General features: G+C 39.0%; 1 protein-coding gene across 1 annotated transcript; it reads left to right on the top strand.

The window, feature by feature from the left end:
- Window positions 1–37,524: 37,524 nt before the first annotated feature.
- LOC116655677 lies at window positions 37,525–41,126 on the top strand. The gene is made up of 2 exons (XM_032453543.2): window positions 37,525–39,100; window positions 39,156–41,126. Exons 1-2 carry the CDS (start codon window positions 37,793–37,795, stop codon window positions 39,165–39,167), a joined length of 1,320 nt encoding a protein of 439 aa, XP_032309434.1. The 5' UTR covers window positions 37,525–37,792; the 3' UTR covers window positions 39,168–41,126.
- The last annotated feature ends 30,963 nt before the right edge of the window (window positions 41,127–72,089 follow it).

Raw genomic sequence — 72,089 nt, 5'->3', positions numbered from 1 at the left:
GGCGCCAGAAGCAGAAATCAGCATTATCAGCGGGAAGAATGACCGACTGACTGAAGCAAGCAAAAACCAGCTAGCTAAGCCGAAATGCATGTACAAGCAGTACATGTACAAACAATCTAAGTCTGCAGACTCAGAGGTGGGTGACCCTGGCATTAACATTAGTTTTAGCACGTCCATAACATTGACCTTCCTTAGATTTAATTCTGTATAATTTCGCATCTTATATAAGAATTGTTCTTCGTCTCCTTACTCAGTGTCTGAACTACGGCACTTAAAATCAACCTACTTCGAGTGATTCTACGTAAAACGGTTCACAAGTAGGACCCTCTGAAAGCTATCTCCTTCGCGTGGCTCCAGTGTAAACGGACCACCAGTAGAACTTTCATCATCGAACCTACTTCGAGTGGCTCCTGTGTAAACGGAGCGGATGTAGAACCCGCGGCATACCAGTCTACTTCGAGTGTTGCTCCCGTGAAACGGACCACAAGTAGACCCCGCGTTACCCAACCTACTTCGAGTGTTGCTCCCGTGAAACGGACCATAAATAGGACCGGCCGATATGGAATCAGCCGAACCACCATACCATCTGTACTTGAGGAAAACTAGCCCAGGACTTCAAGTACCTCCACAGGAATTTGATAAAAAAAAATGTGTAGACTATGAATGAACAGAAATTATTTTCCCCCAATTGAGCGATTATTTCGTCTATTTCTGGGAGCGGTAGTCAAAAACTTCTTTAAGCTTTCTCTGTCCAGAAGCGTAAATTATTTGGCACCACCTCATTGGTTGCCTTGTACGGAGGCCGTAATTATTGAAGTTTGTCTGCTGCTTATGTTCATAGTGAATCGCTAGTGTACACTACTCTCGGTTTGCAGTAAGTTTTTTGTCAGAGTTTGCTTTTGCAAAACAAGTTCCGAGTATGTTTCGGTTAGTGATCATTGTTATTATTTTAAATATATTTATACATTGTGTATTATTGTATTTAATATTAATATTACAATAATATTATTTACTAATTGAATTGTAAGTTGATGAATTTTGATTTTTTGAAAACCATGTATAATTAAAGTATATATATATTTTTATGTACATTGATGCCATGCGTCAAGTTGCTTTAATGCATCGTTCCCTTTTATGCCATGAAATGTTTTTAGGATAGGCAATAAGAAAAATATTAATCTTAAATCTTTAAATCCAAAAGAACACACCTAAAGCTAAAGGCCAACAGCCTCCATTGGCTTATCAACGATCGGTCTCGACTTAGCATTGAATATAAAGTCCTGCTGTATAACTCGGTACTAAAACCTATATGGATGTACGGCTCCCAGTTATGGGGGAATGCCAGCCATAGCAATATTGACATAGTTCAGCGAGCTCAGTCGAAGATCTTGAGCACCGTTTTACGTTCGCAACGAAAACATACAGCGAGACTTAAACATTCTACCAATCAAAGTAGTGTTCGCAGAACAGAAGGAAAAGTACTTTATCAAGCTAACCTGGCGAAAGGTCTTGCAAAGTTGAGCAACCAATCACGTCTTCGTCGCAATGACTTACCCACCCAGTCTTAGTTTACTGTTAGATAAATTTTAATTTTAAAATTCGTACCTTATTTTTAGTCTCATAATTAAGAAAAGATCCAATAAAAAAAATTTTCAATTTGAAAAAAAAAATCTTTAAGGCCAAAAAGGTTTAAGAGCGTATTGCGGAGAACGATTTATTGAATTATGGACCCGTCTCTCATTACGCATTAAATATATTGTAGCGAGAATCTGTATATTATCAAAAATAAGAAACTGAAACATTTGCAGGCCTGAGGCCTTTAATCATAAGTCTGCTCTTCTGATTGTAAATATTTTTCATTCTATTCATCAACTCATTCTAGCTTGTTTAAATCATCTCCTTCTTCACTAGAATTTAGCTCTTCGTTTGTCTTGCGATTTTTTGCGATGGGTCTGTAGCATAGAGAGTTGTTTGCCTATTTGCCAATGATGATTCATATCATTGTGATAGGGCCCATTCATATAATTTAACTTCTTGGATCGAATAGATCCTGGTTCTGATTTGGTGCAAAGGAAATAGGTTTGGGTCGAATAAGGTCGAACTTGAAACAGACTTTCCACACATGTTATATTTGGCCAAAATATCTTGTCTACAAAATTTCATAAGGATCGGCCGACCGACCTATAGATGTCATAGATCCATCGGAATTGGCATAACTTTGATGTTTTTTAAGTTAGAAAGATGTGACTTTGTACAGATTCCATTCTGGGCAAAATTATCTGATTTACAAAATTTCATAGGGATCGGCCAACTATATTCAATAGCCGCCATATAACTGAACGATCAGAAATGGCACAACTGCAAGGGTATATCAACTTCGGCTCCGCCCGAAGTTAGACTTCCTTTCTTGTTTTTTTATATTTTGGTTGAATTTAGGTGCATCTAGGTTTAATGAAAGTTGCCGAGACCCGAAATAATTTCAATGATCATCTAGACATCCGATTACCTACCAGCCGTGAGAGACACGCAGGCTAGCCCGTTCTTTAACACTGAAGTATATTACTGCGGCCCCACATAGATTCATCATAAGATTTGAGGCAAAAGTCCTGACAAAGCCAATATCGCAATATTTTGTTATTTCTCCACGAATGCAGTTCACTTGGAGTTAGTAAGCAATCTCACAACAGATGCATTTTGGCCAATCTCCGCCGGATACTTGGCGGTCGAGAAAAGTACCAGACAAGTTATTAATATATCAAAATCAAAAAAAAATTTTATTTAAGGTAAGAATAAAAAAAGGTCGATGTCACCATTTTCTCATACGATGCAGTTAAACACTGCATAAAATGGGAAATAGACAAATTCATTCCCGGACGAGCACTTTGGACTCAACACTGTGGTCGTTGAAGTCGAGGCGATCTTCAACTCAAACCCTTTCCCTTCTATGTCGTCAGACCTAACTGGCGAATCACCTTTAAAGCCAGGACACATCCTGATTGTGGAACCATTAACTGCTTCTCCTTATACCAACATCATCCCTTGTCGAAAAACCTTTATAAAACGATGGGAACTGGTATTACACCTGAAACACGCCATTCGGAAGCAATGGTCGTGTGAGTAGCTGTAACAGCACCAGAATCGGCAAAAATGCATGCATCCCCAAATATTCAAAAGGGATTACTATTCCTTATAAAGAAAGACAATGTGCAGTTGTAACGAACTATTTTTCTTGTTTACGCTCGCAACAAATGCCGCGGCTAGCTCACCGAGTTTGTGGGTCGTTCCACCGAATTTATATATCCGACGTGACGGCCCGAGCCCAGAAATAAGACCGAGTGCTCCGTTTAAACAATATCCTTTTTAATTCTTACTTGGAATCCCATCAGTGTCAGACCCGTCACAAAGGCCCCGGGCGAAAACAGGCGATAATCTCGAGCCAAAGACACAATCATCATGAGAAAACGAAGGAGAAGACCTTCGATTAACATCATTAAAACGAAGACGTGAAGGACGATTAGACGATATGGAAGACTTTCTGTGCAATCGCACCGAACGACGGGAAGTGTCCACACACGTCAGACAACACATGAAGGAGCTATGGAAGGAAATCGTCAGGGATAAAATGATCTCACCTTATTCAAGCGACAAGAAATATCTCACCTCAGTTGCGCTTAGCCGATCCTGAATCCTGAAGTCGTCGGTAATACGGCGGCTTGGATACCGGAAGCTAACAAGCCACGACAAGGCATGATTGCATGCATCGGAAAGGAGCAAATAGTAAAATCCGGAAGATTACATAGTTCGCCACTCATGGCGGATCAACAAGGAGAGCCGCAGACGGACCCCGAACCACAAGCCCAAGGTTGTCAACTCACAACTGAAGAGCTCAGAGTGCAAGGGCCGGTAACCAAGGAAATTCAAGGAGTGGAAGTCACCTTCTATTCGGCATGGGTAACATGTATCTCCAAAAGGGAGCAAGAAGCAAGGTCAAGAGAGGACCAAGATTAAGAAAGAAGGCCTAGTACTACATGGGATGCCCAAGGAGAATGGTTACGAGGGCGCGCAATAAGGCGAAGGAGACAACAGGCCGGATAGAATTATCGTTTGTATCTTATCAATATTGGAGATCTCATCGAGATGATTAAACATTTTTTTTGGTATTACATTTTTAGTAATTAGTTTTAAGATCCACAATATTTTTTAGTGCAAGTGTACATATCGGTTCACTGAGACGGTCCAACAACAACGCACAGCCGCATTGGAATGAGTCCTTCAATGGGAGGAAGAATGTTGGCACCTAGTGCCAAGACCTACTACCCAATATGCACACTTGGTAATTTGATCCAATCAATATGCATCAGCATGTTGTAATATACAAACCCACTAACCTATTAGCAATAAGCATAAAACAATATCCAAGCTAATAACCCAGCACTAGTAGACGGCGCCAGAAGCAGAAATCAGCATTATCAGCGGGAAGAATGACCGACTGACTGAAGCAAGCAAAAACCAGCTAGCTAAGCCGAAATGCATGTACAAGCAGTACATGAACAAACAATCTAAGTCTGCAGACTCAGAGGTGGGTGACCCTGGCATTAACATTAGTTTTAGCACGTCCATAACATTGACCTTCCTTAGATTTAATTCTGTATAATTTCGCATCTTATATAAGAATTGTTCTTCGTCTCCTTACTCAGTGTCTGAACTACGGCACTTAAAATCAACCTACTTCGAGTGATTCTATGTAAAACGGTTCACAAGTAGGACCCTCTGAAAGCTATCTCCTTCGCGTGGCTCCAGTGTAAACGGACCACCAGTAGAACTTTCATCATCGAACCTACTTCGAGTGGCTCCTGTGTAAACGGAGCGGATGTAGAACCCGCGGCATACCAGTCTACTTCGAGTGTTGCTCCCGTGAAACGGACCACAAGTAGACCCCGCGTTACCCAACCTACTTCGAGTGTTGCTCCCGTGAAACGGACCATAAATAGGACCGGCCGATATGGAATCAGCCGAACCACCATACCATCTGTACTTGAGGAAAACTAGCCCAGGACTTCAAGTACCTCCACAGGAATTTGATAAAAAAAAATGTGTAGACTATGAATGAACAGAAATTATTTTCCCCCAATTGAGCGATTATTTCGTCTATTTCTGGGAGCGGTAGTCAAAAACTTCTTTAAGCTTTCTCTGTCCAGAAGCGTAAATTATTTGGCACCACCTCATTGGTTGCCTTGTACGGAGGCCGTAATTATTGAAGTTTGTCTGCTGCTTATGTTCATAGTAAATCGCTAGTGTACACTACTCTCGGTTTGCAGTAAGTTTTTTGTCAGAGTTTGCTTTTGCAAAACAAGTTCCGAGTATGTTTCGGTTAGTGATCATTGTTATTATTTTAAATATATTTATATATTGTGTATTATTGTATTTAATATTAATATTACAATAATATTATTTACTAATTGAATTGTAAGTTGATGAATTTTGATTTTTTGAAAACCATGTATAATTAAAGTATATATATATTTTTATGTCCATTGATGCCATGCGTCAAGTTGCTTTAATGCATCGTTCCCTTTTATGCCATGAAATGTTTTTAGGATAGGCAATAAGAAAAATATTAATCTTAAATCTTTAAATACAAAAGAACACACCTAAAGCTAAAGGCCAACAGCCTCCATTGGCTTATCAACGATCGGTCTCGACTTAGCATTGAATATAAAGTCCTGCTGTATAACTCGGTACTAAAACCTATATGGATGTACGGCTCCCAGTTATGGGGGAATGCCAGCCATAGCAATATTGACATAGTTCAGCGAGCTCAGTCGAAGATCTTGAGCACAATCACCAGGGCACCGTTTTACGTTCGCAACGAAAACATACAGCGAGACTTAAACATTCTACCAATCAAAGTAGTGTTCGCAGAACAGAAGGAAAAGTACTTTACCAAGCTAACCTGGCGAAAGGTCTTGCAAAGTTGAGCAACCAATCACGTCTTCGTCGCAATGACTTACCCACCCAGTCTTAGTTTACTGTTAGATAAATTTTAATTTTAAAATTCGTACCTTATTTTTAGTCTCATAATTAAGAAAAGATCCAATAAAAAAAATTTTCAATTTGAAAAAAAAAATCTTTAAGGCCAAAAAGGTTTAAGAGCGTATTGCGGAGAACGATTTATTGAATTTTGGACCCGTCTCTCATTACGCATTAAATATATTGTAGCGAGAATCTGTATATTATCAAAAATAAGAAACTGAAACATTTGCAGGCCTGAGGCCTTTAATCATAAGTCTGCTCTTCTGATTGTAAATATTTTTCATTCTATTCATCAACTCATTCTAGTTTGTTTAAATCATCTCCTCTTCACTAGAATTTAGCTCTTCGTTTGTCTTGCGATTTTTTGCGATGGGTCTGTAGCATAGAGAGTTGTTTGCCTATTTGCCAATGATGATTCATATCATTGTGATAGGGCCCATTCATATAATTTAACCTCTAGGATCGAATAGATCCTGGTTCTGATTTGGTGCAAAGGAAATAGGTTTGGGTCAAATAAGGTCGAACTTGAAACATGGTTGGGTGGGCATAGTCGTTGGTTTTTATACCCTTGCAGAGGGTATTATAATTTTGGTCAAAAGTGTGCAACGCAGTGAAGGAGACATCTCTGACCCTATAAAGTATATATATTCTTGATCAGGATCACCTCCTGAGTCGATATAAGCCAAATTAGTCTCTCAGTTTTGGAGCTATCGAGTTGAAACTTTGCACACATCCTTCTTTTTCTTGCAGGTAGTACATAAGTCGGAACAACTGCGATCGGTCGACTATATCTTATAGCTGCCATATAACTGATTGATCGGAAATGCCATAACTTTGTTGAAGTTAGAGGGTTGGGACTTTCGGGGTTGGAACGGAATTGGCATAACTTTCCAGTTTTTTAAATTAGAGTGATGGGACTTGGTACAGATTCAATTTTGGGCAAAATTTTTTTACAAAATTTCATAGGGATCGGCCAACTATATTCAATAGCCGCCATATAACTGAACGATCAGAAATTGCACAACTGCAAGGGTATATCAACTTCGGCTCCGCCCGAAGTTAGATTTCCTTTCTTGTTTTTTTATATTTTGGTTGAATTTAGGTGCATCTAGGTTTAATGAAAGTTGCAGAGACCCGAAATAATTTCAATGATCATCTAGACATCCGATTACGTGACAACTACCCGTCAGGGTCTGTGACACTCGAAAATGACTTCTCATTTGTAAATGAAAGTCAGACAAGCTACGGCTTACTTATTTTGGAGGAAAGGTATACAATTTTAGGCACAGTAATTCCATTTTCAAATTGCGGTACATACTGTGGGCGCCAACGTAGGCACTTTGTCTAAGTGAACTATGCCGGGCACCCACCATTATCCTGAGCACGATTCAGCAAATCGAATTCAATACGGAGTTCTAACCGGTCAAACGTTACAAAACAGTGGACAAAAAGAGTATCCTTGAGTTCCCAGAGTTAAGCCCAAATTGATAAGTCAAATTATGGGAAATCTACCAGCCGTGAGAGACACGCAGGCTAGCCCGTTCTTTAACACTGAAGTATATTACTGCGGCCCCACATAGATTCATCATAAGATTTGAGGCAAAAGTCCTGACAAAGCCAATATCGCAATATTTTGTTATTTCTCCACGAATGCAGTTCACTTGGAGTTAGTAAGCAATCTCACAACAGATGCATTTTTGGCCAATCTCCGCCGGTTACTTGGCGGTCGAGAGAAGTACCAGACAAGTTATTAATACATCAAAATCAAAAAAAATTTTATTTAAGGTAAGAATAAATAAAAAAAGGTCGATGTCACCTGTTCAAGCATTGAACACGATAAGAATTTCAACATAGAATGTAGGAGATCGGACCCATGGGAATAAGTGATTAACAGCATGGTTTGAAAGACGATCTCCTGCAGTCTAACCAAATATTTATGTGGTGCACTTGAAGCACTTAGGAAAGGGTCACATAGCATGTCAGCGTGCAGTCCGTTGATAAGTAGTTTTAAATAGATTTAAGATTTTCATGTGTTTCTTGTAAGAGAATTGAAAGAAATAAAAAACAGTTTTAAAACGGAACTCATTGGAGTAACACGAATATTTACGGGGCTCCTCTTAACATTTGGTCCTTCGAGACACCCTGACGTTTTCCCCCCTGTGGTAAGAGGCTCAAAAAACTGGCACCTATAAGTGGCTGTAGAAAAAATTAAAATTCTCAGCCCAGAGTAGCTAAAAAATAAGGCTGCGATCTGGGTAAAAAAGAGCTCAGTTTAAATATCGTAGTCCTCTGTTGTTTCCCCTCAAGAGGTAAGGAACACAGAGAATAAAATAATATAAATGCCAATGAGCATAATTGAATAGAAAGGAAAAGCAAAAATAAATAAATATTTTTGTTTCCTTCTATCGTGTTTGTTCCGGAACGACACCGGAATAATAAAAATATATATATTAAAATATATTAAAAAATTCAACTTGTGTGTTGGCGTATCCGAGGCCTACATCGGAAAAGTTAAAAAGAAGAAGTAATTGTGATTACTTGATTGTGGACAAACGAACTTAAAAAAAAATAATTATTAAATCGGAAAACATCAAAAATATAAATTAAAAAAACATCAGCATAAGCAGCAGCAACAGTGACGCAGAAGCAACCTCCGCAGCGACACCAACATCAACAGAAACATCAGCTAAAGCAGCAATAAGCACCCCAAGCAGAAGCAACATCCGAGCAACATCAGGAGCAATATCGGCCGAAACAAGTCACCCACGCAGAAGCAACATCCGCAGCGACACAAACTTCAACAGCAACATCAGCCAGCAGCAGTGACAACACCCAAAGAAGAAGCAGCATCAACAGCGACAACAAAATCACCAAACCAACAGCAGAAATTATATTCATCGGCAAGTTTGGTCTTTTAGTTTTATCACTTAAATATAATTTTAATTAAAAAAAAATCCAATATGTCGACAAAAGAAAAAATCGCTATTATAGAAGACCAGGTGCGTCTCACCCGGCAAATAGATGCGCTTCTCGCAAAAAAATCTTATTTAGAAGAGGATAGGGAATCACTTAAAAACATGGAGCTTACAGCCTGTACGAACCATAATCATTTGGTTCAACTTGGTGCTGTAGAGCACGAATATTTTGCTAAAAATCATTTCGATAGCATGCTATCAAAATTCAAGTCCGCTAAGGAAAAAATTAAAAAAATTATTGGCCAGGATGAGTTATTTTCTAGGCTTGAGGGTGCCATAAAGAATCTCGAGGATTACCTCGAGCAAACTTATATAGAAATCCAGGAAAGGAAAGCTGAAACCTTTCCGATAAGAATCAAAAAATTAAAAATGTTTCTCAGCAGAGTAGAAACCGTGTCCGATTTAATAAATATTGAAGGGCCTAAAAATAAATATATGCCCAAAATAATAGAGCTCAGAGAAGATGTGGAAATACACATTGAGCTCATGAATAATAAAATCGAAGTGGGTCGATTAGAAAAGGTAGAAGGTAGTAATCCTAAAATGGACGAACTACCTACCCTACCAAAAATTGAGGTTCCCATTTTTTTTGGAAACTCCAAAGATTGGGACCATTTTTATGAATTATTCAAGGAGCTTGCGCATTCAAGAATGGATTTAAGCCCATCCTTGAAGCTAAGCTACCTTAAAAGTGCTCTAAAAGGGGAAGCACGAAATGTGGTCTCCCATTTATTGCTTGGCTCAGGCAATAATTATGATTGAGCCTGGGAGTTGCTCATAAAAAGGTATGAGAATAATAGAAAAATATTTTCAGACCAATTGAATCGCCTGATTGATCTTCCAAAAATAAATTTGGACTCATATAGGCATTTAAAAAATACAATTGATTCTATAAATGAATCAATTTATATGATGCGTCTCAAAGCAAATTTGACCGAAGAATCAGATTGCATTTTTGCGCATATTATTATACAGAAATTTAATATTGAGGCTCTGCAACAATATGTGGGCCAAGTAAAAAAGTCAAATGACATTCAAAACTTGAAAGATGTCATAGAATTTTTAGATCAACGGCTTAGTTCGTTGACATCAGTTGGAAATGAGTTACCAACTAGAAAAATAATAAAAAATAATCACACAAATAACCAAGCATGCCCGATGTGCAAAATGCCCGGGCATCAATTAATTTTTTGCTATAAATTTAAAGCATTAAGTCCTCAAGAAAAAACTAATATGGTTAAAAAATTGAATTGGTGCTACCGATGTTTAAAGCACAGTTCAAACTCAAAATGTCCAAGCGAGCTAGTATGCTCGTATTGTCAAAAATTACACCATAGCATGTTACATTTTAAAAAAGAGAATGAAAATACATGCATGACCTCTGATCCAGCGTTGTTGGCCACGGCGTATGTTCAGATTAAAGGTCAAGATGGTAAATTCGGGAAATTTAGAGCATTGATTGACAATGGGTCACAAAACACTCTTATTTCTGAAGAAGCAGCACAAAAACTTAAGTTGCCAAAAATAAAAGCGCACACTGAAATAAGTGGAATATCAGCAACAGGTGCCTGTGTTTCAAATCACAAATTAAAATTGACAATCAAGAACAATTCTAAATATTCAAATGAAGTGAGCACAAGCGCAATTGTTTTGCCAAAATTAATGAAAAGTCTTCCCACAAATAAAATTTTTATAAATAAGTCGGATTGGAAAGGATTCTATTTAGCGGATCGCAATTTCGACAAACCTGGTCGATTGGTGCGGATTTATATCCACAAATTTTACTGCCGGAGATAACCAAAAAGGGTATGCTTCTTGGGCAAAAAACTATCTTTGGATGGACAGTGTCAGGATGCACGAAATCCAGGGGTAGTAATTCACAAATGGACCGATATTGGAAGGTAGAAGAAGAGGGTAGCAATGACATAAAAACGGAAATAGGTAAAACTAATTTTAAAAAATGTACTAAAAAAGATGATAGTTGCTATCCAGCAAGGTGGCCTCTAGGAAAGTCAAGAAGCATTAGCTTCGGCTTATATAGGAGATATAAAAGAGATTCCGAGAATAGCTTGGGACCCTCTAAAGCCTCCTGTTATGAATCATACAGCAGAAATAGCTCACCTGGCCAAACAAATAGAAGATTTGAAAGCAAAAAATGTAGAATTGAAAAATATCGACTTTCATCATGTGTCAGGTCATAGCTCCTTAATTTTGGTAATGATAATCATAACTGAACTTATTATATCCTATTTAAGAAAATTAAAGTCGAGAAGACAATTGATGGCTGTAGCATTGCCAACCCCAATGCCGAATGTTTAAAAAAAAAATGTTTATTTTATATGTTTATTGTATAATGTAATGGTTTTATACATATAATTAAGTAATCATTCAAAAAAAAAAAAAAAAAAAGGCTACATATATCTATAAAATTTTCAAGATGTCCACTAAAAACAAAAAATTAAAAAATATATATAATATTACAGTCCACTACAATATCGAATGAAAAAAGTTTTCAAGATGTCGACTAAAATCAAAAAATTAAAAAATATATATAATATTACAGTTCACTAAAAAATTGAATGAAAATAATAATTAATTTAAAAATGTAAACACAAGTCAAGCCCTTTTGTGGCCCTTTGCTGGATGTTCAAACATTAAGTTATACATGGGAGCTAATAAAATAACTTAAAAAATGTTAAAATATTTAAAAATATGAAATAGAATGATATAATTAACAACATATTGTTATCAAACAATTATAATATTAATAATTTTCTAATATTGAAGAAAAGAAATTTATAAAAACAAAAGTATACATGTACAGTCCGATATCAAGTGTTATCAAAGGACAATGTAATGAATCTAAAATGTATAAAATGTACACCTTTTTTGTGGCTCTTTGCAGAATGTTCAAGCATTGAACACGATAAGAATTTCAACATAGAATGTAGGAGATCGGACCCATGGGAATAAGTGATGAACAGCATGGTTTGAAAGACGATCTCCTGCAGTCTAACAAAATATTTATGTGGTGCACTTGAAGCACTTAGGAAAGGGTCACATAGCATGTCAGCGTGCAGTCCGTTGATAAGTAGTTTTAAATAGATTTAAGATTTTCATGTATGTTTCTTGTAAGAGAATTGAAAGAAATAAAAAACAGTTTTAAAACGGAACTCATTGGAGTAACACCATTATTTAAGGGGCTCCTCTTAACATCACCATTTTCTCATACGATGCAGTTAAACACTGCAACAAATGGGAAATAGACAAATTCATTCCCGGACGAGCACTTTCGACTCAACACTGTGGTCGTTGAAGTCGAGGCGATCTTCAACTCAAACCCTTTCCCTTCCATGTCGTCAGACCTCACTGGCGAATCACCTTTAAAGCCAGGACACATCCTGATTGTGGAACCATTAACTGCTTCTCCTTATGCCAACATCATCCCTTGTCGAAAAACCTTTATAAAACGATGGAAACTGGTATTACACCTGAAACACGCCATTTGGAAGCAATGGTCGTGTGAGTAGCTGTAACAGCACCAGAATCGGCAAAAATGCATGCATCCCCAAATATTCAAAAGGGATTACTATTCCTTATAAAGAAAGACAATGTGCAGTTGTAACGAACTATTTTTCTTGTTTACGCTCGCAACAAATGCCGCGGCTAGCTCACCGAGTTTGTGGGTCGTTCCACCGAATTTATATATCCGACGTGATGGCCCTAGCCCAGAAATAAGACCGAGTGCATAGATAACATAGTTCGCCACTCATGGCGGATCAACAAGGAGAGCCGCAGACGGACCCCGAACCACAAGCCCAAGGTTGTCAACTCACAACTGAAGAGCTCAGAGTGCAAGGGCCGGTAACCAAGGAAATTCAAGGAGTGGAAGTCACCTTCTATTCGGCATGGGTAACATGCATCTCCAAAAGGGAGCAAGAAGCAAGGTCAAGAGAGGACCAAGATTAAGAAAGAAGGCCTAGCACTACATGGGATGCCCAAGGAGAATGGTTACGAGGGCGCGCAATAAGGCGAAGGAGACAACAGGCCGGATAGAATTATCGTTTGTATCTTATCAATATTGGAGATCTCATCGAGATGATTAAACATTTTTTTTGGTATTACATTTTTAGTAATTAGTTTTAAGATCCACAATATTTTTTAGTGCAAGTGTACATATCGGTTCACTGAGACGGTACAACAACAACGCACAGCCGCATTGGAATGAGTCCTTCAATGGGAGGAAGAATGTTGGCACCTAGTGCCAAGACCTACTACCCAATATGCACACTTAGTAATTTGATCCAATCAATATGCATCAGCATGTTGCAATATACAAACCCACGAACCTATTAGCAATAAGGACAAAACAATATCCAACCTAATAGCCCAGCACTAGTAGACGGCGCCAGAAGCAGAAATCAGCATTATCAGCGGGAAGAATGACCGACTGACTGAAGCAAGCAAAAACCAGCTAGCTAAGCCGAAATGCATGTACAAGCAGTACATGAACAAACAATCTAAGTCTGCAGACTCAGAGGTGGGTGACCCTGGCATTAACATTAGTTTTAGCACGTCCATAACATTGACCTTCCTTAGATTTAATTCTGTATAATTTCGCATCTTATATAAGAATTGTTCTTCGTCTCCTTACTCAGTGTCTGAACTACGGCACTTAAAATCAACCTACTTCGAGTGATTCTATGTAAAACGGTTCACAAGTAGGACCCTCTGAAAGCTATCTCCTTCGCGTGGCTCCAGTGTAAACGGACCACCAGTAGAACTTTCATCATCGAACCTACTTCGAGTGGCTCCTGTGTAAACGGAGCGGATGTAGAACCCGCGGCATACCAGTCTACTTCGAGTGTTGCTCCCGTGAAACGGACCACAAGTAGACCCCGCGTTTCCCAACCTACTTCGAGTGTTGCTCCCGTGAAACGGACCATAAATAGGACCGGCCGATATGGAATCAGCCGAACCACCATACCATCTGTACTTGAGGAAAACTAGCCCAGGACTTCAAGTACCTCCACAGGAATTTGATAAAAAAAAATGTGTAGACTATGAATGAACAGAAATTATTTTCCCCCAATTGAGCGATTATTTCTATTTCTGGGAGCGGTAGTCAAAAACTTCTTTAAGCTTTCTCTGTCCAGAAGCGTAAATTATTTGGCACCACCTCATTGGTTGCCTTGTACGGAGGCCGTAATTATTGAAGTTTGTCTGCTGCTTATGTTCATAGTGAATCGCTAGTGTACACTACTCTCGGTTTGCAGTAAGTTTTTTGTCAGAGTTTGCTTTTGCAAAACAAGTTCCGAGTATGTTTCGGTTAGTGATCATTGTTATTATTTTAAATATATTTATATATTGTGTATTATTGTATTTAATATTAATATTACAATAATATTATTTACTAATTGAATTGTAAGTTGATGAATTTTGATTTTTTGAAAACCATGTATAATTAAAGTATATATATATTTTTATGTACATTGATGCCATGCGTCAAGTTGCTTTAATGCATCGTTCCCTTTTATGCCATGAAATGTTTTTAGGATAGGCAATAAGAAAAATATTAATCTTAAATCTTTAAATCCAAAAGAACACACCCAAAGCTAAAGGCCAACAGCCTCCATTGGCTTATCAACGATCGGTCTCGACTTAGCATTGAATATAAAGTCCTGCTGTATAACTCGGTACTAAAACCTATATGGATGTACGGCTCCCAGTTATGGGGGAATGCCAGCCATAGCAATATTGTCATAGTTCAGCGAGCTCAGTCGAAGATCTTCAGCACAATCACCAGGGCACCGTTTTACGTTCGCAACGAAAACATACAGCGAGACTTAAACATTCTACCAATCAAAGTAGTGTTCACAGAACAGAAGGAAAAGTACTTTACCAAGCTAACCTGGCGAAAGGTCTTGCAAAGTTGAGCAACCAATCACGTCTTCGTCGCAATGACTTACCCACCCAGTCTTAGTTTACTGTTAGATAAATTTTAATTTTAAAATTCGTACCTTATTTTTAGTCTCATAATTAAGAAAAGATCCAATAAAAAAAATTTTCAATTTGAAAAAAAAAATCTTTAAGGCCAAAAAGGTTTAAGAGCGTATTGCGGAGAACGATTTATTGAATTTTGGACCCGTCTCTCATTACGCATTAAATATATTGTAGCGAGAATCTGTATATTATCAAAAATAAGAAACTGAAACATTTGCAGGCCTGAGGCCTTTAATCATAAGTCTGCTCTTCTGATTGTAAATATTTTTCATTCTATTCATCAACTCATTCTAGTTTGTTTAAATCATCTCCTTCTTCACTAGAATTTAGCTCTTCGTTTGTCTTGCGATTTTTTGCGATGGGTCTGTAGCATAGAGAGTTGTTTGCCTATTTGCCAATGATGATTCATATCATTGTGATAGGGCCCATTCATAGAATTTAACTTCTTGGATCGAATAGATCCTGGTTCTGATTTGGTGCAAAGGAAATAGGTTTGGGTCGAATAAGGTCGAACTTGAAACAGACTTTCCACACATGTTATATTTGGCCAAAATATCTTGTCTACAAAATTTCATAAGGATCGGCCGACCGACCTATAGATGTCATAGATCCATCGGAATTGGCATAACTTTGATGTTTTTTAAGTTAGAAAGATGTGACTTTGTACAGATTCCATTCTGGGCAAAATTATCTGATTTACAAAATTTCATAGGGATCGGCCAACTATATTCAATAGCCGCCATATAACTGAACGATCAGAAATGGCACAACTGCAAGGGTATATCAACTTCGGCTCCGCCCGAAGTTAGACTTCCTTTCTTGTTTTTTTATATTTTGGTTGAATTTAGGTGCATCTAGGTTTAATGAAAGTTGCCGAGACCCGAAATAATTTCAATGATCATCTAGACATCCGATTACCTACCAGCCGTGAGAGACACGCAGGCTAGCCCGTTCTTTAACACTGAAGTATATTACTGCGGCCCCACATAGATTCATCATAAGATTTGAGGCAAAAGTCCTGACAAAGCCTCGCAATATTTTGTTATTTCTCCACGAATGCAGTTCACTTGGAGTTAGTAAGCAATCTCACAACAGATGCATTTTTGGCCAATCTCCGCCGGATACTTGGCGGTCGAGAAAAGTACCAGACAAGTTATTAATATATCAAAATCAAAAAAAAATTTTATTTAAGGTAAGAATAAAAAAGGTCGATGTCACCATTTTCTCATACGATGCAGTTAAACACTGCATAAAATGGGAAATAGACAAATTCATTCCCGGACGAGCACTTTGGACTCAACACTGTGGTCGTTGAAGTCGAGGCGATCTTCAACTCAAACCCTTTCCCTTCCATGTCGTCAGACCTCACTGGCGAATCACCTTTAAAGCCAGGACACATCCTGATTGTGGAACCATTAACTGCTTCTCCTTATGCCAACATCATCCCTTGTCGAAAAACCTTTATAAAACGATGGAAACTGGTATTACACCTGAAACACGCCATTTGGAAGCAATGGTCGTGTGAGTAGCTGTAACAGCACCAGAATCGGCAAAAATGCATGCATCCCCAAATATTCAAAAGGGATTACTATTCCTTATAAAGAAAGACAATGTGCAGTTGTAACGAACTATTTTTCTTGTTTACGCTCGCAACAAATGCCGCGGCTAGCTCACCGAGTTTGTGGGTCGTTCCACCGAATTTATATATCCGACGTGATGGCCCTAGCCCAGAAATAAGACCGAGTGCATAGATAACATAGTTCGCCACTCATGGCGGATCAACAAGGAGAGCCGCAGACGGACCCCGAACCACAAGCCCAAGGTTGTCAACTCACAACTGAAGAGCTCAGAGTGCAAGGGCCGGTAACCAAGGAAATTCAAGGAGTGGAAGTCACCTTCTATTCGGCATGGGTAACATGCATCTCCAAAAGGGAGCAAGAAGCAAGGTCAAGAGAGGACCAAGATTAAGAAAGAAGGCCTAGTACTACATGGGATGCCCAAGGAGAATGGTTACGAGGGCGCGCAATAAGGCGAAGGAGACAACAGGCCGGATAGAATTATCGTTTGTATCTTATCAATATTGGAGATCTCATCGAGATGATTAAACATTTTTTTTGGTATTACATTTTTAGTAATTAGTTTTAAGATCCACAATATTTTTTAGTGCAAGTGTACATATCGGTTCACTGAGACGGTACAACAACAACGCACAGCCGCATTGGAATGAGTCCTTCAATGGGAGGAAGAATGTTGGCACCTAGTGCCAAGACCTACTACCCAATATGCACACTTAGTAATTTGATCCAATCAATATGCATCAGCATGTTGCAATATACAAACCCACGAACCTATTAGCAATAAGGACAAAACAATATCCAACCTAATAGCCCAGCACTAGTAGACGGCGCCAGAAGCAGAAATCAGCATTATCAGCGGGAAGAATGACCGACTGACTGAAGCAAGCAAAAACCAGCTAGCTAAGCCGAAATGCATGTACAAGCAGTACATGAACAAACAATCTAAGTCTGCAGACTCAGAGGTGGGTGACCCTGGCATTAACATTAGTTTTAGCACGTCCATAACATTGACCTTCCTTAGATTTAATTCTGTATAATTTCGCATCTTATATAAGAATTGTTCTTCGTCTCCTTACTCAGTGTCTGAACTACGGCACTTAAAATCAACCTACTTCGAGTGATTCTATGTAAAACGGTTCACAAGTAGGACCCTCTGAAAGCTATCTCCTTCGCGTGGCTCCAGTGTAAAGGGACCACCAGTAGAACTTTCATCATCGAACCTACTTCGAGTGGCTCCTGTGTAAACGGAGCGGATGTAGAACCCGCGGCATACCAGTCTACTTCGAGTGTTGCTCCCGTGAAACGGACCACAAGTAGACCCCGCGTTTCCCAACCTACTTCGAGTGTTGCTCCCGTGAAACGGACCATAAATAGGACCGGCCGATATGGAATCAGCCGAACCACCATACCATCTGTACTTGAGGAAAACTAGCCCAGGACTTCAAGTACCCCCACAGGAATTTGATAAAAAAAAAATGTGTAGACTATGAATGAACAGAAATTATTTTCCCCCAATTGAGCGATTATTTCGTCTATTTCTGGGAGCGGTAGTCAAAAACTTCTTTAAGCTTTCTCTGTCCAGAAGCGTAAATTATTTGGCACCACCTCATTGGTTGCATTGTACGGAGGCCGTAATTATTGAAGTTTGTCTGCTGCTTATGTTCATAGTGAATCGCTAGTGTACACTACTCTCGGTTTGCAGTAAGTTTTTTGTCAGAGTTTGCTCCAGCGCCGCTCGCTCCATGTTCCTTCGAACCAGCTCAAACACTTCTTGGAGCTTCGCTGCGTTCATTTGAGGCGTGGCTTGTGCAGCTCCCGTCCCCAATGCCTCTTTGTCATATAATGTCTTCGGCATTCTCAGCTCTCTGCCTTGGGTTACGAAATACGGCGAGCAACCCGTGGAGTCGGACACGCTGGATAGTTCCCTGCCAACACGCTTGAGTTCTGGCCAGTTCTCGTCCCATGTTCTCTGATCCTCTCCTGCAAACTGAGCGATCATTGTTTTGACTGAATGTTTGCCCTTTCCGTAGAATTTTCCTGGGGCGTGTATGGTGCAGTAAATTGATTCCGTACTCCGAACTCCTCGAGAAACTTTTTGAAATTTGTAGTGATGAACTGGACACTGTCACACTTATCTGTCACCATCACCTTTGGCACCCCGATTCGAGCGATAATCCTTTCGCGGATTGCCTTTTGCAGCGTCTCGGTTGCGGCTTTTTGCATTAGAACCATCTCCATCCATTTCGAGAATCGGTCAACCATCACCAACGGCATGGTATTCCTGTGCTTGAACCTCGGCAAAGGTCCTACGAAATCCGCACATACCGTTCCCCATGGCTCTTCTGGAATCTGGGTCAATATTTTCCCTGCGGTCTTCATCTGACTTGGTTTGTCCCGCATGCATGTTTTACACTGCCTGACAAACTTCCTTATATCCCTTTTAATCCATGGCCAAAAGTACCTTGCTGCTACTCTTGTATTCGTTTTTCTTCCGCCTAGGTGTCCCACTGTTGGTTGGCATGGTTCTCCTTCAGAACCTGCTGCCTCATGTCCACCGGTACACACAGCTTCCATGATGCCACTTCTTCACTTTCGTCTCTATGTGGCGCTCTTCGCTTGCTTTGGCACTTCTTAACTTTTCTATTATCGGCTGGCGTTAAAATGCTTAAAGACTCACCTCGCAATCCTTTCCAGTGGGCTCTCTTTATTGTTGATCCATTTCAGTGCCATATAGTCCGTGATCACGTCAAATTGGTACCTCTCCAGCTATGGTCTCATCTGCCTAATTGCCCATTTTATGGCTAGGCGCTCTTCCACAGTCGCCGATTAATTTGACTCTGATCAGCGTCAAACTGGCGTAAGCAACCAGTTGCTCGCCCTCATCAGTTTCCAGCGTCAGAACTGCACCCACGCCATTGTCGCTGGCGTCTTTTTTCAGTACGAATCTCTTTGAGAAAGCCGGGCCTGACAGCACTAGATCCTGTGCCAACCGAGACTTCAGATTTTCAAACGCCTCTTGGTGTCTGGCCGTCCACTCCCATTTTGTCCCTTTTCGTAGGGGGTTCGTTTAATGGCTTTGCGATTCCGGCATAGTCTGGGACGATCCGCCGATACCACGATGCCTAATGAACTGACGTACCCCTTCACGATTGTTGGGCGTTCCAGCTCAGTAATGCGGCAACCTTTCCAGAATTCATGCCAATTCCCTGGCTCGTTATCCGGTGGCCCAGGTACAATAGCTCTTCCCTGAAGAAATGGTACTTGTCCGAGTTTATTCTTAAATTCGCCGTCTTCATTCTCCGGAATACTTCCTTCGAGTTCGCCATATGCTCTTCATCTCCATATGCTCATGATGTCATCTTGATATGCAAACGAGTGCAGAGCCATATCCGGGCCTCTGACCTGGTCTAAAGCCATTTAGAACGGTGCCGAGGCTGAATTCAAACCGAACGACATCACTTTTCACTAATACTGACCTTTCTCTGGTACTGTGAAAGCTGTGTATTTCCTGATCCCCTCCTCTAGTGGGATTTGCCAATATCCGTTTGTCTGGTCCAGACTGCTAAAATTACGTGCCTACCTAAGCTGTTCCAACATAACATTGATTCGTGACATCGGGTACGCATCCTTTTTTGATTTTGCGTTTATCGGTCGGACACACATCAGTCCACACACATCCTCCAATGAACCTTCTTTTTCTTTACCATAACGATGGGTGAGCTATACGCGCTATTTTAAGGCTCGATGCACCCCTTCTCCAGCAACTCTTCCACCTTTGCGTTGATCTCCCCTTCCTTTTCCCTCCTTAATCCTTTGTTAAGTTCGAACAACCTCGGCGTTTGCGAACGCCACTAGCTCCTCTTCGATGTATCTCCTGTCACGCTCCTTCTCCACTCCTCCCTGTTATTGCTATTAACAGCCTATCTTCCAGGCATCCGCTCCATCTTTCTCTTTTTGGGATCGTGACTTGGTGGTCCACGCATGTTAATGTAGTGCCAAATCCTGCGAGGATGTCCCATTCTAGCACCGCGCTGTCTCCTGGCATTAGCATCTTCAATTTCTTTTCCTTGTTGCCAAAGCTGTTGCATACCTGGGCTGGGTTTTTTATATGTCTTTGCCTAGGCGTTTCTGCCCATTGCTGATTCGCCCTCTGCTGCCTTGGGATTACAGCCCAATGTTGATTCGGCTGTTGCTGCCTTGGACTTGTGCCCATTGCTGATTCGGCTGTTGGTGCCTCATTTGTCCTTCTGCCTGCCATCTCTGTATCCACCCTTGTCCTGGGGGGCCCTGTTGTTCTGGCGGGTTCTGGTGCAGTTCTTCTCTCTGCCACCTCCTGTCTACCGCCGGCTGTCTGTGATCTCAGCGTGGTTCTGTGGAGGCTGGCCTATTGAACGCCTCTTCTTCTAGAGCTTACTTCTCGAACTCCTCGGCTAGGTTCATCACCTTTTCTAGTAATGCACATGTATATGGCCATATGAACATTTCATGCGTAGTTTTCAACTAGCCTTTCTATAACCTCCTTCCTGGATTATCTTCATAAATTCTAAAGATGCTTCCGTTCCGTCAAACCGAAAATAACAAATCCCGGTATTGGTTGGCCACTTTTGCATAGTCTAACTGCACCGGGACCGGCTTTCGAAATTGCGGCTCCTCACACTGTTCATTTCTGTTACCGACAGATTTAAATAAGTATTTCTGACTCACTCACCGCTCTTTGTCGTTATTCAAATCCTTGTCCTTCTGCCTTAACAAAGTTTAACAGGGAAATAGTATTGATAAGCGTGGGTGCAAGATCAGCTGATCAGTTGCAAATTTTCTCGTTAGCCGGCACATTTTTTTTGGGTTTCGGCTTTCTGAATTCTTTTGCGAATTGGACCGAGGGAATTAAGGACGTGTTAAGTCAGTGCCGTTTATATAACTAGTGGATGTAACCTAAAACCACGCGGGGAGCAGAATACACGGACAAGCAATGGGAAAATTTTGGGAGCCTAACTCGGAAAGTTTGTGTGGTTATATTTTTTAGCGTAAGATATCAAAATGTCTGCACAGCTGACAGTTAGTAAATGAAAATATTGTTTTTATTTAGATTGAGAAAGGTAAACCCTCTGATGTTGTTGGCTCCGGACTCCAAAACCCTTGTCGTTCTTAACCGGGTTCGTGCATAACCCAACAAATCCCTGTGCCGAATTTGTGGTGGCGTAAAGATAAAAAAGTGAGGGATACATTTTTGATTCCTATTGGGAAGGCCCCGGAGCAACTCCAAGTTCCCACACCCACACTCAAACCCATACCCATTCCCGTGCTGGAAAGAGAATCATCGAACAGTACCAAATTTCACCGACAGAAAGTGGAAAAAAAAATAAAAATAGTGATTCTAAAATCAGCTGTGCCACTAGGCATGTGTTAGCCTAAGTTATTGACCGATGCGAAGGATTCGGATCTAACCCTATTTTCTCGGTGTTCTCCGCTCACAGCTGTTGTGCTTTTTTTGAGCAGGAGAGATTTCTTTGTTATGATTATGTATTCAGCCAGAAATAATACAAAAAAATGGCTAGTCAAAGTGGAAATTAATTAACGAATATGTAATTGTTAAAATCAATCAGAGTAAATGTGTTAACTCCTATTTTTTTGAATCTTTAAAAATTTTTTAGTGCCTTATGCAAAAAAAAATGTGTAAATTCATAATTGTACGATCAGATTGAAGATAACTATTAATACTAAGTAAAAGTTAAATTTATAAAAAATTAAGAGAGACATCTGTGTTATCCGAGTCTTCTACTACGGTTTGTGTGATTGTTCAAATTCTTCCAAACATTTTTAGCGACAATGGCCACCAGCCAAAGCGCTTAATTACAGTTTCGCCTAGGGAAGGATCGATCTTTCAACGTAGGACTGTAAAAATCGTAAGTCATCAAATCTTTTATTTATTTATCCTTCTGTTTCCGACACAAGGAGGTAAATTCAGACGCAATTTTGAAAGCCCTAGTAAGCAACGAATATCCAATTCCTCAATAAATTTCATCTTTTAAGTCATAGTAAAATTAATCTCATCCAAAGTGAAACTAAAGAAAATTAATATGAATTAAATTGTTTTTGAATTAACGCTGTAAGTAGTAGTAAGTAGGAGTAAGTAGTTTAAAGCCAAAGATTTACTATTATTTGAAATCAATATACATTTTATGCTAAGATATAAAATGTCTTTCTGGATTTAAACATTATATCTAATTACAAAATTTCATCGAAATTTTTATTTATCTAAATTAAATATATTAATGAACTAAAATTTTAACCCCATGGTTGAAGACCACTGTAAACAAAACTCATCTTTCATATGCTAACAAAAAAAAAAACAAAATTATGAATATCTAAAATTTCTATTGACAGAACTCCGCAGAAGTTGGCCCGGATGTAGGGTGTTAAAGGTATCACCAGAGCAATGCTCTAGCGGCCGGTGATCATAGGTAGGGGGGCATCATGCAAGCACAACAACATCCGTGTCTTGCTAAAGAATTAGCTTTCTCTTTGTCTGTCCGTTGTTTCTTTTTTTCCGAATTTATTTTTCTATCTTTTCCGGTCAAGTCATTTGGCTTCTTAGTTTGTCGCAAGCACACTCAATGTCTAGATTTAGTAATAATAATGTGTAGAAGTGATAGAGTGTGGCAAAGCAAAACCACCACCCCCAAAGCCGACGAGCCACAGCCGGGACCTATGGCGTACCCCGCTAGTACAGATTCTCTGATTCTAGAACACTTTCCAATCGTTACACGCTACATCGTCCTTTGTCTCGTCGACCCACTTTGCAACAGGAGACAACGTGGAACGTAACGGTATCCGGCGGACCAGCGCGGGGAACGGAGCGGCCCACGGAGGTCGCTGTGTTTAGAAATGCGATTGGAACGGGTAGGTCTGGACGAAGTCCCGTGCCCTGCGTAATAAAAATTTGAGTTGCTGGCCAAAGGGAGGCAAAGGGGGTTAAAAAAACGAATCCCGCCAATGAAAATGCGACGGGAGTTCTGGAAACGAGTGTTTGACGGCGTAGTTGAGAGGCAACGACTGAAGAGGCAGCGAGGATCCGCGAAGGATTCAACTTTGGTGAGATGCACCATTACAATTACATTTTGAACAAGTGGGAATCAAAAAGGATATTATTTAAACGGAGAATTTGATGTTATTTTTGGGCTCGGGCAATTACGTTGGATATATGAACTCGGTGGAACGACCCACAATCTCGGTGAGCTAGCCGCGGCATTTGTTGCGAGCGTAAACAAGAAAAAAAGTTTGTTACCTCATTAAGAGTTAGCCTATGGAACGAGTTCTCAAATTTCCGAAATATTCAAGATACCAGTTACTTACCATAGAAAAGCCAATCAAAGTGACGTAATTCAGAAAACAGCAAAAATATTCTACGAAAGTCTGGGAACCTTAAAAATGGTAGTTTCCGAATGGTCAACGAGCTCTCACATAAGTGCCAAGAATTTGGCATTTTAAACATTTGAACACAGAGCTTGCATCAGGAAATTACTTCACTTATGAAATTAATGCATTACTCTCGGCTACGTTTAACATTGTTGAAACTAAAGCCAATTTATTATTCGGTGTATTCGATTAAACATACGCAGAAGATATGGCCGATATTATCACAAAGGTGAAGGGAAACGAAGACTTCCTCCTACACCTGCTTCTGAACCAAACATCTATTGTTGACTCTATCGTGTGCGAGAAGGATGTTTAGCTATCACCAACCACTTGACGAGGACTGTTCCAAGGCGCGCACTTGGAGCTTGGGGTGCCGCACGCAGTGTGACAAATCTTCCGGCTCTGGCTCGCCAGCTAATGGGGTGGTGTTCTTGCCACGCCTCCCAAGGTGCCTTTCGCTCATTATCCACAAAATAAAAGACTGCGTGCATGGGGCAAGCTTCTCTTGGTAAGAGATCGGCTACTCATCTTGGCTATCGGGAGAAAGGATTAAGGGAAAATTGAAAAGTGGGTTCCTTCGCTACGGTCTACACTGCCGAGTATTCCAGACATCAGATGTTATGAGGCTTGGTTTGTCCACCCAACCTGTGGCTAACACGGTCCTGGGTACAAGACCCATGAGGTTGCTATTAGCCCCTACCTCGGCGATCTCAAGGGGATCAGTTATGTCGGGCCAAAAATATAATTATTTAGCACATTATAAAAATGTATTTAACCACTAAAAGAACTAAGATTAATTACTAAAATGAACATAATACATGAAATGTTGGTAAGTTATAAATAAATCGTATAAGCTAATAGAATTGACAAGAATTGGCTTTTCAAAATAATAAAGACAAAATTAGGCATAAACTAGGCCTTCCTATTAAAGCATAAATATATAGAAATTGCTTCGAACATATAAACGAACATGCGCTCGAACTTGAGCGAAAATTTCGCCAATGAACTGGGTCGAGCGACTTGGACTGTGGGATTTAAAATTAATTTGAACTTTCCATTTCCTTTCTTTTTTTTTATTTATATTTTAAATTGGCCCTCGTGTTTAGGAGGCATTTCTTGTTCTATTTTATAAGCTTAATGGTCTCAATTAATTTTCCTCTCTTTTTATTAAAATTTGTATTATGAAAGAGTTTTCCGTTCACACTCACCCCACACTTGGTAATTCCATCGTCGAAAGCGCTTTCTCGGACTTGAGGTGGCTGAAAATTTCGGAACTTGAAAAAAATAAAAAACAAGGAAAATTCTTTAGCATGAAATGCACTAAGGGCCCATGGAAAATATTTTCTTTTCTTCTTCACTTTCGGTTTTAAACCTGCATCTTGTGGAACCACCAGATTTGACCAAAATTTTGGGATCGGATCAGATGTAGGTGATCTCGCAGGGTCTTCTAAGGTCTGCATTGGACATACTAGTTCAGGTCCCCGTTTGTCGACTTGTCCTTTGGAACACTTGCCTGCTGTCGACCGCTGAAAGTGTTCGCTTTCCCGTTTTTTAAACAATTCGGACAAGTATGCCGGTAGTTATTTGGGGCGCCATTTGGCATTCTTTGTGTCGATGGCCTTCTTTGCGACAGCTCCAGCATAATAGTGCCATTGCACAGACTTCGCCATTCACTTCGCCTTCTGCGAATTCCTCAGCATCCATCATCTCCTCAACCAACTCGGAAACTTGTTTCCGGAACGGTACCACCTTCTGATAACCCTGGGATTTTCGGACGTCTTCTAAGAAATTTTCCCTGCGCCGGCATATTGCTCTTAAATTCTCTACCGATTGGACTGGAATGTTCAGAATCTCATGCCTTATCTCTGGCCTTAAATTTCTTTTTAAAATTTCCACCACTTCCATTTCGGTTAGTGGCATGTCCAGGTGATCCATTAACTCCTCTATTGCGTCATAGAACGTATCGAATCCTTCCCTTTCCAGCTGCTTCCTATCTCGAATGGCTTCTCGGATATCTAAGTCCGTCCACGCCTCTCTGAATTGCCTCCATAGCGCAGTACAAACAAAATCCCATCGCAATTCCTGAGTATGTTTGTGGTACCTCCAGTAGAACTCTCTCGCTTTTCCTTCAAATAGAAGGCTAGCATTACTGCTTAGAATTGAAAAATTTCCTTCCAGCGTTTGTCTGGTGAGGGCTTCTACTCGGCAAATAAAGTTATCGACACTAAGACCTTCCGGATTTCCACTAAACCGCAATTTTCAACTATTTAAAATATGGCCTACTTTATCGGGCCTCTGGCTTAGGTCTGAGTGATTACTCCTGGGTGTTTCGGTGTTGGACCCTATTGGTTCATCCATACTACCTAATGGAATTTGGCCCAAGGAATTCCTTCCAAGTGCTCCCTCCGGGTTTGAACCTTCTACCGCTGGAAATGATGTCGGAAGATTGGCTTCAATCAACCTAGCCATTCTTTCAGATAATTCTGTCAACAACTCGTTCTGCATGGACTTAACAGCGTCTAAAACTGTATTTTGGATTAACTCTTTCTGCGCCAGTCCCAACGCGGATGCCCCTGATGAGCCACTGGGCGTAGAATCTAACATCTGCCCACTATTTGACCTAGTGTTTTGAGATGGAGTATCCGATTTTTCGAAGCATACTGTGCTACAAGTAGGACACGTTGTTTTACTTTTGGCATAGCCTGCAATGCAGGACTGATGGAAAACATGACCACATTTGGTTTTGTACGTTTTTCCAACATCTAAGGTGGAATCACATAACGGACACTTTTGTGCCATATTTTTTTCGGGATTTGGCATAACTGGTTAATTTCTAGAATCTAGCAAGGACAGAAAAAAAATAATATATTTAAATGAAAAAATACGGACACGACTATTTAATGACAAATAAACTATTGATAATACTAATATTAAAACTAACTTGCAAATAAATCTAAAAAAAAAGTATAGGTAAAAAAAAAATGAAAGCAGGGAGTTCAAACAGATGTGATATTGGATTTCACCGAACGAAAAGGTCGATGAACTTTCCGTTGTATCAGCTGATTCTTCAGCTTCCCACAACTGTCTCCTCGAACCAATACAAAACTGACCTATCTTAACTTCGGTTTGATCGAACCCCTCAGAATTTGACCTAGATTCGCTAAGGGTTTGATCGCCTGATTTAAAAAAAAAATTATTTATTTGTTTATTTATTTATTTATTTTTTTTTTTGTGTGTTTTTTTTTATTCACGACCAGAACCGACAAAAAACTAAAATCGCAAACGACAAATATATCATAAAATAATTGACCCTAAACATACATAACTACACCCCTTGAGATAAGACCTGCATGCGAAGGAAAAGAAAAAAGGAATGAAAAAAAAAAATCACGTGAGTGGAGCTAAAAACCTGTTGCTTGTGCACTTACACCAACAACAAATGCTGCTTTACGACAGCGGCTAGGCGATTGCTGTCTATCGCTTTTGCCTATAATCCCAGCATCGTACACCGCACTACAAACTTTGTTTTCCCATTATTTCGTGGTCAGCTAATACTTCAACATGAAAATAATTGCTGCAATTCCAAAGCGAAATTTTTTTCTTTTTTTTTTTTTTGAGAAAACTAATGCTGCTAGTTTTTTTTTTTTTTATTTGGGAGTTCACTGCGTTCTAATATCATCCGTGGTCAGGCAATGCGGTTATAAGTAGCCCACAAATGCCTGCAATTCCTATGCGTATGATAAAAAAACGTATGGACCTGATGTGGATAGAGGGAATTTTAAAAGGATTTTTCTTTTGCACTCGCTCGAGTTTAGGTCAAACCGTGGCCGGACGACCCTAATTCTCAGTACTTGGTCTATCCGTTTCCTATGCGGCTGATCGAATTTCGAACGAGGTTGAGCCTAGCATGAGCTACAAAACGAGATCAAACTCCATCTGTGGGTATATCAACCAATAAATTAATTGATTTTTCCTGATTTGAGGACTGTTACTCATCTTGGCTATCGGGAGAAAGGATTAAGGGAAAATTGAAAAGTGGGTTCCTTCGCTACGGTCTACACTGCCGAGTGTTCCAGACCTCAGATGTTATGAGGCTTGGTTTGCCCACCCAACCTGTGGCTAACACGGTCCTGGGTACAAGACCCATGAGGTTGCTATTAGCCCCTACCTCGGCGATCTCAAGGGGATCAGTTATGTCGGGCCAAAAATATAATTATTTAGCACATTATAAAAATGTATTTAACCACTAAAAGAACTAAGATTAATTACTAAAATGAACATAATACATGAAATGTTGGTAAGTTATAAATAAATCGTATAAGCTAATAGAATTGACAAGAATTGGCTTTTCAAAATAATAAAGACAAAATTAGGCATAAACTAGGCCTTCCTATTAAAGCATAAATATATAGAAATTGCTTCGAACATATAAACTAACATGCGCTCGAACTTGAGCGAAAATTTCGCCAATGAACTGGGTCGAGCGACTTGGACTGTGGGATTTAAAATTAATTTGAACTTTCCATTTCCTTTCTTTTTTTTTATTTATATTTTAAATTGGCCCTCGTGTTTAGGAGGCATTTCTTGTTCTATTTTATAAGCTTAATGGTGTAGCAGGATTGCTACAGAATGTATATATGTATTGCTATTAACTAGAAGTTGTAGCGGGATTGCTACAGAAAGTATATGTGTATTGCTATTAACTAGAAGTTGTAGCGGGATTGCTACATAATGTATATACATTAGAATGTATATAGAATGCAACAGATTTGCAAAAAAGATTTAAACCTGCCGTATGATGCAAAGGTGCACAAACCAAAGCTCTTACCAAGACATAAGAAGGCCAGGCTTGCCTTTTATGTAAAATATACATATGTATGTATTGCTATTAACGAGAAGCGTATATTAGTGTATAAGTGTATAACTGTAAACTGTCGTTAGTATAAGTCGGTGTTGTTGCTTGTTGTCGGTTCTGGCTCTCTCTCTCTCTCGAATTACGAGGGTTGATGCAGATCGCGTGGGATGAGAGCGGAGTCAGTCGAACACCAGCAGCGATCCGACGCGGACATATTCTAATAAATAACAAAACGAAACATAGCAGGCAAAGGTGTTCTTCTTCCGGGAATATTTATTATAACCCTACAAAATCAGAAGTGGGCCGATCTTGTGCCAAGTGAACAATTAAAAACAATTAAATAAAACGAAAATGGACGTAGCGGTGGAAAAAGGCAATACTGAGAAGTCGAAGTTCTTGGAATTTTACAACCCAAGCATCGACGTTTCGTTAAGCATGGCAACACAGGTTTTGAGTGAATTTTCGGGTGAAACTTGCGCACGAAAATGGATTACGTAAATGAATAATATTGCAACCATTTATGGAATTAGTGGACAATATATTAAGATGTTGATGATTAGCAAAATCAAAGGAAAAGCAAATGTGTGGCTACATGCAAACCCTGAGCGCATCATGCTACCGTTGGAGGAGTTAACCGCTGAGCTAATCTCAATGTTTTCGGATAAAGTTTCGAAGTTAGAGGCAAGGCGTCAATTCGAGAACCGTAAATGGAGTTCAGGTGAAAGTTTTGGAAGCTACGTGGACGACAAGGTGATGCTTGGTCAGAGAATCAACATAGATGCAGAAGAAATGATAAGTCGCATCATTGAAGGAATTCCTTATCAAGGGCTGCGTAATCAAGCACATATTCAGTGCTTTGAAAATGTTGCACTTATCAAACGTGCATTTGCGGAAGTGGAGTTGCCTAAAGCTTATGGTGACAAAAAGGAGGCAGCAGTAAACAAGGACGAGAAGGACAGCAAGGACAGCAAGGACACGCGTTGCTATAATTGCAATGGTAAAGGACATTGGGCACATGAGTGCAGGAAGCCAAGGCGGGAGAAAGGTTCGTGCTATGCATGTGGCGAAATGGGACATTTTGTGGCGAAGTGTCAGAAAAACAAAATTAAGAACGAGGGCAAGAACAATTATGTAAGATATTTTGAAATTTACTTTAAGAATAATACTAATACCAAGTTAATTACAGAATGCCTCATAGATACAGGAAGCCCAATTTCTTTTATTAAAATTTCTAAAGTACCCGAAAATGCGTGTGGCATCAGTGTTAAGTTCATATCATGGAATAAATGAAAGTTGTTTGGAAACTTATGGCAGAATATTATGTTATATAAAGAAAAAAGTCAATAAAATATATTTTTATTTAGTTGTTGTGGCAAACAAATCTATGAGTCATGATGTAGTTTTGGGAAGGGATTTTATGGAAGCATGTGATCTAAATCTGAACCTTGACACCTTGAAGTTGGTTACGGTAGAAAACTTAGAGAATGTTAAAAACAGTTATGATGTTAGTGATGAAGAGCAAATAATTAGTGATGTTGATGTTAAACAGAAAAGAATTGGTGATGTTAATAAGGTTAGTGGTGAAAGTCGGATAATAAGCAAAGAAGTAATAGTTAGTCATGAACCAAAGATTAGAAATGCAGTTAGGTTTCAAGAAGCAACGGAAGTTGACATAAATATAGTGGAAAAGGAACTGATGAATATTGATATGGAAGATGAATCTGTAGAATACAAAATTGGTGAACAAGTGGATTATAAGGTTAGACAGCAATTTATTAAAATTATAGAAAATTTTTATGTTAATAAACAAAGACCAAAGGAACCAGAGGTTAAGTGTGAAATAAAGCTGAGGTTGGATGACTCGAAACCTTTTAGCAGTTCTCCGAGACGGTTAGCTTATACAGAGAAAGAAAAGTTACAGAGCATATTAGACGAGTACTTAAAAGAGGGAATTATTAGGCCGAGTGAGTCAGAATATGCATCTCCAATAGTGTTAGTTAAGAAAAAAACAGGTGATTTGCGATTATGTGTGGATTACAGGAAGCTTAATAAGACAATGATTAAAGATAATTATCCATTACCCTTAATTGATGATTTATTGGACACATTAGTAAATAAGACTATATTCTCTAAATTAGATCTTAAACATGGATACTTTCATGTGTTTGTTGAGAATGAATCAATCAAATATACTTCATTTATGACGCCGCTAGGGCAGTTTGAATTCATGCGGATGCCAATGGGCTTAAAAAACGCACCGGCGGTGTTTCAAAGATTTATCAATAAAATTTTTGCAGACATGATAAGAGAAGGAAAAGTGGTTATATACATGGACGATATTATGATCGCGAGTAAAGAAATTGAAGAACATTTGAGTGTACTTAAAGAAGTTTTTGAAAGATTAGCGAGAAACAAATTAGAACTAAGAATGGATAAATGCGAGTTTCTACAAGCGAGTGTTCAATACTTAGGCTTTTTGGTGTCGAGTGAAGGAATACAAGCAAATGATAAAGGAATTGAAGCCATCAGAGATTTTCCAGTCCCCAACAAAGTGCATGGAGTTAGAAGCTTTTTAGGATTGTGTTCATATTTTAGAAGATTTATAAAGGATTTTTCGAGGATTGCAAAACCATTATATGAATTGTTGAAAAAAGATTGCGAATTCGTGTTTGGAGAAAAAGACTTAGATTGTTTTGAAATGCTAAAAAAGAAGCTCATAGAAGCACCGGTACTAGGTTTATATTATTATAAGGATGAGGTAGAACTACACACAGACGCAAGTGCACATGGTTTTGGTGCGGTATTATTACAGAGGAAAGAGGATAAGAAATTGCATCCTATATTTTATTTTTCGAAAGCTACAACGAAAGATGAGGCAAAATATCATAGCTTTGAGCTTGAAACGTTAGCCATTATTTATGCTCTACGATGATTCCGAATATATGTGCAAGGTAGACGGTTTAGAATTGTTACTGATTGTAATTCATTGACGTTGACGTTGAACAGAATAGAACTTAACCCGCGTATTGCGAGGTGGGCGTTAGAGTTACTCGAGTATGACTTTGAGTTAGTTCATAAGTCGGGAAAGCTTATGCAACATGTAGATGCCTTAAGTAGGAATACTAACATATGTGTAGTAGAAACGGTGAGTTTTGAAGACAATTTAGTTATATGTCAAGCGAAAGATGAAAAGTTAAAGAAAATTAGAATGAGGTTAGAAAAAGAAGATGACAAAATGTTTGAGATGAGAAATGGAGTAATTTATAGGAAAGCGAATGATGGAAAATTGTTGTTTTATGTTCCAGAAGAAATGGAAGACAATATACTGTATAAATATCACAATGAGTTAGGTCATTTAGGTAGAGATAAGGTTATGGATGCAATTGTTAGGACGTATTGGTTTGCAAATATGAAAGAGAAAGTTGTTAGACATATTGATAACTGTTTGAGGTGTGTAGCGTTTTCACCGAAGTCAGGAAAAGAAGAAGGATTTTTACACAGCATTCCAAAAGGGAGTGTACCATTCGAGATTATACATATTGATCACTACGGGCCAGTGGATAAGGGAAGGTCAAATAAACATCTTTTTGTTGTCATAGACGGATTTACAAAATATGTTAGGTTATATGCAACAAAAACAACAAACACAAAGGAAGTTATTATAGCACTGAAAGATTATTTTAGATCGTATAGTAGACCGACATGTATCGTTTCGGATAGGGGCAGTTTTTTTACATCTGAAGATTTTCAGAAATTTCTCGAAGATTATAATGTTAAGCACGTAAAAATAGCAAGCTAATGGTCAAGTGGAAAGAATCAATAGAATAATAGGACCGATGATAGCGAAATTGGCAGACTCAGAAAAGGGATTGCATTGGGATACAGTTATTGAAGATGTTGAGTTTTCATTAAACAATACAAAGCAGAGAAGCATTGCGCAAATGCCGAGCAAAATGTTATTTGGAATCGCACAAAAAGGAAAAATTATAGATGAATTAAGGCAAAAGTTAGAAGAATTAGATGATACCGATAATGTTAGGAATTTAGACGAAATTAGGACAAAAGGAACAACAAAGTTGCAGAAAGACAATGAAAGAAATTACAATGAAAAAAAGAAAGCAAGTTCAGAATATAAGGTAGGTGACTATATTGTGGTTAAGAATTGTGATTGTACTGTTGGCGTTGCAAGAAAGTTAATATCCAAACATAAGGGTCCATTCATAATAGACAAAATTTTAGGAAATGATAGGTATCTAATTAAAGATGTTGAAGGTTTTCAATTGTCACGTATTCCATATCAAGGTGTTTGGAGTAGTCAGAACATTAAACATTGGATAGGTAAACGAAGATGAAGCTCAAAGATTATGTAAATTATTGTAAATAAATAACTAATAGTATCTAAGTCAAATAGATGTAAGAATCAATTGTAAAATATCGCAAGATCAGGGGATCTTTAAATGTCAGGACGGCCGAATTGTAGCAGGATTGCTACAGAATGTATATATGTATTGCTATTAACTGGAAGTTGTAGCGGGATTGCTACAGAAAGTATATATGTATTGCTATTAACTAGAAGTTGTAGCGGGATTGCTACATAATGTATATATGTATGTATTGCTATTAACGAGAAGTGTATATAAGTGTATAAGTGTATAACTGTAAACTGTCGTTAGTATAAGTCGGTGTTGTTGCTTGTTGTCGGTTCTGGCTCTCTCTCTCTCTTTTGCTCTCATCGCTCTCATTGCTCTTTCAGCGAATTACGAGGGTTGATGCAGATCGCGTGGGATGAGAGCGGAGTCAGTCGAACACCAGCAGCGATCCGACGCGGACATATTCTAATAAATAACAAAACGAAACATAGCAGGCAAAGGTGTTCTTCTTCCGGGAATATTTATTATAACCCTACAATGGTCTCAATTAATTTTCCTCTCTTTTTATTAAAATTTGTATTATGAAAGAGTTTTCCGTTCACACTCACCCCACACTTGGTAATTCCATCGTCGAAAGCGCTTTCTCGGACTTGAGGTGGCTGAAAATTTCGGAACTTGAAAAAAATAAAAAACAAGGAAAATTCTTTAGCATGAAATGCACTAAGGGCCCATGGAAAATATTTTCTTTTCTTCTTCACTTTCGGTTTTAAACCTGCATCTTGTGGAACCACAAGATTTGACCAAAATTTTGGGATCGGATCAGATGTAGGTGATCTCGCAGGGTCTTCTAAGGTCTGCATTGGACATACTAGTTCAGGTCCCCGTTTGTCGACTTGTCCTTTGGAACACTTGCCTGCTGTCGACCGCTGAAAGTGTTCGCTTTCCCGTTTTTTAAACAATTCGGACAAGTATGCCGGTAGTTATTTGGGGCGCCATTTGGCATTCTTTGTGTCGATGGCCTTCTTTGCGACAGCTCCAGCATAATAGTGCCATTGCACAGACTTCGCCATTCACTTCGCCTTCTGCGAATTCCTCAGCATCCATCATCTCCTCAACCAACTCGGAAACTTGTTTCCGGAACGGTACCACCTTCTGATAACCCTGGGATTTTCGGACGTCTTCTAAGAAATTTTCCCTGCGCCGGCATATTGCTCTTAAATTCTCTACCGATTGGACTGGAATGTTCAGAATCTCATGCCTTATCTCTGGCCTTAAATTTCTTTTTAAAATTTCCACCACTTCCATTTCGGTTAGTGGCATGTCCAGGTGATCCATTAACTCCTCTATTGCGTCATAGAACGTATCGAATCCTTCCCTTTCCAGCTGCTTCCTATCTCGAATGGCTTCTCGGATATCTAAGTCCGTCCACGCCTCTCTGAATTGCCTCCATAGCGCAGTACAAAGAAAATCCCATCGCAATTCCTGAGTATGTTTGTGGTACCTCCAGTAGAACTCTCTCGCTTTTCCTTCAAATAGAAGGCTAGCATTACTGCTTAGAATTGAAAAATTTCCTTCCAGCGTTTGTCTGGTGAGGGCTTCTACTCGGCAAATAAAGTTATCGACACTAAGACCTTCCGGATTTCCACTAAACCGCAATTTCCAACTATTTAAAATATGGCCTACTTTATCGGGCCTCTGGCTTAGGTCTGAGTGATTACTCCTGGGTGTTTCGGTGTTGGACCCTATTAGTTCATCCATACTACCTAATGGAATTTGGCCCAAGGAATTCCTTCCAAGTGCTCCCTCCGGGTTTGAACCTTCTACCGCTGGAAATGATGTCGGAAGATTGGCTTCAATCAACCTAGCCATTCTTTCAGATAATTCTGTCAACAACTCGTTCTGCATGGACTTAACAGCGTCTAAAACTGTATTTTGGATTAACTCTTTCTGCGCCAGTCCCAACGCGGATGCCCCTGATGAGCCACTGGGCGTAGAATCTAACATCTGCCCACTATTTGACCTAGTGTTTTGAGATGGAGTATCCGATTTTTCGAAGCATACTGTGCTACAAGTAGGACACGTTGTTTTACTTTTGGCATAGCCTGCAATGCAGGACTGATGGAAAACATGACCACATTTGGTTTTGTACGTTTTTCCAACATCTAAGGTGGAATCACATAACGGACACTTTTGTGCCATATTTTTTTCGGGATTTGGCATAACTGGTTAATTTCTAGAATCTAGCAAGGACAGAAAAAAAATAATATATTTAAATGAAAAAATACGGACACGACTATTTAATGACAAATAAACTATTGATAATACTAATATTAAAACTAACTTGCAAATAAATCTAAAAAAAAAGTATAGGTAAAAAAAAAATGAAAGCAGGGAGTTCAAACAGATGTGATATTGGATTTCACCGAACGAAAAGGTCGATGAACTTTCCGTTGTATCAGCTGATTCTTTTGCTTCCCACCAAAGGGAATTCAAACAGATGTAATATCCAAACGAAAAGGTCGATGAACTTTCCGTTGCATCAGCTGATTCTTCAGCTTCCCACAACTGTCTACTCAAACCAATACAAAACTGACCTATCTTAACTTCGGTTTGATCGAAAACCTCAGAACTTGACCTACATTCGCTAAGGGTTTGATCGCCTGATTTAAAAAAAAAATTATTTATTTGTTTATTTATTTATTTTTTTGTGTGTTTTTTGTTTTTTAATCACGGCCAGAACCGACATAACTGATCCCCTTGAGATCGCCGAGGTAGGGGCTAATAGCAACCTCATGGGTCTTGTACCCAGGACCGTGTTAGCCACAGGTTGGGTGGGCAAACCAAGCCTCATAACATCTGAGGTCTGGAACACTCGGCAGTGTAGACCGTAGCGAAGGAACCCACTTTTCTATTTTCCCTTAATCCTTTCTCCCGATAGCCAAGATGAGTAGCCGATCTCTTACCAAGTGAAGCTTGCCCCATGCACGCAGTCTTTTATTTTGTGGATAATGAGCAAAAGGCACCTTGGGAGGCGTGGCAAGAACACCACCCCATTAGCTGGCGAGCCAGAGCCGGAAAATTTGTCACACTGCGTGCGGCACCCCTCCCAAATTCAACACTTCGCCTAGGACTTGAATAGCATATCCTATATGGCGTTCAAGCACCCAATCCTCATTGTTACAGTATTTAATGAAGTTTCATCAACTCAAATTAAGGCAAGTGGTATGCTGAATTTACCCTTTGATTACATAGCCCGCAATGTCAATATAAGCTTGACTACTTTCGGCACATCGATTGATGTACCGTTTGCTTAACTTAATCATTAGAGATTAACAACTTTCTTAAATTTGTATATGGATGGCCGATCCCTATGAGAATTTCACTATCGAATTAATTTTCTACTAAAAATGTTGCATCTTTAAAAATCGCAAGGTTTTGCCATTTTCGATCGATCAGTTGCAGTAATAAGAAATAGACGACCGATCACGGCCGTTCCAACATATATTGCCCGCAAATGGTTGCCATTAGCCCCTACCTCGGCGATCTCAAGGGGATCAGTTATGTCGGGCCAAAAATATAATTATTTAGCACATTATAAAAATGTATTTAACCACTAAAAGAACTAAGATTAATTACTAAAATGAACATAATACATGAAATGTTGGTAAGTTATAAATAAATCGTATAAGCTAATAGAATTGACAAGAATTGGCTTTTCAAAATAATAAAGACAAAATTAGGCATAAACTAGGCCTTCCTATTAAAGCATAAATATATAGAAATTGCTTCGAACATATAAAAGAACATGCGCTCTAACTTGAGCGAAAATTTCGCCAATGAACTGGGTCGAGCGACTTGGACTGTGGGATTTAAAATTAATTTGAACTTTCCATTTCCTTTCTTTTTTTTTATTTATATTTTAAATTGGCCCTCGTGTTTAGGAGGCATTTCTTGTTCTATTTTATAAGCTTAATGGTGTAGCAGGATTGCTACAGAATGTATATATGTATTGCTATTAACTAGAAGTTGTAGCGGGATTGCTACAGAAAGTATATGTGTATTGCTATTAACTAGAAGTTGTAGCGGGATTGCTACATAATGTATATACATTAGAATGTATATAGAATGCAACAGATTTGCAAAAAAGATTTAAACCTGCCGTATGATGCAAAGGTGCACAAACCAAAGCTCTTACCAAGACATAAGAAGGCCAGGCTTGCCTTTTATGAAAAATATACATATGTATATATTGCTATTAACGAGAAGCGTATATAAGTGTATAAGTGTATAACTGTAAACTGTCGTTAGTATAAGTCGGTGTTGTTGCTTGTTGTCGGTTCTGGCTCTCTCTCTCTCTCGAATTACGAGGGTTGATGCAGATCGCGTGGGATGAGAGCGGAGTCAGTCGAACACCAGCAGCGATCCGACGCGGACATATTCTAATAAATAACAAAACGAAACATAGCAGGCAAAGGTGTTCTTCTTCCGGGAATATTTATTATAACCCTACAAAATCAGAAGTGGGCCGATCTTGTGCCAAGTGAACAATTAAATAAAACGAAAATGGACGTTAGCAACGCATCAATTGCGCAATTAAAAAAGTGGTTGAGTGTGTTACAGCTACCAACAACAGGAACAAAGCGCGAGTTAATATTGCGTTTAAGCAAAATGTCAACGGAATCGCGTAATTATCTGGAATCAGTTAGTAATCAAGACGAAGACGGCGATGGAAGCAACGGTGGAGATGAATATGAGGAAAATTTGGACTTAGAGAACAACGGAGATGAAAACGATAATGGCGACGAAGAAGGAGGCAAAAACAACGACGAAGCTGGAGGTGAAGGAAACGACAAACAAGGAGGTGAAACTAAAGGAAAAGTTGGCGGTAAAAATGAGAGCAAAGTTGGCGGCGATCAAAGCGGAAAAGACGGAGACAAAAGGAGCAACAAAGATGGAGACGGGAGCAGCAGCAAAGACGGCGGCGAAAACAACAACGACGACGGCGGCGAGGGAGAAGACAAAGTTGAAAATTGTGCACGCAATGACAAGAATAAAGCCGGCAGCAGCAGCGCAAAAGCAGGCGCCAAAGAAGCGGTGGAAAAAGGCAATACTGAGAAGTCGAAGTTCTTGGAATTTTACAACCCAAGCATCGACGTTTCGTTAAGCATGGCAACACAGGTTTTGAGTGAATTTTCGGGTGAAACTTGCGCACGAAAATGGATTACGCAAATGAATAATATTGCAACCATTTATGGAATTAGTGGACAATATATTAAGATGTTGATGATTAGCAAAATCAAAGGAAAAGCAAATGTGTGGCTACATGCAAACCCTGAGCGCATCATGCTACCGTTGGAGGAGTTAACCGCTGAGCTAATCTCAATGTTTTCGGATAAAGTTTCGAAGTTAGAGGCAAGGCGTCAATTCGAGAACCGTAAATGGAGTTCAGGTGAAAGTTTTGGAAGCTACGTGGACGACAAGGTGATGCTTGGTCAGAGAATCAACATAGATACAGAAGAAATGATAAGTCGCATCATTGAAGGAATTCCTTATCAAGGGCTGCGTAATCAAGCACATATTCAGTGCTTTGAAAATGTTGCACTTATCAAACGTGCATTTGCGGAAGTGGAGTTGCCTAAAGCTCATGGTGACAAAAAGGAGGCAGCAGTAAACAAGGACGAGAAGGACAGCAAGGACAGCAAGGACAGCAAGGACACGCGTTGCTATAATTGCAATGCTAAAGGACATTGGGTACATGAGTGCAGGAAGCCAAGGCGGGAGAAAGGTTCGTGCTATGCATGTGGCGAAATGGGACATTTTGTGGCGAAGTGTCAGAAAAACAAAATTAAGAACGAGGGCAAGAACAATTATGTAAGATATTTTGAAATTTACTTTAAGAATAATATTAATACCAAGTTAATTACAGAATGCCTCATAGATACAGGAAGCCCAATTTCTTTTATTAAAATTTCTAAAGTACCCGAATCATGGGTAATTTCATTCATATCATGGAATAAATGAAAGTTGTTTGGAAACTTATGGCAGAATATTATGTTATATAAAGAAAAAAGTCAATAAAATATATTTTTATTTAGTTGTTGTGGCAAACAAATCTATGAGTCATGATGTAGTTTTGGGAAGGGATTTTATGGAAGCATGTGATCTAAATCTGAACCTTGACACCTTGAAGTTGGTTACGGTAGAAATCTTAGAGAATGTTAAAAACAGTTATGATGTTAGTGATGAAGAGCAAATAATTAGTGATGTTGACGTTAAACAGAAAAGAATTGGTGATGTTAATAAGGTTAGTGGTGAAAGTCGGATAATAAGCAAAGAAGTAATAGTTAGTCATGAACCAAAGATTAGAAATGCAGTTAGGTTTCAAGAAGCAACGGAAGTTGACATAAATATAGTGGAAAAGGAACTGATGAATATTGATATGGAAGATGAATCTGTAGAATACAAAATTGGTGAACAAGTGGATTATAAGGTTAGACAGCAATTTATTAAAATTATAGAAAATTTTTATGTTAATAAACAAAGACCAAAGGAACCAGAGGTTAAGTGTGAAATAAAGCTGAGGTTGGATGACTCGAAACCTTTTAGCAGTTCTCCGAGACGGTTAGCTTATACAGAGAAAGAAAAGTTACAGAGCATATTAGACGAGTACTTAAAAGAGGGAATTATTAGGCCGAGTGAGTCAGAATATGCATCTCCAATAGTGTTAGTTAAGAAAAAAACAGGTGATTTGCGATTATGTGTGGATTACAGGAAGCTTAATAAGACAATGATTAAAGATAATTATCCATTACCCTTAATTGATGATTTATTGAACACATTAGTAAATAAGACTATATTCTCTAAATTAGATCTTAAACATGGATACTTTCATGTGTTTGTTGAGAATGAATCAATCAAATATACTTCATTTATGACGCCGCTAGGGCAGTTTGAATTCATGCGGATGCCAATGGGCTTAAAAAACGCACCGGCGGTGTTTCAAAGATTTATCAATAAAATTTTTGCAGACATGATAAGAGAAGGAAAAGTGGTTATATACATGGACGATATTATGATCGCGAGTAAAGAAATTGAAGAACATTTGAGTGTACTTAAAGAAGTTTTTGAAAGATTAGCGAGAAACAAATTAGAACTAAGAATGGATAAATGCGAGTTTCTACAAGCGAGTGTTCAATACTTAGGCTTTTTGGTGTCGAGTGAAGGAATACAAGCAAATGATAAAGGAATTGAAGCCATCAGAGATTTTCCAGTCCCCAACAAAGTGCATGGAGTTAGAAGCTTTTTAGGATTGTGTTCATATTTTAGAAGATTTATAAAGGATTTTTCGAGGATTGCAAAACCATTATATGAATTGTTGAAAAAAGATTGCGAATTCGTGTTTGGAGAAAAAGAGTTAGATTGTTTTGAAATGCTAAAAAAGAAGCTCATAGAAGCACCGGTACTAGGTTTATATTATTATAAGGATGAGGTAGAACTACACACAGACGCAAGTGCACATGGTTTTGGTGCGGTATTATTACAGAGGAAAGAGGATAAGAAATTGCATCCTATATTTTATTTTTCGAAAGCTACAACGAAAGATGAGGCAAAATATCATAGCTTTGAGCTTGAAACGTTAGCCATTATTTATGCTCTACGATGATTCCGAATATATGTGCAAGGTAGACGGTTTAGAATTGTTACTGATTGTAATTCATTGACGTTGACGTTGAACAGAATAGAACTTAACCCGCGTATTGCGAGGTGGGCGTTAGAGTTACTCGAGTATGACTTTGAGTTAGTTCATAAGTCGGGAAAGCTTATGCAACATGTAGATGCCTTAAGTAGGAATACTAACATATGTGTAGTAGAAACGGTGAGTTTTGAAGACAATTTAGTTATATGTCAAGCGAAAGATGAAAAGTTAAAGAAAATTAGAATGAGGTTAGAAAAAGAAGATGACAAAATGTTTGAGATGAGAAATGGAGTAATTTATAGGAAAGCGAATGATGGAAAATTGTTGTTTTATGTTCCAGAAGAAATGGAAGACTGTATATACTGTATAAATATCACAATGAGTTAGGTCATTTAGGTAGAGATAAGGTTATGGATGCAATTGTTAGGACGTATTGGTTTGCAAATATGAAAGAGAAAGTTGTTAGACATACTGATAACTGTTTGAGGTGTGTAGCGTTTTCACCGAAGTCAGGAAAAGAAGAAGGATTTTTACACAGCATTCCAAAAGGGAGTGTACCATTCGAGATTATACATATTGATCACTACGGGCCAGTGGATAAGGGAAGGTCAAATAAACATCTTTTTGTTGTCATAGACGGATTTACAAAATATGTTAGGTTATATGCCACAAAAACAACAAACACAAAGGAAGTTATTATAGCACTGAAAGATTATTTTAGATCGTATAGTAGACCGACATGTATCGTTTCGGATAGGGGCAGTTGTTTTACATCTGAAGATTTTCAGAAATTTCTCGAAGATTATAATGTTAAGCACGTAAAAATAGCAACAGGGTCACCTCAAGCTAATGGTCAAGTGGAAAGAATCAATCGAATAATAGGACCGATGATAGCGAAATTGACAGACTCAGAAAAGGGATTGCATTGGGATACAGTTATTGAAGATGTTGAGTTTTCATTAACAATACAAAGCAGAGAAGCATTGCGCAAATGCCGAGCAAAATGTTATTTGGAATCGCACAAAAAGGAAAAATTATAGATGAATTAAGGCAAAAGTTAGAAGAATTAGATGATACCGATAATGTTAGGAATTTAGACGAAATTAGGACAAAAGGAACAACAAAGTTGCAGAAAGACAATGAAAGAAATTACAATGAAAAAAAGAAAGCAAGTTCAGAATATAAGGTTATAATTAAAGTATATATAGTAAAGTAAAGTATAAAGTAAGTATAAAGTAAATTATATAATTAAAGTTATATAAAGTATATAAATAAAGTATATAAATATAATTAAAGATGTTGAAGGTTTTCAATTGTCACGTATTCCATATCAAGGTGTTTGGAGTAGTCAGAACATTAAACATTGGATAGGTAAACGAAGATGAAGCTCAAAGATTATGTAAATTATTGTAAATAAATAACTAATAGTATCTAAGTCAAATAGATGTAAGAATCAATTGTAAAATATCGCAAGATCAGGGGATCTTTAAATGTCAGGACGGCCGAATTGTAGCAGGATTGCTACAGAATGTATATATGTATTGCTATTAACTGGAAGTTGTAGCGGGATTGCTACAGAAAGTATATATGTATTGCTATGAACTAGAAGTTGTAGCGGGACTGCTACATAATGTATATATGTATGTATTGCTATTAACGAGAAGTGTATATAAGTGTATAAGTGTATAACTGTAAACTGTCGTTAGTATAAGTCGGTGTTGTTGCTTGTTGTCGGTTCTGGCTCTCTCTCTCTCTTTTGCTCTCATCGCTCTCATTGCTCTTTCAGCGAATTACGAGGGTTGATGCAGATCGCGTGGGATGAGAGCGGAGTCAGTCGAACACCAGAAGCGATCCGACGCGGACATATTCTAATAAATAACAAAACGAAACATAGCAGGCAAAGGTGTTCTTCTTCCGGGAATATTTATTATAACCCTACAATGGTCTCAATTAATTTTCCTCTCTTTTTATTAAAATTTGTATTATGAAAGAGTTTTCCGTTCACACTCACCCCACACTTGGTAATTCCATCGTCGAAAGCGCTTTCTCGGACTTGAGGTGGTTGAAAATTTCGGAACTTGAAAAAAATAAAAAACAAGGAAAATTCTTTAGCATGAAATGCACTAAGGGCCCATGGAAAATATTTTCTTTTCTTCTTCACTTTCGGTTTTAAACCTGCAACTTGTGGAACCACCAGATTTGACCAAAATTTTGGGATCGGATCAGATGTAGGTGATCTCGCAGGGTCTTTTAAGGTCTGCATTGGACATACTAGTTCAGGTCCCCGTTTGTCGACTTGTCCTTTGGAACACTTGCCTGCTGTCGACCGCTGAAAGTGTTCGCTTTCCCGTTTTTTAAACAATTCGGACAAGTATGCCGGTAGTTATTTGGGGCGCCACAGCCGAAACAGAACACTTTGCGCATCATTTGGCATTCTTTGTGTCGATGGCCTTCTTTGCGACAGTTTTAGCATAATAGTGCCATTGCACAGACTTCGCCATTCACTTCGCCTTCTGCGAATTCCTCAGCATCCATCATCTCCTCAACCAACTCGGAAACTTGTTTCCGGAACGGTACCACCTTCTGATAACCCTGGGATTTTCGGACGTCTTCTAAGAAATTTTCCCTGCGCCGGCATATTGCTCTTAAATTCTCTACCGATTGGACTGGAATGTTCAGAATCTCATGCCTTATCTCTGGCCTTAAATTTCTTTTTAAAATTTCCACCACTTCCATTTCGGTTAGTGGCATGTCCAGGTGATCCATTAACTCCTCTATTGCGTCATAGAACGTATCGAATCCTTCCCTTTCCAGCTGCTTCCTATCTCGAATGGCTTCTCGGATATCTAAGTCCGTCCACGCCTCTCTGAATTGCCTCCATAGCGCAGTACAAAGAAAATCCCATCGCAATTCCTGAGTATGTTTGTGGTACCTCCAGTAGAACTCTCTCGCTTTTCCTTCAAATAGAAGGCTAGCATTACTGCTTAGAATTGAAAAATTTCCTTCCAGCGTTTGTCTGGTGAGGGCTTCTACTCGGCAAATAAAGTTATCGACACTAAGACCTTCCGGATTTCCACTAAACCGCAATTTCCAACTATTTAAAATATGGCCTACTTTATCGGGCCTCTGGCTTAGGTCTGAGTGATTACTCCTGGGTGTTTCGCGATTGGACCCTATTGGTTCATCCATACTACCTAATGGAATTTGGCCCAAGGAATTCCTTCCAAGTGCTCCCTCCGGGTTTGAACCTTCTACCGCTGGAAATGATGTCGGAAGATTGGCTTCAATCAATCTAGCCATTCTTTCAGATAATTCTGTCAACAACTCGTTCTGCATGGACTTAACAGCGTCTAAAACTGTATTTTGGATTAACTCTTTCTGCGCCAGTCCCAACGCGGATGCCCCTGATGAGCCACTGGGCGTAGAATCTAACATCTGCCCTCTATTTGACCTAGTGTTTTGAGATGGAGTATCCGATTTTTCGAAGCATACTGTGCTACAAGTAGGACACGTTGTTTTACTTTTGGCATAGCCTGCAATGCAGGACTGATGGAAAACATGACCACATTTGGTTTTGTACGTTTTTCCAACATCTAAGGTGGAATCACATAACGGACACTTTTGTGCCATATTTTTTTCGGGATTTGGCATAACTGGTTAATTTCTAGAATCTAGCAAGGACAGAAAAAAAATAATATATTTAAATGAAAAAATACGGACACGACTATTTAATGACAAATAAACTATTGATAATACTAATATTAAAACTAACTTGCAAATAAATCTAAAAAAAAGTATAGGTAAAAAAAAAATGAAAGCAGGGAGTTCAAACAGATGTGATATTGGATTTCACCGAACGAAAAGGTCGATGAACTTTCCGTTGTATCAGCTGATTCTTTTGCTTCCCACCAAAGGGAATTCAAACAGATGTAATATCCAAACGAAAAGGTCGATGAACTTTCCGTTGCATTCTTTCAGCTGATTCTTCAGCTTCCCACAACTGTCGACTCAAACCAATACAAAACTGACCTATCTTAACTTCGGTTTGATCGAAAACCTCAGAACTTGACCTACATTCGCTAAGGGTTTGATCGCCTGATTTAAAAAAAAAAATTATTTATTTGTTTATTTATTTATTTTTTTGTGTGTTTTTTGTTTTTTAATCACGGCCAGAACCGACATAACTGATCCCCTTGAGATCGCCGAGGTAGGGGCTAATAGCAACCTCATGGGTCTTGTACCCAGGACCGTGTTAGCCACAGGTTGGGTGGGCAAACCAAGCCTCATAACATCTGAGGTCTGGAACACTCGGCAGTGTAGACCGTAGCGAAGGAACCCACTTTTCTATTTTCCCTTAATCCTTTCTCCCGATAGCCAAGATGAGTAGCCGATCTCTTACCAAGAGAAGCTTGCCCCATGCACGCAGTCTTTTATTTTGTGGATAATGAGCAAAAGGCACCTTGGGAGGCGTGGCAAGAACACCACCCCATTAGCTGGCGAGCCAGAGCCGGAAAATTTGTCACACTGCGTGCGGCACCCCTCCCAAATTCAACACTTCGCCTAGGACTTGAATAGCATATCCTATATGGCGTTCAAGCACCCAATCCTCATTGTTACAGTATTTAATGAAGTTTCATCAACTCAAATTAAGGCAAGTGGTATGCTGAATTTACCCTTTGATTACATAGCCCGCAATGTCAATATAAGCTTGACTACTTTCGGCACATCGATTGATGTACCGTTTGCTTAACTTAATCATTAGAGATTAACAACTTTCTTAAATTTGTATATGGATGGCCGATCCCTATGAGAATTTCACTATCGAATTAATTTTCTACTAAAAATGTTGCATCTTTAAAAATCGCAAGGTTTTGCCATTTTCGATCGATCAGTTGCAGTAATAAGAAATAGACGACCGATCACGGCCGTTCCAACATATATTGCCCGCAAATGTAAAAAGAAGCTAAGCTTAAAAATATATAATTATGCATCTTATAAAAGATAACTTTCTCCAAAATAGAGTTTTGAACTACAACCAACCAACCGGGTTCGTTACTCAGAGCCCATAACCGTGGATCTTTAAATACCCTCAACATGCTGCTCCCGTCGAAAGGACCACCAGAAGGATCCCTTACCCAACTAGCGTTAGCATGCTGCGGCCGACAGAATGACCCTCCGATTAGGGATAATTTAACCGATTTACAATCTATACACAACCGAGGCTAACCATCCGTAGCTGGCCCTCAACTCCCATCCCGCACACCTCTCCTCATTCTGGCCTCAACGAACCGAACCTAACCCTCTAAGACTACTTTTCAAAATAATAGTAACAAATTATTCAAATAATTAAGTTAATGAATGCTTCTAAGCTCAAATATATGCTTTAAAATATCGTAGAATCTTCGGTTCACCTGTAAGGTGAGAAGAAAGGTAAGCAGGGCTGAAGGCACGCTTGGGGCTTTGAGTGGAAAAATAACATTTTCAAGTAATGAATATTTATTTTATTTTTTTTTACGGTATTCTACAAAACAGTTTTTATTCGCTGTGCAGCATAAATGAAGACTGCATTTCGTGCATATGCATTGCATTTTTAAATTTTTACAGTGATTGCAACTTCTTTTTCCACTGTTTCGATCCAAACAATGTGGGAAATGGTTTAGGTATAATATCAATTAGGTGATAAAAAATACGTGTTGCGGCATCCCTAGTTTTTGCTCTGATATGAAAGCGTCCCATTAGGCCGTCCATGAGATCTACGTCGCCCATGTGAGCATTATACTCATGCACAATTTGGGGACAATCAATTGAAATGTGACGTTTAGCCTTTCTGTCAAAGCGATAAGCCTTTGCAGTTCTTTCACGAGGGTTTGTTTTTTTCGAATGTAACTCCAGAGTACATTGGTTATATCGACACCATATGAGGACACAACGTACTCAGTCGAAAAACTCGTTGGCAATTTGTTGATGGCAATATCGTTTGATAGTTTGCAATAGGGGATACGGTTTCCTCTCACCGTGCCAAGCCTATAAATACCTACCGCTCTTAGATAAACCACCAAGGCAAAGATGTATAAACATTATCAAAGTAAGTTATGTGATTCTTAAATCTTTCTACGGTTTGTGTTAAAAGCGATACAATGTTGGCTGACGCACCAAGTTCTGGGTGACCAGGTAAGTCCACATTATCACCTGCACCACTGTAGATCTCAAAGAGGTATGCGTATACGAATGAATCGCCCAATACAAATAGTTATACCGAACCCGGTTTGCCATTTTCTATAATATTTCTAATTCTTTTAAGTAAAATCACTCCATAAACAGATACAAACACATAAATTGCAATGAATTGTGAGATTATCAGCTAGCAACAAGCTTTATGCGCGAAAAAACATATGCTTTATGTAATCCTAAGCATAAGTGCCGTTAAGAGCTTCGGAGATCTTTAAAGCTGAGATTTATAATTCAATATGCTTTTTTTCAACCGCCAAAAATTATTTAAACGATTAAAAAGCTGTTAGTTTATTTGTTAGGGCCAAAAACGTAATACGTGCCTTCAGGCAGGCTTACGTCTTAGAGGGCTAACTCAGAGCGGCCAATAAGAAAAACACAGGAAAATGTTAGTTAGGCCTACCAACCAACCAATACTTCCGCGAGTCTAAGCTCGACGACAGTGTCTGCATAATGCTCTACGGAGGAAAAATTATTATTTGACCAAATGTTACAAATACAGTGATGGAAAAAATAATAGATACGAATTTTTGGGATCTTTGGGATTAAATACGTATTTTTAATAAGGATCGTGGTAATGAGTGGAAATTTTAATTTTTCCTTGATAAATATACATCTACCTTTCATACTAGAAAACAAAAATGCATTTAGCTTTATTCATTTAGCTAAAAAATTATACTAAAGTTAAATTTTATGTTTTTGACCTGGAAATAAAAATATATATGAAACTCCTAATCTGTATCCAAATTGACTACTTTAGCAAAATTTACCATAAACTTTTTTCAGTTTTAATATTTTCTTGCGCTACCAAGGTTTTTCAAAACTGCAGCACACATACGAATCAATGAGCTCCACCAGATTGGAGCACATTGCTGGCTCAATGGAGTAATGGAGTTGCTCAATGGACTATATCCCACAAATGCACCTTATTTTTTGGTTGAAACGGATGACTGATGACTGAGCTGGCCAATCCATAACGTCGACTTTATAATCCTAGAATCATTTCTTCTTAAGCTTGGATGTGTGTTTGGGATCGTTATCATGCATAAATTCCTACTTCAAAGGCATTTCCTTTTCGGCATAACGTCCTTCATTATGTTTACATAGTCTGTAGCCTTGTACTCAATAATGTGGACCAACACCTGAAGCAGAGAAACATCCCCATAGCATTATATTGGCACCTCCGGGTTTGATCGCCTTTTTGGTGTATTTGGGATCAAATTCCTTACTTTTTGGGCGTCTAACATGGGGATCCAAACAAATCAATGTATGTCTCATCGAACCAAAGGACATTTTTCCAGGTTTTGCGGGTCTGTTGGATTTTGAAACTCTTCTTGCTGAATGAGCTTTCAAGCCGCGCTCAATCTGCCTATTGCGAATGGTGCGACTCGTTACGAATGCGTTCTTATAGTTTTTAAGATCCTTCGAAGAAAGAAATGGCTCCTTTTTCGACTTCCTTATAAGGATTGTGTTAAATTTTGTAGAAGTTGCTCGATTTCTCCTGTTTATCTTTATGGTGGATAACAGAAAACACTTTTTTTTAGCATTCCAATAGTTTGACAATTTGTCCCATGGATTGGCCTTCTGCTCTTAATATGAGGATTAGAATACGGTGCAATGTGCTTCACGACCCATTTTGATGCTTTTAACAAAATTAAATAAAAAATTGTACAAAAAATTTGACTTATGTTGGACTTATGTTTCGTTTCTGATCCTGATGGGATTACTCTTTCCAGAACTTTGCCCCTTTCTGACCCTGAGGATCCATATCATCCCACTCTTGAGCTTTCAATCGAAAACAACTCCTTAATTGACCTTAAGTCTACAGTTAAATCTTATAAAGTTCGTTTCTTCCGTAAGGCTGATTTTATGAAATTAAATAAGTTAATCTTGGAATTTGATTGGTCTAATTTACTGGCATGTGAGGATATAAACATCGCATAACAAAAATTGTATTTCACCTTAAACTCATTTTTCGACGCTTGTGTCCCGTGGAAATATCCGTCCGCCTCAACGAATCCGCCTTGGTATACAAGGCATCTTATCAGCTTAAAGAATAGTATGAGTAGACTTTTAAATAAACATAGATTATCTGGCTGTACAGTTTTATTCAAGATACTTAGTAGCTCGTTCCAATTTCACCGTGCATAACGCAGAATGTTATAGGAGTTATATTCGCCGCTGCAGGATTCAGTTCACTCAGGATCCGAAGCAGTTTTATAACTTTGTAAACACTAAGCGTAAACATGTATCTTTTCCCGCACTGCTTTCGTTTGAGAACTCTTATGCGAACACTGATCAGGCAATGGCCGATCTCTTTGCACAGTTTTTTCAAACTACGTATTCACCTAGCTGCAGTTTAGCTCAGCCCAAAACTTATAATATCCAATCAGCCAACCTTATATTTTGCCCATCTTTCGATCAAAGTGGTGTGTTATCGGATCTTCTTAAGGTCAATCCCGTGTATTCGCCAGGCTCTGATGGAGTACCAGGCTGTGTTCTGATGAACTGCGCCAAGACCCTGTGCAAACCGCTCGTTAAACTCTTTAATCTATCGCTGGAAACTTCGATCTTTCCCCTTATGTGGAAGGAATCCTTCATTATTCCGCTGCATAAAAAAGGAAAAAAAATCCGACGCTGCAAATTATAAATTGTCAGCGACTCCAAAGCTTTTTGAAAAACTTATCACTCCACATTTGCAACACCTATGTAGTTTAATAATAACTCCGTGCCAGCATGGCTTCATGAAGCGCCGCTCCACCACTACCAACTTATTGGAGCTCACATCTTTTATCACGTATGGCTTCCGGAATGGCTTACAAACAAACGTCATTTACACTGACTTCAGTAAAGCATTTGACTTTGTTAACCATTCGCTTCTTATAAGTAAACTCAATCTTTTGGGATTCCCAACTGATCTTCTTATCTGGATTTCGAGCTACTTATCTGGGAGAACCCAACGTGTTTTCTTTAAAGATGTTTCCTCGCGTTTAGTCCGCGTGATAGGTAAAAAAATCCCGAAGTTTATTAGCCATATTAGCCAGATATTAGCCATATTCGTTAAAAAGAAAAACGCCAAACATCGTGAATGGGAAGGCAATTGCACCTAGTGGAGAACCATGCTCCAAATTTATCGCCGTGATCCCTCCAGTACCCGTTCAGAGGGAACGTCATCAAAGGAATAGAAAAGGCTCCGCAGTAGCCCTACATGCAAATCGAATCGCTGCAGATTAGGACAAAAATTAATTAGCCGAACCTATCATCACCTCAGCACACCGAAAACTAAAAACCAAAAACTTATAAGAAAGCAAACAAAGAAAATTTATAAAAAAGTTTGATTCTAAAATGCCAACTAAAAATTAATAACTCCAACTCATATTAAGAAGAAAACCTTACCACGAAAAAACTTTTAAAGAACCTACTACCACCACTACCACTACCACTACCAACTTACTGGAGCTAACATCTTTTATCACGGATGGGTTCCGGAATGGCTTACAAACAGATGTCATTTACACTGACTTCAGTAAAGCATTTGACTCTGTCGACCATTCGCTTCTTATAAGTAAACTCAGTCTTTTGGGATTCCCAACTGACCTCCTTATCTGGATTTCGAGCTACTTATCTGGAAGAACCCAACGTGTCTTCTTTAAAGATGTTACCTCGCGTCTAGTCCGCGTCACATCTGGGGTGCCTCAAGGAAGCCATCTTGGACCCTTACTTTTTACACTTTTTATTAATGACTTGCCCCTTGCCTTAACTGATTCACTCGTACTTATGTACGCTGATGACGTTAAGCTTTGTCTTCAGTATAAATTCACTAGTGCCCAATCTAGACTTCAATCCGATTTGGATAAATTTCAAAATTGGTGTTTTGCAAATAACCTAAAGCTTAATGGATCGAAATGTAAACTCATGTCCTTTTATCGAACTAGTCCTCACCAGGCTATGTACTTTCTCTATGGGAACGCTTTAGAACGATTAACTCAGGTTAATGATCTGGGAGTCCTTTTAGATTTGAAACTTAAATTTACCGACCATATATCTACCATGGTTAATAAAGCTATGGGTGTGCTTGGCTTTATTAAAAGATGGTCAAAAGAATTTAATGACCCGTACATAACAAAAACGTTATATACATCATTGGTTCGTCCGATTCTTGAGTATGGATCGTGTGTCTGGAGTCCTCAATATGGAGTACACCGAGATCACATAGAATCTGTACAAAAAAACTTCCTGATTTTCGCCCTTAGGGGACTTAATTGGGATGCAAATCTTCACCTTCCCACTTATCATAGTAGACTTTTATTAATCAACTTACCATCATTAACAAATCGTAGAACGATGCTGGGTGTTATGTTTCTATATAATCTTATATATGGTAATGTAGACAGTCAGCATTTACTAACACGCTTAAATTTTAACGTTCCTAGTAGAAGGACTAGAAACTTCCGTCCTCTACTCCTTAGCCATTGTAATTCGACATATGCCCAACACGATCCGTTCAGGGTATTATGTTCGGACTACAATGGTCTCTACCACACCTTGCCACTTTGCTCCACTAACAATCTTAAATCCTTTATACTAAACGCCTTATCTATGCAACACTCTTCCTCGTAATATCTTACCCCTACTCTTCTCCTAAACGTTCTCGGATCTATCCCCGCGATTCGAGCCGTACGTTATGCGGCAGCGTCCCTCGGTCGGTTGGACGGGAGGTGGGCTGTACGTATGCAGTGGGAACCGCGCGAAACCTAGAATTGTAAGAAGAAATGAAAGCATATTAATTTTTAGGAATCCTCAAGCCAAACTCATTACTTAACAACATAAGCTCCAAAACTCCGTGGAAAAATAAATTAGGGACATACTTCAATAGAACTTAGCTAGGTTGGTTAAGCAAATCGTTAATTAAAAAAAAATAGACTTTTCAAACTTTTCAGATAAAATTATTAAAATGGAACTAGCTCTGAACATCGGCGAGTTAGATAAATTACCAGATATAGTGCGGACAACAAATTGGACTTTCCACAGGACAAGATCGAATACTCATTTTTCCGTTACCGAGCGTTTTCGGGAGCTTTAATTATTGTTTCAAATCTAGGCTTAAATAAAAACAAGCTCTGTTAATTTCCATAAATGAAAACAATTTATTTTTATGACTTGATTTGGTTTGTATATATAATATTAAGACATATTTGATCTGTGCAGGGTTGAAGACCGAATTTAGCAGTAAGGGACGCAGGAGCGCGACTCAACGCTTGATGCTGCGGACCGATCGAGAGATACCGCGAGAGAAATAGACAACAGAGACATAAAGATAAAAGAAAAGATAAACAAATTCAATCAATTATTGCCGGCCAAACTTTTCAGCGGCTGCTTGACCCGACATACTCCCCCCGTTGGAATATGAGCTTTCAACAGCATAATGAAGGGGCAGCAGCCACAATTCGTTGACTGCCCGCCTTGTAGCTCCGGACGCTGTCCTCAGCAGCGCATCCGACACACTCCGTCATCGTCGTCTTCATTCTCATTGTCATTGCAGCTTGGCGATGGCATCTCGGTAGCCATTTCGCTGCCAAAGTCAAAGAGCGGCATCACATCCACTCTGGATGAATTCGCCCGACATAAAGCAGCTCGTAAAATAATCCAGCTTCAATTAGAAAATCAACTGGCTGAGCCTGGTGAAAATGAAGATCCGCTAGCTTTACATTGGCGGGAATTTTCCAAGAGCTGACGTCTAATGCAAAATTGGGTTGAAGGTCAGTGATTTGGAGGCCACGATCGCAGTTACTTGCGCAGAGTAGTCAGATCATTGGGATTGCAAGCTTACTTGCACAGAAAACCCATCTGTAGAGAACCCTTATCTTCCGCGGCTGCAGCTGATTCGCCAGCCTTGAAGTGACTAGATGCACCTGCGAGCCAGAATCGAGCAGCACTCGGTAGGGCAGTAGAACTCCGGAGTGGTTCCTGACCAGAATATTGACAGTGGCTAGCATCACAACATTACCAAAACGATCCTTGGTGACGAGAGAATTGACGGCGGCGAACGCTGGACGAGAAACAGCGTCGCTAGATGCGGAAAGCTCGGGAGAGGCGTGTTGGCCTTGAGCTGACGAATTGCCACCAAAACGCAGCAGACTGCTAATCAGAAGTTAAGCGAAAACATATACAATTATGCATCTTATAAAAGATAACTTTATCCAAAATAAAGAGAGTCTTGAATTACAACCGAACCGGGTTCGTTACTCAGAGCCCATAACCGTGGTTCTTTAAATATCCTCAACATGCTGCCCCCGTCTAAAGGTCCTCCAGAAGGATCCCTTACATAACTAGCCTCAGCATGCTGCGGTCGAAAGAATGACCCACACAGGAATAATTTAACCGATTTACAATCTACACACACCCAAAGCTAACCATCCGTAGCTGGACCTCAACTCTCATCCCGCGCATGCTGGCCTCAGCGAACCGAACCTAACTCAGAGCGGCCCATAAGAGAAACCCAGGAAAATATTAGTTAGGCCTTCAAAAGGTTATTTCCGAACTCCGAAACCTACCAATACTTCCGCGAGTCTAATCGTGACGACAGTGTCTGCATAATGCTTTACGGAGGAAAAATTATTATTTCACCAAACGTTATATACAGTAATGGGAAAAAAAATATATACGAATTTTCACTTTGGGTTTAAATACGTAGTTTTAATAAGGATCGTGGTAATGAGTGGACATTTTAATTTTTCCTTGATAAATATACATCTACCTTTCATACTAGAAAACAAAAATGCATTTAGCTTTATTCATTTAGCTAAAAAATTATACTAAAGTTAAATTTTATGTTTTTGACCTGGAAATAAAAATAGATACGAAACTACTAATCTGTATACAAATTGACTAGTTTAGCAAAATTTACCATGAAATTTTTTCAGTTTTAATATTTTGTTGCGTTACCAAGGTTTTTCAAAGCTGCAGCATACCTACGAAGCATAGAACTCTACCAGATTGGAGCACATTGCGGGCTCAATGGAATACCACTCTTCCTGGACTTTATCCCACTTTATGTTTCCATAGTCTGTAGACTTATACCCAATAATTTAGACCAACACCTGAAGCAGAGAAACATCGCCATAGCATTATATTGCCCCCTCTGGGTTTGAACGCCTTTTTGGTGAATTTGGGATCAAATTCCGTATTTTTTGGGCGTCTAACATGGGATCTACCATCAGATCCAAACAAATCAATGTTTGTCTCATCCGACCAAAGGATATTTTCGGACCAAAGGACCAAAGGGCGCCAAAGGCGGGTCTGTTGGTTTTTGGCAAATCACAGTCGCCTTTCGATATGCCTCTTGCTCAAAAAAGGAACTCTTCTTGCTGAATGTACTGTCAAACCGCGCTCAATCTGCCTATTGCGAATGGTGCGACTCATTACGGATGCGACCATATGGTTTTTAAGATCCCTCGAAGAAAGGAATGGCTCCTTTTTTGACTTCCTTATAAGGGTTGTGTTAAATTTTGTAGAAGTTGCTCGATTTCTCCTGTTTATCTGTATGGTGGATAACAGAAAACAATAACTTTTTTTTTTAGCATTCCAATAGTTTGACAATTTGTCCCATGGATTGGCCTTCTGCTCTTAATATAAGGATTAGACTACGGTGCAATGTGCTTCACGACCCACTTTGATGCTTTTAACAAAATTAAATGAAAAATTGTACAACCAATTGCTGTAGTAGCAATAATAAAAATAATCAAAACCATACCTTTTTTTTAATTTAAAGGAAGAATAACCACAGATATATACATAGACCACAGAGATATATATCACTAATAATTATATAAAATAATATTAAATATTACCAAATTATTAAATAAAACGTCAATAACAACAGCACTAGAGACTAGGCAACCACATCAAGAGCACCGTGCACCGGACGCAATATGATGCTTTGGCACCAATAAGAGTCACACAGATCGAAAGACAAATGCGCTGAGTGAGCATTGATTATGCTTGGGATCGTGGGAAAGCAAAAAAAAAACAGCAATATATTGCAAGCTAAATAAACTTAATGGCAAGTGCATCCTCTTTATTAATGATAATAATCATAATTTTTAATTCAAAATGTGAACTTAAATAAATAAATCGTAAAATATTTTTTGTTTAACATATTTATAGAATGTTACCATAATTTTTTAACTGGCGCCCTAACAGGGACCTGGTTAAAACCGCTAAAGGATACAAATTCTAAATCTCGACCTAGACCGATGTACGACTAATATTCGCTTATAAAAAAACAGCCATCACGATCACGATTTGGAAGTGAACAAGTGCCGTTAAAAAAATAGAGGGATTGTTCCTAGTGGAAAAACCAGGCTCCAATTTTTAACGCCGTGATCCCTCCAGTACCCGTTCAGAGGAAACACGATCCAGGAATAAAAGCTTCGCAGTAGACCCCAATGCAAGAGGAACCGCTGCAGCGTGGGACAAAATCTAGTTAATTAAAATTTAAAACTAAAAGAATTTATAAGCAAACAAACAAGGAATATTTATAAGAAACTTCGATCCTAAACTAAAAAATTTTTTTGAAGAACCCAAAATTTTGAGAAAAAAGGAAAGCATAATTATTTTTCGAAAATATCAAGCAAAACCCTCAAATTAATAACATAAACTCCAATGGGAAGGAAACCTTTATGAAGATTTAAAGCTATATTTTTAATAAAAACATTAAGATATCCGACCTTTTAAGACCAAATCCCACTATTTAAAACTCCATTAACTCAACCCACCCCACCTAATCAAACTCTTGCAACCCAATCAGAAGCGAAAGCTTCCTTTAACCTAAACCCCAGCCAAAGCCATCACTCATGGACGTAGATAATTCAATATGCAACCAGAGGTGGATGATTTGATATCATAATATTTGCAAACAGCGGAAGAGAATGGTAAAAAAAAACTGGAGAAAGAAGCTTCAAGGAAACCTATTTTTATTAAACCGTGCATCTTTATCCTATTTAAGTGTAACTACGGGGCACGGAAAATGTCTTTATTTTTTAATCAACTCGGGCGGAAATAAAAATTACATTTAAATGCAGCTTGTGTCAAGTCCAAAATCCAATAGTAACAATCTTACAGTAAACTCAGTAGGACCGAATAGTGAAATAAAAGAACATACAATTTATAAACTCTCTAACATTTCCGATACCTCACTAATATTCGTTCCATTAAATACACTGAACTTCACTGTCTTTCGTGGAACGACACTATGAATAAACTAGGAGCAATAGGCGATAAAAACGATGTTCAGATATTGGAAAAGAATAGGAAAATGGAATTGCACCAACTAGCGGTACAAGCTATAAACAAAATCGGCACAACTTACGATCATATGGCCGAAACTCAAAATGAAATAATATACAGATTGACCAATACTCATAAAAACCTATTTTCTGACCCCGAAACCAAAGTACATTACTGCCACCAGAGTTGTAAAAGAACTTAGAATTTTCTCCAATACCCTACTGAAAACACTACTCACTACGGAAACACTATCCGGCATCGCTTAGGCAAGAAGGAGAAAAGCAAATTCAAGAAATGCTAGAAGATGGCATTATGGGACCCTCACGGTCACCCTATAACGCACTAGTTTTGATGGTCCCGAAAAAAATCGACCCTAATGAAAAACATATAGGCTAGTTATTGATAATAAAAAGATCAACGAAGTCACAATATCCGATCGATACTCCATCCCCGAAATAGGAGAAATAATTGCAATTACAATTAAGAAACAATCGATTTTTCTCAGTAAAAGAATTAAAATTCTTGAATTCTAAAAATTCGCCAGCAATTCTTAAGAAAGAGTTTTTTACCCAACAAAAAGCCAATATGAGATACAAATCGACAAATGACACTTTGTCTTATACGACATGAGAAGAAGGAGTTAAAATCAACATCGAGAAAATGAAAGCAATTTAAAACTTCCCGTTACCAAAAACACTACAAGAACTTGAATCATTTTTAGGAATGACAAGCTAGTAAAAGTGATTCATTAGGGACTGCGTCACGATAGATAAGCCCCTAACTGTCCTCCTAAGGAGAGAAGACGGACGCGTATCCAAATACAAGTCAAGCAGAATAGCCATTTACCTAGACAAAAAAGCTACGGGTGCATTCGAAAAACTTAAAAACACACTTATCTCTAGGGATGTAACACTAGCGTACCTAGACTTCACGAAGGAATTCCAACTTACTTTGACTTTTTCGAATAGTGCAAATAATCATAATGCCAAGGTTAAACGCTGGAGAAATATTAAAAATAAAAAATAAGTCTTACACAGAATAGGAAATCATAAATATACTCCGAGTCCGATTAGATCCTAGAATTATCAACGATATCCACAAATCAGAAGAAATAATGTGAAAAATTCGAGCAATTTGCCCTACACACTTCAAGTCTTAAAAAATCAGCTTTACTAGTAATCAGTTTGAAGATGTACCCTCAAAAACAATATAGAATCAGATTATTACATTAGAGCACAAAAGGGCACACAGGGACGGGAACGAAAATAAAACACAGATACTTAAGAAATATTTCGTCCCACAAGCTGAAAAAAAATCAAAGCAATAGTCCAATCCTGTCAAACCTGTAGAGAATCCAAATACGATAGATACCCAACATAAGGGGTAATCCAACCAACTCCTATCCCTTAGTTCCCAGGAGAATTCATCCACATAGACTTTTATATAACGGAAAGGAATTATATTTTAACTGGTCTCTACAAATTCTCAAATTCTTTAAATACGCCCAAATAAAGATTTTCAATTCAAGGCCTTCAAAACTCTTTAGAGAGATATGCTGATAGTTTTCGGCATGCCCAAGTGGGCATGGTAGTAGTAGTAATGGATAACGAACGCGACTTAAACTCGGCCGCAGTCAAATTCCTTTTGGAAGATCAGTGGTCAAGTAGAAAGAATTCATTCTGCACTCACTGAAATCATGAGATGCATAAAAAATGATAACGGCAGCCTCACGTTCGACGACTTCATTTTTAAACAAATTGAAGAATTCAATAAGTCCATCCACCGAAATTAAAGACACAATAAAAAAGAAAAGCTAACTTAGCCAAAGTTGATATACCCTGGCAGTTAGGTAGCAGCTTATATTATTATATAAGTTAAAACCTAAAATGTCAAATACTAAATAATACTGAATTAGCTAATAAAACGCTAAGTCCAGCCACACCCGCATAAGTTCTTAATAACAACTGCAAAAGACCTTACACAACCACATTGAGTGCACCGTGCACCTTATGCAATATGATGCCATGACACCAATAAGGATCACATGGATCGAAAGACACGTACGCTGAGTATCGTGGGAAAGCCAACAGAAACAAAACACCAAAATATTTGGCAAGCTCAGTGAACCCAATAGAAAGTGCATCTAGCAACAACACAGTGCAGATGCATTGACCAATTAGGAGAAAAGCAATGGACTTCAGTTACAGCAACAACATCCGCTACCAATGACATAAAGAGACGCCTGCAGCAGCAGAAACCGCGACTGAGGTCGCGAAAGCGATGGAGCAACGCTTAAATTTGGTTAGGAATTATAACAATAATAATTGTGAGTTCTAATTCTAAACTCCAATAAACAAAACGAAAAAAATATTTATATATTTTTTACAAAGAATATTACTTTAATCTTTGAATATAGACATTCACTTAATATATAAATATAATCTTTTATATTCGTTTTTACCATTAATTATTGTTTTCTATTCTGTTTTTCTGTTTTCTTAGCAAGATTTATATTTTTCACTTAAAAGCTATGCTTACAGTGCTATCATCATTCGGCGATAGTCTCAAACGGTTACAAATTAGCCAAAGAAATAGTTTGGCATCGAAACTTTTTTAAAATAGTTTTATGAACTGGGTCTACAAATATATGTAATTTTTGTGCCAAAAATGTCTTAGACTTCTAGCTCTATCTTTTATATCTCTAATCTAGCTCTAGCTCTATCTATATCGCTCTATCTAGCTCTATCTTCAATAGTGGAAAAAATTAAAAAATCATCGACCCAAATTGTGATGAATCATTATCAAAATTATGAGCAAACATAACATTTGGGGTGGCGAGAAGGAAACTAACTTCAGGCGGAGGCGAAGTTAATATACCCTGGCAGTTAATGTTGTGCCATTTCGAATCGTTCAGGTCTATGGCGGCTATAGGATATAGTCGGACAATCGTTATGTGTACAAAGTCCCAACCCTCTAACACCAAAGTTATGGCATTTCCGATCAATCAGTTATATTGCAGCTATAGGATGAAACTTAGAGACTAGTTTTCGGTTTCGGTCTAAGTTTTGTCAGTGACCGTAGATTTAGGTCGACACTCGTTTGCGACTTTCATTTATGTCAGCTGTGTAGAGTATAAAGTGTAGGACCCAAGGATCTGGCTGGAGGAACTGTTGCATTGCATTTTACTGAAGATATTCAAAAGATAGAACTCAAGTAGTTTATGCGTAGACTGTAGAAGAAGGATTTTGATTTTATGAATGAGGCCAACTAGTCAGACTCTGTCGTACGCTTGGTAAACGTCGAAGAATATCACATTGCATTAATCGTTTTTCGTTTCATATATCTGTTGTTATCCGGTTAACCAGCTCTATTGTGCTATGACTTTCGCAGAATCCAAATTGATGTGCCGGAATAGTTACAGTTTACAAAGTGACTCATTTTATTTAAAAATCAACAGAACAATGTGTCGGGTCAAGCAGCCGCCAGAAAGAAGTTTGGCCGGCAATAATTTATTGAGTTCGTGATGTCACTCTCTTTTGTACTTATGTTCGCATCGCCCGCTCTCGTGCATTCGATCGGCCACCTGCATCTGCCGTCATGCACTAGCGTTTGTCTCGCTCTCTCCCGGGCTCTCTCGATTGCTCCGCAGCTTCAAGCGTTGAGCCGCGCTCCCGTTTTGTATTCTAATTCGGTTTTCCCCCCCCTCGCAGTCGAATCTATCCATAAACAATTTTGTAAAATGACAAAACATTCTAAATAAATTGTATGAAATTGAACTGTGCTTGTTTTTACTAAAACATTAAATATAGCTCCCGAAAACGCTCGGTAAGTGAATACAATGTTTTTACATCTCGTGTTTCATAACGCAAAACGATGGCTGTCAAGTTTTGCGAATCATTCGACGACTTCTTCATCGGTATTTTCGATGTCATGATGCGTATGAAGCAAAGCTAGCCCAACTAGTCCTTATTGAAGCGCGGTCGTCCTAAGTCATGTATTTATGCGGCGTAGATAAGAGAAAGAAGGTTCAGAGCTTGCGTTTGTTACGGGAAGTGTACAGAATTCTCAGAGATAGGTGTGGATTGTTGGAAATTTCGCAGCCTTCAATTGTTTGTTGTTGCTGCCAATGACATTGCCAGTAGCTCATCATCTTTGAATTTCCAATTTTTGTACGCTTATGTCATCATCCAAAAGATTCCCGAATCTTTCTATTAAGCATCCAATTAGATCATCGATTTCGATTTCTTTTAACGTCCCAATCATTTTTTATGCCTTTGCCAAATCAATATCTTTCGTTTGAAGAACTTCGCTCAGCGATTGGGTGAGCGATAGAATTTTGCTAAGACAGAAGAGCCCAAAGAACTTGCACACAGCCAATATAAGAATTATTCCTCTGCCTGCTGTTTCTCTGTTCTTCCACTCAATGATTTTTGACAGAGCTTCGATAATCAACGCTAACTTCGCAACAAATTGAAGGGCATAAGTGGTGGGCCAAATCTCATTTCCCATAACTTGTGAGTATAGGGCCAGAAATTCTGCTGCAGCGCCTCCGGCTCATGCAACGTTATTATATTTGTACGAAAATTCTACTTCTACATAATAATTGACAAGATAAAATGATTACCTTAACTTTTCCCGACCGGGAATTCATCGAAAACAATAGTGTAAAACTTAGCACGAGCCATAATTCTGAATAGTTTTACTGGTAAGGTCGCTCTTGAAGGTGTGCTCCCAATGTGATGCTCTAGAGTTGTGTCACCATAATCGATTCTGAATCTCAAAGCCTCAAAGAAAAGCCTTAAAATTCCCTTCGATTTGCACGGGCGTTTTATTTTTACAAATATCTCCGTCATCTCTTTGCTGTGGATTGTGATAGTCTCTTACGAAGTCCTTCCCAGTTTCCATTGCATTCTTATGGTATATATTTTGAGAATGGTGGCTGCGCGACAAGTACCCAAAGCCAAAGCCTGGAGTATTCCCCCGATAACCTCTTTGATTCCGAGGCGCAATAGACAATTGCCCATGGACACAATATGGAGTTCAATTTAGAAAACGCCATTCCCACTCCACATGGATATGAAAATGGGAAGACTACTGAAATGCCAAGGTTTGTATCCAAATATTCTGGCTACGCATTAAGTTTTTATAGCTATGAAAATTTGATAAGTATTTCGTTTCTCTTTATTATGTCCAAAAACATTTTCTTTTCTAAGCTCGCAACTCACTTTGATAGAAATTTTTTTAAAGATTTTTTGACTAAAATAGTACTGTTTTCCTGTCATAGTTCAACTAAATTGAACTTATCGTTGATAGTTCCTGTATTTTATTGTTGTCGTACAGGTCACTCCTGAGGAATCTTTTTTTTTTGCTGGCGTTGGCCTTTTTTGACTGGCGTGGACTTCGGGATTTCTTTTAATTTGCAGATAACGACTAGACTATCAATGATGCGGTATTTAATTGATTGGAAAATTTCGCACCCTGAGAATCTTTCGTAGTTTTTATTTTGGCTGCTGTTGAAAAGGTCGAAGATTCCGGTGTGTTATTAGAAAAACTTAAGCTACGTAAGAAAAACGTTAACTTCGAAAGAAAAACTTTAACTATAAAAGAGAAAAATAAAAAAAAAATTAAAAAAATGAACTCAATAACTTAAAATTTCTAATTATTTAGTTTTGCCCTTCAAAGATCGAACTGTTTTTATTCATGAAAAGGAGTTTGTCTCGCGGTGAAATAACTTTATCCTTTAACTTGCTGTGCATGAAAGTGAAACTCTTTGTTGATTCTACTGGTGGTTCACACAGTGATGCAGAATCCATCGACGCTGTAGCTTTTCCCCTTGGATATTTCCCAATAATGCTATGGAGCTCCTGCTCCACAGCTTTTAATGCATTCTCAGCATTATATGGCGATTCAAATCCATCTTTTTTAAATCGTGGATTGATTGAAGTTGCGATACGCGGCATCGTACGCGTTTCATAATGGCCGATGGCATAATGGTGGCTTTTATTGTTGAAATTTCATCTTTTAAAGCTGACAGCTTGCTTGGATCTTACATATTGATGGAGTTGGCACCTAGTGCCAAGACCTAATAACCAATCTCTGATTGACGGTGCCAGATATCAACGGAATCGGGCCAGCAAATCAGCAATATTAGCGGTCAGAATGACCGACTGACTGACAGCAGAACTCAGCAACCCAATAACATGCGATCTGAGTCAGCAGTTCCAGAACTATCTTATAAAAGATTACCTGGTCCAAAATAAAGACACTTGCGAATACAGAGTAAATTGGTTCGTTACTCAGTGTTAAGTTACGGCACTTAATACCAACCTACTTCGGGTGTTGCTCCCGTGAATCGGACCACATGTAGGACCGTCCTAAACCAACCTACTTCGAGTGTTGCTCGTGTGAAATCGGACCACAAATAGGACCCTCCTTAACCAACCTACTTCGAGTGTTGCTCTTGTGAAAGCTGACAACAAGTAGGACCTGCCGATACGTATCCATCGCTGAGTGTTGCTCCCGTCAAACGCACCGCCAGTAGGACCTGCCGATACGGAATCTGCCGAAATCCCTTACCACCACCTGTACTTGAGGGCAACCAACCAGGACTTCAAGTATCTCACCTCAACCTCTACCTGATCACAGCAAGCGCCTGTTAAACCTGTGCAGACCCTTAAAGAACCCATGTACATTTGGTCAGAACTTTTATACGTTCTTTGACTACGATTCCGGGACCTACCGTTATGCCCGCGAGTTCAAGTTTGACGTAATGGCCGCATAACGCTCTACGAACGAACATTTGGCGACCCCGACGTTATCCTTTTCCATACGATTACAACCTGAACACATTGCAAAAGGAATTAAAGGTTTTCTATAAAGACAGTTGCGAATACAGAGTAAATCGGTTCGTTACTCAGTGTTAAGTTACGGCACTTAAAACCAACAGACTTCGAGTGTTGCTCACGTAAAACGGACCACAAGTTGGACCCTCCTTAACCAACCTACCTCCGGTGTTGCTCCTGTGAAAACGAATCGCAAGTAGAACCCTCCTTAACCAAACTTCTTCGAGTGTTGCTCCTGGGAAAACGGACCACAAGTTGGACCTGCCGATACGTATCCATCGCACAGTTTTGCTCCAGTGAAACGGACCGCCAGATCGTCCTGCCGATTCGGAATCAGCCGAAATCCCTTACCACCACCTGCACTTGAGGACAACCAGTATTTCAAGTATCTTACCTCAACCTCTTTTATAACTTTGATACGTTCTTTGACTACAACTTCGGGACCTACCGTTATGCCCACGAGTTCAAGTTCGACGTAGTGGCCGCATAACGCTCTACGGACGAACAGATGGTATTACCAATGATATTGTGGGATACTTGCCTTCCGATATCGTTTTCATTGCCTGTTCAAAAGGACGCAACAATGAGCAGACCTCCTGAAGTACCAGCAGGTCATCGGCTCAAAAGGGCACTAGAGCCCTAGGTGTAGCCAATAGAGCTGTTAAAAGGGCATCTTTTGTCAATAAGATTCTCTCCATCATTTCAAATGCGGTATTCCACCGAGTTGAAACTTCTTGCACAAGTGAGAGCGTGGGTTCGATTTGTTGAGCCTGTTTAAGTTTTGCCATGGCAGTAGACCTTCGTTTTATGAAAGCTACAATAGCCTACAGTTTTAAAATATCGTGAACCAGCAGATTAATGATGTGAGCAACACATGAAAAAAAAAAAAATCTTCAACTCAAGAACCTAGCACAGTTTCTTCATTGTTGCATCATTATCTGTTACAATGGACGAAACTTTATCTCATTTAAAACACTTGCAACAGATTTAGCTATATTTTCTGCTGAAAATACTGAACTGTACCGACTATACTGAATGGCTAAATGTCCAGCGCATTCATACGCATAACTTTTTTATCAACATCCTCCTTTTACTTAGAATCCGGTGAATATTCTATGGAGCGCAGAACGAATTTTTCTAAAGTTGTTGACTATGAGTCCTTTTCTAAGTTAAACTTATTTGGATGGATTCTTTTTAAATTTTTTTTCGTTGCTTTTATTTCTTTGGGAGACTAACAAGAGGTGTATCAAATCTTATATTTTTTTAACTTAACTAACAGTCATGACTGATACAGAGTTAGACGTTGCGTCGCAGGCGGGATCTGCTACAAACCCGAGTCAATCCCTGAGCGAGGGGATTTGGGAGCGAAGACAGTTTTTCTTTGTAGGACTCTTTTTTCTTCTGATTTTCGTCTTTTACTGCGAGACTGCCCAGATCCCGGTGGATGTTTTCGTTGCGAACATACCAAGTTGCCTCAGTGATAGTTCTTAAGATTTTTGATTGTGCGCCTTGTATGATGTCTATGTTGCTGCTGCTCGCAACATGTTCCCCCACAGCTGGGAGCCATACGTCCAGATTGGCTTTAGGACTGAATTGTAGAGTAGTAGCTTGTAGTCCAGGCACAGTGGCGATCGTGAGTTTATGATCCAGTGGAGGCTGTTGGCTTTCAGTTTTAGTTGCACCTTCTTGCATTCGATGTGCTTACGCCAGGTTAGTTGTCTATCAAGGTGGACGCCAAGGTACGTTACTTCGTTAGCTTGAGGGAGCTGCATACTGTTTAGTGAAAGCGGAGGGCATGTTTGTCTATTAAGAGGAAACGTTATATGTTTACACTTTTGTTCATTTATTTTAATGCGCCAATCGGACTGCCACCTTTCTACTACTATTAGATGATTAGCCAGTTTTTTGTAGCTGCGCTTCCTTGTGGACGATGTTGTAGTCGCCCAAAGTAGCTGCGTTGCATCTCACTGAGAATACCCTATTGTAGAGATAAGATTCCAGTAGCTTGTAGGTGTATGTTGGCAAATACGTTTTAATTTTGAGCATGAGTCCATTAAGCCAAGCTCGGTCGAAAGCTTGACATACGTCGAGCAAAATAGCTGTCGAGCTGTTCACTTGCTCGATAGTTCCGTGGTTTCTTCGGAAGCCAAATTGGTGTGCCGGGATAATTTTGCAAGCTTCCAGATGTGGTACTATTCCAGTTAGCAAGCATTTTTCAAACAATTTAGACAAACAAGATAGAAGGCTTATTGGTCTGTACGATGACGGTGTTGTGTGGTCTTTTCCAGGCTCCGGTATCTTTATAATGATGGATTTCTTCGACTTTTTTGTGAAATAGCCAAGATTTTTGATACCATTAAATAGTTTGCAGACGACCTCTATAGCGCATTTTGAAAGTTCGATCAGCATCTTTGGCATCAGTAAATCACCACCGGGAGCCTTTTTTGAGACCTCTTATGACTTTTTCGATTTCGTTCGGCCGGAATGAGGGTGCAGTTGACTAAGGGTAGCCTCTGGCTGAATGACTGGCAGAAGGAATGAATTTGAGACAGGGTTTGGCTGGAAGACACTTTCGAGATGTATAGCGAATGCTTCAGCTCGGTCTTTGTCGCTGCGAGCCCAGCATCCCGAAGAGTTTCTTATCGGGGTGGTCGTTTGGATTGGGGGGCTGAGATTTTGGTGGGCCCTCCACAGAGGAACTTTGTGCTTGTTGGTGAAAGATTCTGGATATACCTCAGGTGTGCATTTTCTTCCTTTTGGTGAAGAGCCTGGTCGAGTGATCGTGTTGCTTCCTTAAGGCGTTGCTTTGAAGCTGGTGATCTGCTGCTTTGCCAATCCCGACGTGTGCGCCTCTTTTCTCGCACAAGCTGTTCGATTTGCTGATTGGATTTGTATTATTGTTTCGGTATACTTCCTTCCCTTGCTTCTTCCAGGGCGCTCGTAGTGTAATCGATGTCCGATTCCATGTTAAACTCCGGGACGAGTTCTATGTGGGCACTCACGTACTTTTTGTATTTAAGCCAGTTCGTTTTTGGCGATGTCAGGCTGAGGTGGTGTTCGGTTATTTCTGGGCTTTGAAGAAGCGTTAAAAGCACAGGCGAGTGGTCTGATGACAAGTCCGAGACTGCTTTGGCACTTATAAGATTGCAAGGTATGTTTTTTGTCACCGCAAAATCAATAAGGTCTGGAAGCTTGCGTGGGTCGGTAGCCTAGTATGTGGGACTTCCAGGGGAAACATAGTCTAGTTTATTTCTCACATTTATAATTGCATTGTATAATTGCCTTTCTCTGGGAGCCACTAGACGTGATCCCGAGTGCGTGTGTTTGGCGTTGTAGTCTCCTGCGGCTATGAAACGATCCCCAAGTGAATGGTAGAAGTCCATAAATTGTCCTTCCGAGATTGAGAAACGAGGAGGGAAGTAAATGGCAGCGATTGAAAAGCTTCCGTTTCTTGACTGAATTTGTATCGATGTGGCCTGCAAGAAGTTTGTTTCAAACCTTTTGTGAAAATGTTGTTTTAAACGTTCTCTGATTAGAACTCCAGTTCCGCCTTGGGCTTTCCCATCTGGATGATCTGTGCGGTAGATTGTATTGCTTTTTATTAAAAGGTGTAATTGCTTGTAAGATACATTTCCACCAGTAGCATAACGTCAATATGGTTATCGATCAAGAATCGTGACAATTCTAGTTTATGCCGTGAGACACCATTGGCATTCCACATTGATATTCGTAGAGTTTGCATAGATTATTTAGACTGTTGTGCAACGAGCAGCTGTATTACCATGTTCTGGTTTTGAACAAGTTTTTGCATGGTCGTTTTCATGAATGACATAAGCTCCATCATACTTTGTTGGAGGGTAAGCATCATAGTTTCCGTTTTGCTATGTGGTTGTTCTGGGACCTGTTGAGCGCCATTCCATGCCATTCCAGATTGTAGAGCATCGGCATAGGAGAAGCCGTTGGTGGTGTTTAGGGGACCGAATGAGGACCTCGCAGCTTTGGCAAAGAAGACGTCTGGCGTGGCTTTTGATGCAATGTACACATTCTGTGGATTTTGGTTGCGCGTTGCGGTCGCTTGACGCATGCGACTCTTCAACTCCTTGTACACCATACATCCTCTATAGCTTGCCGTATGGTTGCCTCCGCAGCTTGCACATTTCTTCGCGGTACTGCCCTTGTTTTTAGTGCAGTGGAGTTGTGAGTGTCCCCGCAGACTACACAGACAGCCCGAAGTGTGCAGTATGAACAAGTGTGTCCATAATCTTGGCAATTAGTGCATTGCACTGGACCGTTGCGTTTATGTGGCTCTTCAACTGTGATTCTCCGATGCAACAGATATTGCAGCTTGTAGATTGGGTGGACCACGTTCTTCTTCAGCGACGTGCTTTCTGGCTCGAGGTCAACCTTGATGAGTGGTTGTGGCTTTTTATCTTTATTTATAATGTTAATAACGTTCTTGGCGGCAAGGCCCTTTTCCTTAAGGGCGGTTTTTATTTCCGCGGCGGTAACATCGGGTTCGACTCCCTTTACTACCACTTGTATGCCCTTGCTGCTTTTCAGTTGGTACGTGTAATAGTTTTTCTGAGCATTGTCCAGATATTTGGACACGATTCGGAAGTGCTCTTCAGTCTTGGTTTGCACCTTTGTTTCGTGGATGTTCCCTTTGATAAGCGTGACAACATGAAAGTTTTTACCGTTCCCGATCAACGCCGCAATTCGGTTGACCAGGGCACTCGAATTTTTCTCCCTGATATAGATTGGAGGGGGCTTGGGTTTTTTTGCGGTGTCTGGCGCTGGTTGGTTTTCGTCAACCTCCGCCAGTATGGCAAATCTGTTACTACTGGATCTGCCTGGTTCTTCGATAATCTTCTGAGCGCGGTTAATTTTTGTTTTATTGCCTGGCGGATAACTCTGCGGGCTGAGCGTTCGCTTAATTTGGATGTAGCGATCCATTCCAGTCTGTGTGGCCGGGGCCGCTTTGGCACTTTCCGAAGTTGTTGTTTTTGTACTCGCTGTGTTGTTGATGCCACGGTATTTTGAGTTTCAGTGGTTATTTCTGTGGTTGCAGAAATTGTAGCACTGCTTGCTGTTGGTGCAAAATTTGGTTCCGCTATTGGAGGGGGGTTTTACACTATGAACTTCATGACGCCGGAGTCGAAGTGAGCAGAGCGAGTGATCCAGACCGTGCTCTTTGGCTTTCAGCAGTCAGTAGAGGCGGGCTGCTCTTAGTCGATGATTTTTCCATTTCGTTATCGCGGATTGAAAAGTAAGAGTAGAAGCCATTTCTTCGGTTCATTGAGCTTCTATGCTCGTTCTTTTGATCGTTGCTCAATGAGCTCATTGCGTGGCACTTATTTATTTAAAACAATGCACTAGTTTTTGTTTTAGCACATCACAACTGTTAGAAAAACCTTGTCTATTGCTTTTAATAAATTGTGGTTAATTGGCGTTTTTTCGTTTATATTGGGCTACCCCAGATTTTTTTTTTTTTTTATGTTGCAGTTTTTCCGGAGCTCGGGAAAAGCACGTCCGCTCAGTTCGGTAAAAAAATTTTTCAATTATCCATTTAATTCGTGGTGTTTCCACAGGATTTTAAACCTTGCCACAATAAGCACAAGTGGCTCAAATAGTTACTTCGCTCATTTATATCAAATTTTGTTAAGGGAGTTCCAGGATACATATCAACACAATGAAATGACTGCTTTAATACCTAAGTTAGATTCACGCATTGCATTTCGATGTTCACAAACTTTAATAGAAAGATAAATCACTAAATAAATATGGATTTGAATGCATGCAATTGTCTACAGACGGTCTAAATAAAAATTTCAAGTGCACCTGGAAGTGTGACAAATGCTCACTATCTCGCTTTAGGCAACTAACCCAAAATTTAACAATGAAGTTCGTTTCCTAAGCAAATCCAAAACAACCAGTAGCAGACGAATGAGCCAAATATTCAACCCGACACTTAAAATAAAAAGAGCTGATAACTAATAGAACCGAGCGTAAGGTACATAGGACCGAAACACCAATGAATAAACCATTAGCCGATAGACGACGACCCACCCAACGAAGACAATGACGAATACCCTAAAGTAGTCAAGGAAGATTATGAAAACACAGAAACCTTGTAGAATATGTCAAATTACATTTTTTAAAGCATAACTCCCAACTCCTATTTATAAAAAAGGGAGATCGCAGGGACAAAAAAAAATGTTGATAGATGCAGGTGATTCCAAAAATTGTATCAAGCCTATGAAAAAATTAAAAAACCTTTTTTCCGTAAATAAACCACTTTCAAATTAAAATTATTTGATTAAATTTTTGAAAATCAATCTCTCCCGTAACCAGTTCTCAATGTGTGTCCACACGTTGGTGCTCAACATATGAAATGTTGAGCAAACTTTAAACATTTGAGGACCTTCTCGATAGACACCTCGAATCGTCAATTAAATTAACGAAAAAATGTTGGGAGGAAGTAAAAAGCTTAACTATGACCTTAAAGAAGCTTCGTATTGTCCCATCGTCGCCGAAACCAATGTTGATAAATTTTTCAACATTGAAAATATATTAAAAAGGATTGCTTGATTGTTTTTCAGGACTTTTTTGCGCTTAAAAATTCCTGAACGCGTTTTTTGAAACCGGTTTCAAAATTGCCGATGTTTTTCAATAGTTTAAGGTTGAAGCTCTTGAAAAAAATTTATTTTAGATTTTTTTAAACAAAAAGGACAACATTTTTACACAATTAACTGAAATTTTCGCCTTTTATTCATGTTTTTCGGATTTTGACGCCAGTTTTTCGGTACAACAATTCTGTCATTCATACCACATATCAATGTTGTCTCATTAAATCAGAAGAAAACGAGACAAATTTTATCAACAATTTATGAAAATTGTTGAAGTTATAACGCTTTTCCCAAGAAAAATCCATTCAACAGTGCGAGCGCTCCGGAGCAAAAATTGCAGTTTTTTGTGTAAAAATGTTGTCCTTTTTGTTTAAAAAAATCGAAGATATATTTTTTTTCAAGAGCTACAACCTTAAACTATTGAAAAACATCGGCAATTTTGAAATTGGTTAAAAAAAACGCGTTGAGGAATTACTAAGCACAAAAAAGTCCCGAAAAATGGTTTTTTAATCATAAATCAAGATTTTGAGGGTGTTACAAATATTTCATACACGATTTTGTGTTAAACTCGACCAGATAAACAATTCCTACTATGTCACTTTAAAAGTTCATTTACTTTTGTTTTTTTGTAGCACTGTGTTATAATTGTTTTCTGTGAATAATTTTTTTAAATATTAAAATTGCATTAATTTCGCTTCTGTTTAAAAAAGAAATTGTTTTATAGAATGGAGAGTAATAAACCCAAATTAATTCCACGACCCTTCATGATTTATAAAGAAGATAATATGTTAAAGTAAAAAGCATTCGCCGGTTAGAGGAACGTTTGGAAGCTGGATCACTTCCTGTAGAAAAGACCGAGGTAGAAAGCAGTCTTCATGTTTTAGGTGATACAATTTCTAAAGCAAATGAGTTGCAAGACCAGATCGAGCAATTAGACGAAATGGACGAATTTGGAGCCGAGTTGGAAGAATTAACAATCACAACCAAGGCAAGGATTATGTCCTTATGTAATGCCTTCAATACAGCTGGGGACTCCCGCCCAGCTACTGCAATTTCTTCCCAGTTTAGCATTACCAAAATTCAGTGGAAATTATTTGGAGTTCAAAAATTTTATAAGTCTTTTCGTGACCTTGGTTCACAAAGATGTGAACATTCCTGTTATTGAGAAATTGAATCATTTAATTTCTTGCCTCTCTGGTGAAGCTTTAGGAACTATCAACGCATTTCAAGTCACCAAGAGTAATTACGAAAAAGCTATCGCTAGTTTAAAAAGAGTCTGATAACGAAAGTCTCATCTTTCCGAACCAAATAAGTAAATTGTTTAGCCTTTTAGTTTTAAATTTCCCAGCCGTCTGCGTCGTCGTTGAGGGGTCTCATCGACACTGTGTAAAATTGCAAACTCTATGATTATATATTTAGTTTTGAGTAGAGTAGATCCAGTGACCAGGCAAAAATGGGAAAAGTCACTGGATTATGAGGAATTGCCGCTGTGGTCCGATTTCGAATATAGATATCTCACCATAAACGTCTGCACCGATTTACAGTGACTGAAAATAACTTAGTGTTACCACCCCCAACAGAAAATCCTTGTCCAGCGTTAACGAATGATGGCCCTTTTACTTCACATGCTTTGCATGCGTCGGCTCTAGGAAGGGTATTGTTAGCGACGTCGATCGTAAGCGTTCGAACAAAAAGCATTACTTGACTCAGGGTCACAAATGAACTTCATTACTGAAGATCTTGCTCAACGCCTACAGATCCGTAGGGAGGAATCGTGCATCAACTTGCTTGGAATTGGCCAATCCAATACACATGTAAAAAAAAGGATTCACACCGTTGTGAAGTCGAGAATCAATGGTAGTGAGTTTCCGTACAATTTTTGGATTTTAAAAACCATTTCAGGCTATCACCCTGACCAGTCAGTGAACGTGAAAGATTGGACCCTACCAAAGAACTTGCCCTTAGCAGACCCATATTTTTATAAACATCAGCGGATCAGCGTTTTTCGAACTTTTGTCCGTTGGCCAAATAAAGCAAGGTCCGAACCATCCCATACTACAAAAAACGCTCCTTGGATGGATAGTATCGGGAAAATACATGGCAAATTCCTCAACTCCTCAACAACTGGTCTCTAGCCTAAATTGCCAAGAAGAAATATTATAATCAATAGATCATAATTT

Source organism: Drosophila ananassae, chromosome XR (genome assembly GCF_017639315.1).
Source record: "Drosophila ananassae strain 14024-0371.13 chromosome XR, ASM1763931v2, whole genome shotgun sequence".
NCBI classification, from domain to species: Eukaryota; Metazoa; Arthropoda; class Insecta; order Diptera; family Drosophilidae; genus Drosophila; species Drosophila ananassae.
Note: the sequence above shows the minus strand (reverse complement) of the source record. Positions and strands in the feature narration are given on the sequence as shown.

What these genes read in the sequence shown, in the direction of transcription:
- LOC116655677 (XM_032453543.2), top strand. Translation starts at nt 37,793, where the DNA reads ATGGACGTTAGCAACGCATCAATTGCGCAATTAAAAAAGTGGTTGAGT.